The sequence below is a fragment of the Haliotis rubra genome, unplaced genomic scaffold (genome assembly GCF_003918875.1).
Source record: "Haliotis rubra isolate DU_JTF1 unplaced genomic scaffold, ASM391887v1 Scf1285, whole genome shotgun sequence".
NCBI lineage: Eukaryota > Metazoa > Mollusca > Gastropoda > Lepetellida > Haliotidae > Haliotis > Haliotis rubra.
This window is the reverse complement of record NW_025765209.1, coordinates 140,936-213,024: the sequence shown is the minus strand read 5'-3', so window position 1 is coordinate 213,024 and position 72,089 is coordinate 140,936. Positions and strand designations below refer to the sequence as shown.

Below are 72,089 nucleotides of genomic sequence, written 5' to 3'. Positions count from 1 at the left end.
CAAGCTGTTTTATGGATGGCAATAATATGCATTCTGTCAAAATGCCACTTTTCGGTATTATTGTTCGGGCGTTTCCTTTATCCATGGGTAGGAGGACATTTGGATTCACGTAGGTGAACATCTTCAGTTACTAGATTTCATCATGATTATTTAGTTAAAGAAACAACAGCTGTATTTTAGATCGCCCTGAAGACATTAAACATAAACTATTAGTTTCTATACCTCATTTCCGATTCCTCTACCTTTAACCAGACAGCGAGACCTGACAGTAATTTACCGAATTGCCTACATGCGGCTCATTTATAATGTTACAAACTTCAACGCTTAATGAATATATGTAATAAACTTGAGCTGCAAAGGAAACGCTAGTTCCAACTTGTTTGAAATGTGTAACTAACCAATCCAATGGAACTGATTGCGTGCTACACGGCGTCCCCAAACCATCCACAATGAACCCCAAATATGTAAAGTGCACGCGCAGTTTACCCATTTATAAAGGTTGAAGTTCAATATTAGCATAATGCACAGAATCCAGGTCTGTCACATTATTGGCAAAACCCCAGTATCTATAAACTTGTACAATTACTTGGATGTGATATAATAAAACCATTTGTAAAATTGGGTAAATATTTAATACATTTTAATCAAATGATAAGTTCTCACGCTGCTTAACACGTCCATGTACATATTTGTATTCAATTTCAAGACGAGGAACCAGCTAGTTCAAGTCTTAATAAAGTCTCAGTTCTGTTCTGTCGTTCTGTTCTGTTCTGTAACCAAATGCCTACCTACGTACTGGCCTACCAAGAGTCACAACACCCTGCACCTATGCGTCACTCAAGAAGCAGCAAGTTCGTCAGCTGTAGGGGACGGTGCGGAGCAGGATCAAGCGGAGCAGGATCAGCTAACACTATCAGATTATCTTTGAACGAGTACCATCTTTCTCATGATGTCCACCTGTTTGTTGTACACCTTCATCTTCAGTTGTTGCACCAGGACAACGCACACTGAGATACCGGTGGGATGTTTATGGCCGTTCTGGCTCAACATCCACATGCTTAAAAATTACGGTTCTCAAGGAAAATGTTTGAGACTAGGCTTGTGAGCGAAGTGATCTAGCTGGTTTGTAGTGTTGGAGTAGACGGGGCAGGTATGTTGGAGCTTGACCATGATGTGACGTGTACACCAGGCAGAGAATCTTAAACTGAATCCTTGCTTCTACTTGGAGCCAGTGCAAGGTCACCAATACAGGGGTGATGTGATCAAATCTGAATGTTTTCGATATGATCCTGGCTGAGACATTTTTGAATTTTCAAGAGCTTTTGAAGTGATGATTTGGATATACCCAAGAGCAAGCTGTTTCCGTAGTCCAGTCTAGACAGCACCAGAGATTGTACCAGATCAGATACCGTATCGGTGATACCGTATCGTATTTAGTGAATGTAGCAAACATTACATAGGTTTTCTACTTTAGCCGACGTGTCAAGTTGTTGGTCGAGGTACACACCAAGATCCTTCACCTTCCTCGTAAACCCAATGGAACACTCACCCACTAGCACATTCGCTTCTTCGATCCTTGCCAGAGACTGTTTTGTGCCCACCAACATAGCTTCGGTTTTGTCATCATTAAGTTTGAGATTCACAGATGCCTTCCAGGACTTGACATGTTGGATGCAGTCTGTCATGTGCTGTAGAGGATGATATGGGTTCTCTGGATTCCATACATCCAATAGCTGCATATCGTCAGCAAACGACTGATGACCGGCACCATACTGGACGGATCCAAGGTAGCTGGTGTAGACAACAAACAATGCAGAGCCCTGTACAGATCCTTGTGGGACACCCGATTTTAGTTGTGTTTATGAGGAGTTCACATTGTCCATGAGGACTGTCCAGTGCATGGAGTGACTGAAAGTGTCAAACGCTGCTGACAAATCTAACAGCACTACGGAGGCAATGTTTCCATTGTCTACCTTACGTCCCCGATCACTTACAAGCCGTAGCTATGCTGTCTCCATGCTGTGGTTTGCACGATATGCCGACTGATGTTTGTCCAGAAGATGGCTCTTTTGAAACTGGCTTCGCAGTCGAATGTTGATAGCCTTTTCAATGATCTTTGACAAGAATTCGAGATTTGACACCTTGATTCACATTTTTCATGGACTCCTTGTCAAGATTGTTCTTCTTCAACAGTTGACGTACAACTGACTGACTGAGTTTAGTTTTACACCGCTTTTAGCAATATTCCAGCAATATCACGACGGGGGACACCAGAAATGGGCCTCACACATTCTACCCAAGTGGAGGAATCGAACCCGGGTCTTCGGCGTGACGAGCCAACGCTTTTACCACCAGGCTACCCCACCGCCCCTGACGTACAACTGATTGATTGAGTGTATCAGGGAAGATCCCGGCTGTGAGACATGAGTTCAGTATGTTTGTGATCACCGGAAGAAGGATGTCTAGGTGTTCCATCAGAAACTTAGTGAGCACAGGATCTAACATACATATATGTTTCTTTGATGACATGATAATCTTCCTGATATACACTGTCATTTTTCACTTGGGTGTGTATCTCTCTTTGCAGACGTCTGTGATTCCTCTTTATGAACCACTTTTAGATCTTTAACTGAAAATACTTCATAAAAAAAATCGTTTCACAATATTGCATTAACCTATCATTCAAAATTTGATAATATTGTCATGTTAGCGTTTCTTTTGCTGTTCAGTATATGTTACTGTATCATGTGACATGAATAACTGTTCTAAATGACTGGAAACCAGCACAATTGTAATAATCTCTTGGTTGGCTATTATTTCTAGATCCTTCTTTGATTCCATTTGAATAAACACTCTGATCATGACCAAAAGCAACAAATGTTGAACAGTGTCAACAATCTCCAAGTATGACATCATTCCAAGCTTACCCCACGAACAGCGAACAGCGTCAACAATGCCTTCCGAATGACGCAAACTATGGAATTGTGCGCGTGAAGTTATGTTTGCAAAGGGCTCAAACAATTTGTTATCAACTTTGCTATTTTCAACCCAAAGGAAAATTAATGTTTGTGACTGAAGTTTGTCCGTTCGTAGCAGTAAAAGTACAGTTGGTTTTCACACACTGACATTATCCAAATACTTTCTTTGTACTAGACAATTGCTTCTTTGCTTTTTGCTTCTTAATGTGTTAACGTTTTACTGAAACAATCGGAAAAGTGCACGATATATGTATAGATGAGGCAGTGAATATTATCAATACATCGATTAAAATATCTGTAATGGAAATAGTTGCAAATTGTGATAAGCTAACAGAAGCTTATTGCCTTTTGCGATTAGTTTCTGGCAAGCACAATCTTGTGCTATTTTAACATAACTTGAACAGAAACTTACAGCAACGAGTAAACACTCGTAGCAGCGAGAAATTAATCGAAGCAATGAACAAATAACTGAAGTAACGAGAAAATACTCGAAGCACCGAGAATTTAATCGAAGCAACGAAAAATTAATCAAAGCAACGAGAAAATAATTGAAGCAACGAGAAAATAATCGAAGCAATGAGAACTTTCGCTGATGAAAACATTTAATAGTACAAATGGCAGCATTAGGCATTCGTAGAAGGTGCCATGCATGTTTTGCTTTAATTTGTAAATGATATAAGAATCAATAGAAACAATATATGATTTTATTTTACAGAATGATTGTCACAGTTGTTTGTTATGGATCAGCTATATGGTGTTGAAGTTAATTAAAAACGATACTGTATGTTAAATGACGATGTGAGATGCAAGTTGTTTCCAAGGATACACGCATCTAATGAAACACCCTTAATCAGGATTCCGACATATATCTACTTTGAAGATATGAGTAATTAGTCTGTTTGTAGGTCTACAAAAACAAAGAAAATTGTCATGTACATAAAGGCAGGTAAGGCATGCCTTGTACTATTTATGCAATTTTTATTGAACAAGCATCATATTTATTTACATTTTGGTTGGTTTGTTTTTGTGTGTTTGTCTTTTTCCATCCCAAAACAAAATTGGTTGCTTGCTGTTTTCATACAAGTCACTAAGCAGATCTTGTCCTGTTTCAGCACAATCTTGTGCTATTTTAACATCGTCCTACTCCTGTGCTGTATCGTTCCTGTGTGATGAATAACACAACATTGAATTTTATTGACGCCAGATTGATGAAATAGATTGACTGCATAGCAACTATACTGAACATCATTGAAAACGCACCACCTGTATTAGTTTGGATTTCCAAGAGCATAAATGAGCAATCAGTGTAAATTTTACATACTTCTGTAGTCCAATGATTGGTAAAGAAAACAAACAAGAACCAATCCAGCAAAACAGTGAAGTTTTAATTCGCCTGACCATGAATGAAAGATGAATGAAAGTCAGTAACGTGTATGACCACCGTTAGCAGCAACACAAGCTGTGCAACGTCTCCTCGTTGAACTGATAAGTCTCAGATTAATGTTTTGAGGCAATGCATTCCACTCATGTTGCAAGGCATTCTCAAGTTCCCCAAGGTTGTTGATCTGCCGATGTAATCCCACTTAGTGTTCAAAGGACGACAAACCTGGTGACAATGCAGCAACCCCCACACCCACCCACACCACACACACCATAATGCTGCCCCCACCCCACCGATCTGTTTGCACAACACTGTCCTGGCCAGGCCGTTGACGGTCCCTGGTGGTTCCTGTTTGTTGGGACCTGTTGGCAAGTCTTATGATGGTGGAATGATGGCAACCAAATCGTCTGGCAATAATCCTGCTTGATGTGCCAACCTGCAACATGCCCAACGCCCGTTCTCGTTCCTCTGGTGACAATCTTGGCATTGCAAAATAAACTTTACTTGCGGAGTTACAGCTAAAATGAGAACGTTTTTTGCCCACGAACATTTATACCCCTAATCAGCATGTTTTACGCATGCAATTTGTGCTTTTCGTGTGTGTTGTGCATGAATTTTGTTGTTGTCATGTGATGTGTTCCTTGATGTGTTCGGACAATCCGTTCTTTACTGTACAGCATTATTTATTGTCTTTTGTGTTATTAACAACTTTCCAAAGTTCATTTTCACTCTCAAAACAATCCTATTACCATATTTCAAAATTTACAGGTGGTGCGTTTTCAATGATGTTCAGTATATTATGACAAGTACAATATGAGAATGTATGTAGACAAAACAGCGAGTTTGGATGAGTAGTCAAGCAAACTGAAAACTGGGGTATCATATGTGAAAAACATGTAAACAATTTAAATTTGGAGTATTTTCTCGTTGGTTCCAGTTTGTGTCAACATGAAATTTGAAGTATTTTCTCGTTGCTTCCAGTTTCTGTAAACAAAATGAAATCTGGAGTATCTTCTCCTATGTCAATTATATTTTCGTTGCTTCGATTAATTTTTCGTTGCTTGAAGTTTCTTTGAAAAAAAACAGTGAAATTTCAAGATTTGACAAACTTGAACCAACAAGACAGTTCTCCTAGCAACAAGAAATTAATCGAAGCAACGAAAAGCTGATCGAAATAATAAATCAATACCCGAAGCAGCGAAGTTTTTCGTTGGTTAGATTAATTTCTCGTTGCTTCAAGTTTGTTCCAGATGGCTTGGATAATGGACACCATTTTGTAAGCTGCATTGTTTAACATTAGTGCTGAATACTTTACTACTGCAGTATGTCTGCACTGTTATACTCAATGTGCACTTGACATGTATACGTTTATACATTGTGGATCAATATTATATCACAAACATATGTTTCGATCCAGACACACTGACAAGTGAATTTTGACTTAAGTACAACTTAATTTTCAAATAGACAACAGCTTTATTGTGATTAACCATTGAAATGATAATTACCTTTACATTACTCTGCATCCATGATATTTCACAATAAAGTAGTTCCACTGACCATTTACCATTTGTTTGTTGATCTAATGAAGTTGTTTAATCAATCTGACTGCAGCTTTCACTACATTAGATGTAACATGTACCGTGCAGGCAGTTATAGCCCTGTTTTTGTCAGGTCTTAGTTCATTAAACATGGAGGGTTTTCAACCTCCACCCCACCCCATCCCCCACGCCCAATGCTCACTATGTACAGGTCTCGGGATGGGGTGGGGCAGTGGCGGTTGCATGTTATACACAAGTCTCGGGGCCAGGTGGTAGTTTGCGTGCCTCAATGTTATAAACATGGAGACTCACGAGTCAGTAAAATATTTTTGGATACACTGTGTATACTAGTAGACTCATTATAGCATGTAAAGCAAATGTTGTACATTTCCGAGGATGTTACTTTCGCATCCGTGGATAATATTGTCATCTGTATGTGAAAAACAGATATATTTTAGATTCACTTAGAAGAACTGTAACACCTCGCTTTGTACATGTACTTATGCATCGCATGTGTAACATCTGTCCTTATGCTAATAAATACAAGAAAAATTGTGTATCCAAGTGACTCCTTTAACAGCGATGCCCTAACTTCCAACTGAATGATTATTTGCAATTCCAACATTTTCCCCAGTCGTGGCTCTAGGCGTTATGTTGGTTGTGAGTTTACGACTGTATTAAGCTTCCACAACGCCGTGTCCTGTCAGTTATTTATCATTTAAAGATAATCAAACGAAGATATGAAAGCGGAGTCACTCAACGATGTCACTTGTATTAATGAATTACTGTAAAGTGGTAGCGACAATGTTAGCGTATCCTGCTACACTAGTGACATCCACAAACAGACGTAAATTCAATTCCACTATTCGCCTTATAAAGCATGATAACACGTGGTACAAGTACAAGCAGGGAATTGCATCGGGCATCATTTCCACTGATACGTCAAATGTGGAAATGTTCTGTACTTGTCACCATTGCAGCCAGATCTGAATGACGCTCCTTGAAATCGGGGGCGGCGGGACAGCCTAGTGCTTAAAGCCTTCGCTCGTCACGCCGAAGACCGGGTTCGATTCCCCTCATGGGTACAATGCGTGAAACCCATTTCTGGTGTCCCCTGCTGTGATGTTGCTGGAATATTGCTAAAAGCGGTGTAAAACGAAAGTCCATAACTCACTTCTTGAAATCGGCGCAGAAAGATCATACTTGATTTTACATCAACACGTGAGAAACACAGACAACACAGGCTGGAACTGATGGAATATTGAGAAGGAATGTTAACTACTGGATATTTTACTGCATCCCTCATTTCACATGATCTTCAAAAAAGCTCCATGTTTAACAACAGAAATCTAAAAGATCAAATATCACATACCGAGCTGTATTACCAATTGACACCGATATCTTTCGACTAGTATTACGCTCTAAAGATGTTTTCTTTCAGCAATCAATGGAATATTATGGCAAAAGACATAAATCAACAATGTACTTGTCAACGCGTGGTATACGCGTCATCTTGGGAATTAGCTCATAATTAAGACGAGGTGTACGTAGAATACGTTGACAAGACGAAGGAATACGTTGAGCTCAAACTTCTTTAGTTACATGACATAACAAATACACAAGACATAAATTAGGTGAGCAGAGTTCCTGCTCAACCCCAGGGCGTTTCCTACGAGCGGCATTATCCTGCTCGTGGTCGTCCCAACAGACAGTCCAAATAACGAACTCGTACTCCTTCACTGTCTAGATGTGAGCATACTAAGTATATATACAGTTTTTGACAACAATGGACAGGCGACGACTCATCAATGGACAGACAGAAAAACAATAGCACTTCCTTGACCAGTTGATGTGATGGCAGACACGGCCAAGGGGGATTACCAATGGAGGTTTTAAATGCCTTATACAATAATTAATGGGCTGACAAGTCAAGTTACAATGAGGTAGTGATAGGGATGTACAGTAGTGATTAAAAATACAGCTTAGCGTCATATATATATATTACACTAAAGTCTCACATGTCTTGAGTACATAGTTTTTAAATATTTGGACGATGGTTGTCCTGAATTAGTCCCTATAACATACTCTTTTAAACGTTGATCATTACAAAATCAACCATTTGAATACAATACCGCTCTGTAACGGCAGCAAAGGCGTATTGAGTATTGAGCTTATAAATTCTTCATGTTACTGAAGAATTACAAATTCAATTGTTAAGGGCCCTTTTGACAAAACACCAAAACTTTCAGCACTATTATTCAGTTTCAGGGAGATGCAGGAAACATGATTGTTGTGTGAAGGGAGCAACAATGAATGCCCAAAGTTTGTCAGTTTGATACATTTGGGCACATTCAAAATATTTAGTTACATTCACATCCTCAGTGAATATTCCCACAAGAGTCAATATTTTTGACTGGAGCAAGAACGTTCTGTATTTGGGGTTAATAATTGAATACCTAAATACATTAGCATTGATATCTTGCTTCTACATTGGATTCATAGTTCTGACAAGATAGGTATATTGTATCGTAGAACAGCTATAGATGATGTAATCGTCACTCTATAGGGGAAAAGTAGTAGGGGTCATGTTACTATAGTGTGAATACGTGTTACAAAAGCACACTGACAATTCTTTGAATAGGATCAATATGTTATAAACCTTAGATATAAAGTCCAAAGATGATTAATAATAATAATAATAATAATAATAATAAATCTTGTCCTTTTGATAAAGCCAATGAATTTATTTATATCATTGAATTTTCTGTCCCTTTTGACACCAATGTGATTGGCAAGATTAAGGAAAAGCATGATAAATATGCGGACCTCGCCTTTGAAATGTCTCGCTTGCATCCCAAGTACACTGTCGTCAGGCTCCCTGTTGTTCTCGGTGCCCTTGGTTTGGTACCTCCTGATCTCTTGGCGCAGATCAGGAGAGTGCCCGGGTTCTCCACCGGGAGCACAGCCCTTCTGACACTCTGGGTAATGCAGAAGGCTGCAGTGTTGGGGAGCCTTCATATTCTCCGGAAAGTTCTTGGTGGGTTCAACTAGGCAGCGTTTCCTGGGAGAAGTCCCATTCGCTGTCTGGGCTGCGTGTAGAGGGGGCAAGGGCCCTGAGCTGATGATGAGCCTTACCAGCCTGACTGTGCCAGGATCACCCGAACCCTCTCTGCTGCATACTATCTTTAATCTGTAAAACATAATAATAATAATAATAATAATAATAAGGCAAGGGCCCTGAGCTGATGATGAGCCTTACCAGCCTGACTGTGCCAGGATCACCCGAACCCTCTCTGCTGCATACAATTTTTAATCTGTAAAACATAATAATAATAATAATAATAATGAAGTATTATAATGCGCTAATCTCCACGTAACAAAGCATGCTCAAAGCGCTAACAAACATATATACATCATGATGAAAAGTCTAATTCTCAAACAAATGAGTCTTGAGGCTTGCTTTAAATGCATCAAGAGTTGGGACGTTCCTGAGGTTTAATGGCAGACAATTCCAGTTGCGTGCAGCAGGAATTTGGAATGATCGTGATCCAAAGGTTTTCATACGGAATGGAGCAATTGAAGCTGAAGTTGTTGAGCAGATCTGCGATCTCTTGCAGGTTCATACACAGCAATGAGATCGTTGAGATAGCTGGGAGCTTGATGATGGATAATTTTGTATATGAGAGTCAACTGTTTGAAATCCACCCTTTTCGTTATTTGAAGCCAGTGTAGTGATCTCAATACTGGTGATATGTGAGATTTCAAGCCGTTTTTTTGTGACGATTCTTGCGACAGTGTTTTGTATTTCTTGCAGGTTGTATATAGTTTCTTTGGAGCATCCGACGAGGTGGCTGTTGTAGTAGTCCAATCTCGAAAATATGAGAGATCTCACAAGAGCTGATGTGGCGTCAACAGTCAAAAAGGGGCGAATGGGGCCAATATTCCTTAATGGAAATAACAGATACGACAAAGATAGTTGATACGATCTGTCATAGTGAGGCTGGAATCAAGCTGAATACCCAGGTTTCTCACAACCGGTGAGAATTTGATGTCAGCTGTCTCCACCGATAGATGATCGACGCAAAGCTTTTTGAGTCTAGACGATGGACCGATGACTATAGGTTCTTTCTTCTCGTCGTTCAGCTGTAGTTTGTTAGTTGCCATCCAAGTCTTGACATCTTGAATGCATGATTCCATGTCCTGTACATCTGATTGTTGTAAATGAGGGTCCAGAGGAAGAACTTCCAACAGCTGGGAATCATCAGCGTAGAAGTGGTGTGGAACACTGTGTTCTTGTATGATGTTTCCAAGTTGACATGTTTATAGAGTAAACAGTACGGGACCAAGCACGGAACCCTGGGGAACTCCACATGTCAGTTGGATGTTCTCTTATTTGGTGGTCCCTTATCATCACACATTGTCTTCTGTCCGTCAGATAGGACTTGAACCAGGTGAGAACAGTTCCTTGTACTCCAAACTCACACCGCAAGCGTGCTAACAATCGCTGGTGATCCACCGTATCCAAAGCCGAGGAAAGATCGAGCAATACCAGGAGAAAAGCATCACCACTGTCAACAATCATGTTTAGATCGTTAAGAACACAATTCAGGGCTGTTTCTGTTCCATGTCCTGTCCTGTAAGCCGATTGGTATTTATAAAGAAGATCATTGGCAACTAAATGCTCCTGAAGTCTGAGTTTAACTGCTTTCTCAAGAAGTTTAGAAATTAATGATATACTATTCCCAAAAAGAAACGCATAGCTGTTGTGGTGTTTTAATAAATCCATTATTCAACGCATAGTTCAACACAGACGTCCCAATATGCCATACATCACTTAATGGCAACTTTTTACACAATTCCATGCATCAAAACCTGGCCACCCTGTGTCAATGTTGTGTTTTATCAAATTGACTGCATATTTTGTGAAACAAATCGCCACAAAAACCCAAATCATTTGCACGTGCAAATTATGCGATGCATGCAGTAATGCGGTGTAGACCTATAAATTCGCAGATCATTTCCAAAAATTACCATTGTAATGTTGAGTTATTTGCCGAAATCACTATGCCATGTCTTGATGCTGCAACACGAAACATCGCTATTGGTAGATTAGAGGCTTGAGAGTCACAATCGTCTGTTGCAAGACCTCTGAATGTCAGTCAGAGCACAATATCTCGACTTGTAACACGATACCACGAAACGGGCACAACGAATAACCGTCCACGCACCGGAAGACCTAGAGTTACTACAGCCGCTCAGGATCGATACATCCGGGTCCTTCATTTACGTGATCGTACCGTTACGGCTGACGGGACAGCAGCCAGGGTCCCAGGTCTTCGAAGAACATCCGGACAAACCATACGGAATAGGTTGAGTGACGGTCGGTCTGAGAGCCATCAGCGCGCCCGACGTCTCCGGTGGTGCAACAACGTTTTGGGCTGGAACTTACGAAACTGGAGGCGTATTTGGCTTAGCGATGAAACCAGGTTTCTGCTGCAAAAACGGGATGCAAGAAACGTATATAGACGTGTTCATGAACGTTACGCTCCAAACTGTGTACGTGAAGTAGATAGGGGGGAGGGGGGGGGGAGAGAGAGTGTAATGATGTGGGCAGTGATATCCGATACCAATTGGACGGATCTTATCCACGTGCAGGGGAACTTGACGGCCGTTCGGTACAGAGACGATATTCTGCAACCCCATCGCCACATGAAATCTTTCAGCAGGACAACGCTAGGCCGCATATTGCACGTGCCACACTAGATTTTCTGGCTAACAACAACGTTAATCTGCTGCCTTGGCCTTCTCGTTCACCTGATCTTAACCCCTTAGAACATCTTTGGGATGAACTGGATCAACGTCTCCGTCAGCGTCAATGTCAACCTCAAACCCTCCGGGAGCTAGCTCCATTTCTGCAGGGGGAGTGGGGAAGGATCTCCCAAGCGACTATACAGCGCCTGATCCAGTCCATGACAAGGCGTGTCAGAACTGTTATTCGTGTGCGTGGCGGACACAACATATACTGACATTTCAGTGGACCTTGGTCGAAAACGAGACCGTCATATACGTATTGCTGTCTATGATTTTATGCTCTGATGTTTCTGCATTATGAGTGTGAAAATTCCGATGTATCTGTGTTCAACAATTACATGCATATGAATAATACCACTATCACAACCGATTTCTGGCTTATGCGTTTCATTTTTGGAATAGTATACATTGGACACTGATCAGTAATTCTTCAGCAAACTTCGGTCCAAGTTAGACTTTTTCAACAATGGCTTGACCACGGCTGACTTGGAAGAGACTGGCACTTTACCTGCTTGTAAACTCCTGATTGTCACAATAGCTGCCCAGTAACCGACAGCATACAGTTTTAGCATGTGTTATGTTTGTGATTACACTTTTTCGGGTGTGGAGTCAATCTTAGATTCGAACATAGTACAGAAATCAAACTCATGCACACATAGTAACTCAACTACACACATAGTCACTCTCCTGCACACAGTCACCCTCCTAGATACAGTCACACTCCTAGACACAGTCACCTTCCTAGATACAGTCAAACTCCTAGACACAGTCACCCTCCTAGTCACAGTAACCCTCCTAGATACAGTCACCCTCCTAGTCACAGTAACCCTCCTAGATACAGTCACCCTCCTAGACACAGTCACCCTCCTAGATACAGTCACCCTCCTAGATACAGTCACCCTCCTAGACACAGTCACCCTCCTAGACACAGTAACCCTCCTAGATACAGTCACCCTCCTAGATACAGTAACCCTCCTAGATACAGTCACCCTCCTAGACACAGTCACCCTCCTAGATACAGTCACACTCCTAGACACAGTCACCCTCCTAGACACAGTAACCCTCCTAGATAGAGTTACGCTCCTAGATACATTCACACTCAAACACACAGTTCTACTCCTACAAACAGTCACACTCCTGCACATAGTAACTCTCCTGTACAAATAGTCCCACTCCTGCACATAGTCACACTCCTGCACACATAGTCACGCTACTGCATATAGTCACGTTCCTACACATAGTCCCACTCCTGCACACAGTCACACTCCTGCACACAGTCACGCTTCTGCACACAGTCACACTCCTGCACATAGTCACTTCCCTGTAGACATAGTCACACTCCTGTACAGGTAGACACGCTCCTGTACACATAGTCACTCTCCTGTACACATAGTCACTCTCCTGCACATAGTAACTCTCCTGTACACATAGTCACTCTCCTGTACACATAGTCACTCTCCTGTACACATAGTCACTCTCCTGCACATAGTCACTCTCCTGTACACATAGTCACTCTCCTGTACACATAGTAACTCTCCTGTACACATAGTAACTCTCCTGTACACATAGTCACGTTCCTGTACACATAGTCACTCTCCTGTACACATAGTCACTCTCCTGTACACATAGTCACTCTCCTGTACACATAGTGACTCTCCTGTACACATAGTCACTCTCCTGTACACATAGTGACTCTCCTGTACACACAGTCACGCTCCTGCACACAGTCACGCTCCTGCACACACAATCACTCACTACATAATGACACCCCTGCACAGAGTCACGCTCCTGCACATGGTGACTCCTCCTGTGTCACTTCTACATACAGTCACTCTCCTGTACACATAGTCACACTCCTACACACAGTCACACTCCTGTACACATAGTCACTCTCCTGTACACATAGTCACTCTTCTGGACATAGTAACTCTTCTGTACACATAGTCACTCTCCTGTACACATAGTCACTCTCCCGTACATAGTCACTCTCCTGTACACAAAGTCACTCTCCTGTACAAATAGTAACTCTCTTGTACACATAGTAACTCTCCTGTACACATTGTCACGCTCCTGTACACATAGTCACACTCCTGCACATAGGCACTCTCCTGTACACATAGTAACTCCCTGCACATAGTCACGCTCCTGTACACAAAGTCACTCTCCTGTACATGGTCACTCCCCTGTACACACAGTCACACTCCTGCACATAGTCACACTCATGCACACCTAGTCACACTCCTGTACAGATAGTCACACTACTGTACACATAGTCACTCTCCTGTACACATAGTCACTCTTCTGCACATAGTAACTCTCCTGTACACATAGTCACTCTCCTGTACACATAGTCACTCTCCTGCACATAGTCACTCTCCTGTACACAAAGTCACTCTCCTGTACACATAGTAACTCTCTTGTACACATAGTAACTCTCCTGCACATAGTCACACTCCTGTACACATAGTCACGCTCCTCCACATAGTCACACTCCTGCACACATTCACTCTCCTGCACATAGTCACGCTCCTGCACACATGGTCACCTCCTGCACACAGTCACACTCGTGCACATAGTCACTCTCCTGTACACATGGTCACGCTCCTGCACACAGTCACACTCCTGCACATAGTCACTCTCCTGCACACAGTCACTCTCCTGCACATAGTCACTCTCCTGCACACAGTCACACTCCTACACATAGTCACACGCCTGCACTCTGTCACACTCCTGCACACAGTCACACTCCTGCACATAGTCACACTCCTACACACATTAACACTCCTGCGCATAGTCACTCTCCTGTACACATGGTCAACTCCTGCACACATAGTCACGCTTCTACACACAGTCACGCTCCTACACACAGTCACACTCCTGAACATAGTCACTCTCCTGTACACATAATTACACTCCTGCTCACATAGTCACACTCCTGCACATAGTGACACTCCTACACACACTCACGCTCCTGCACGTAGTCTCTCTCCTGTACACATAGTGACTCTCCTGAACACATAGTGACTCTCCTGTACACACAGTCACACTTCTGCACATAGTCACGCTGCTGCACGCACAATCACTCACCACATAATGACACCCCTGCACAGAGTCACACTCCTGCACATAGTCACACTCCTACACACACTCACGCTCCTGCACATAGTCACTCTCCTGTACACATAGTCACTCTCCTGTACACATAGTCACTCTCCTGTACACACAGTCATACTCCTGCACATAGTCACACTCCTGTACAGATAGTCACGCTCCTGCACACATAGTCACACTCCTGTAAACATAGTCACACTCCTGCACAGATAGTCACGCTCCTGTACACATAGTCACACTCCTACACACACTCACACTCCTGCATATAGTCACTCTCCTGTACACATAGTCTCTCTCCTGTACACATAGTGACTCTCCTGTACACACAGTCACACTCCTGCACACCGTCACACTCCTGCACGCACAATCACTCACCACATAATCACACTCCTGCGCTGTGTCACACTCCTGCACATAGTGACACTCCTACATACAGTCACACTCCGGTACACATAGTCACACTCCTGTACAGATAGTCACGCTCCTGTACACATAGTCACTCTCATGTACACATAGTCACTCTTCTGCACATAGCAACTGTCCTGTACACATAGTCACTCTCCTGTACTCATAGTAACTCTTCAGTACACATAGTAACTCTCCTGTACACATAGTCACTCTCCTGTACAAATAGTCACTCTCCTGAACACAGTCACACTCCTACACATAGTCACACTCGTGCACATAGTCACTCTGCTGTACACATAGTCACGTTCCTACACACAGTCACACTCCTACACACAGTCACACTCGTGCACATAGTCACACTGCTGCTCCTAGTCACTCTCCTGTACACATAGTCACACTCCTACACATAGTCACACTCCTGCACATAGTCACGCTCCTGTACACATAGTCACACTCCTGCACATAGTCACACTCGTGCACATAGTCACACTCCTGCACAAAGTCACTCTCCTGTACACAAAGTCACTCTCCTGCACACATAGTAACTCTCTTGTACACATAGTAACTCTCCTGTACACATAGTCACGCTCCTGTACACATAGTCACACTCCTGCACATAGTCACTCTCCTGTACACATAGTCACTCTCCTGCACATAGTCACTCTCCTGTACACATAGTCACTCTCCTGCACACATAGTAACTCTCCTGTACACATAGTAACTCTCCTGTACACATAGTCACGCTCCTGCACACATAGTCACACTCCTGCACATAGTCACTCTCCTGTACACATAGTCACTCTCCTGCACATAGTCACTCTCCTGTTCACATAGTAACTCTCCTGCACATAGTCACTCTCCTGTACACATAGTCACCCTCCTGCAGATAGTCACTCTCCTGTACACATAGTCACGCTCCTGTACACATAGTCACAATCCTGCACATAGTCACACTCCTGCACATAGTCACGCTCCTGTACACATAGTCACACTCCTGCAGATAGTCACTCTCCTGTACACATAGTCACTCTCCTGCACATAGTCACTCTCCTGTTCACATAGTCACCCTCCTGTACACATAGTCACACTCCTGTTCACATAGTAACTCTCCTGTACACATAGTCACGCTCCTGTACACATAGTCACACTCCTGCACATAGTCACTCTCCTGTACACATAGTCACTCTCCTGCACACATAGTAACTCTCTTGTACACATAGTAACTCTCCTGTACATAGTCACGCTCCTGTACACAAAGTCACTCTCCTGTACACATAGTAACTCTCTTGTACACATAGTAACTGTCCTGTACACATAGTCACGCTCCTGTACACATAGTAACTCTCCTGTACACATAGTCACGCTCCTGTACACATAGTCACACTCCTGCACATAGTCACTCTCCAGTACACATAGTCACACTCCTGCACATAGTCACTCTCCTGTACACATAGTCACTCTCCTGTACACATAGTAACTCTCCTGTACACATAGTCACGCTCCTGTACACATAGTCACACTCCTGCACATAGTCACTCTCCTGTACACATAGTCACACACCTACACATAGTCACACTCCTGCACATAGTCACACTCCTGTACACATAGTCACCCTCCTGTACACAAAGTCACTCTCCTGCACACATAGTAACTCTCTTGTACACATAGTAACTCTCCTGTACACATAGTCACGCTCCTGTACACATAGTCACACTCCTACACATAGTCACACTCCTGCACATAGTCACACTCCTGCACATAGTCACTTTCCTGTACACAAAGTCACTCACCTGCACACATAGTAACTCTCTTGTACACATAGTAACTCTCCTGTACACATAGTCACGCTCTTGTAGACATAGTCACACTCCTGCACATAGTCACTCTCCTGTACACATAGTCACGCTCCTGTACAGATAGTCACACTCTTGCACATAGTCACTCTCCTGCACATAGTCACTCTCCTGTACACAAAGTCACTCTTGTGTACACATAGTAACTCTCTTGTACACACAGTAACTCTCCTGTACACATAGTCACGCTCCTGTACACATAGTCACTCTTCTGTACATAGTCACTCTCCTGTACACATAGTCACTCTCCTGTTCACATAGTAACTCTCCTGTACACATAGTCACGCTCCTGTAGACATAGTCACACTCCTGCACATAGTCACTCTCCTGTACACATAGTCACTCTCCTGCACATAGTCACTCTCCTGTACACAAAGTCACTCTTCCGTACACATAGTAACTCTCTTGTACACATAGTCACTCTCCTGTACACATAGTCACGCTCCTGTACACATAGTCACTCTCCTGTACATAGTCACTCTCCTGTACACATAGTCACTCTCCTGTTCACATAGTAACTCTCCTGTACACATAGTCACGCTCCTGTACACATAGTCACACACCTGCACATAGTCACTCTCCTGTACACATAGTCACAATCCTGTTCACATAGTAACTCTCCTTTACACATAGTCACGCTCCTGTAGACATAGTCACACTCCTGCACATAGTCACCCTCCTGTACACATAGTCACTCTCCTGTACACATAGTAACTCTCTTGTACACATAGTAACTCTCCTGTACACATAGTCACGCTCCTGTACACACAGTCACACTCCTGTTCACATAGTCACTCTCCTGTACACATAGTCACTGTCCTGTACACATAGTCACGATCCTACACACAGTCACATTCCTGTACATAGTCACTCTCCTGTACACACAGTCACACTCCTGCACATAGTCACACTCCTAAACATAGTCACACTCCTGTACAGATAGTCACGCTCCTGCACACATAGTCACACTCCTGTAAACATAGTCACACTCCTGCACAGATAGTCACGCTCCTGTACACATAGTCACACTCCTACACACACTCACACTCCTGCACATAGTCACTCTCCTGTACACATAGTCACTCTCCTGTACACATAGTGACTCTCCTGTACACACAGTCACACTCCTGCACACAGTCACACTCCTGCACGCACAAACACTCACCACATAATCACACTCCTGCACAGAGTCACACTCCTGCACATAGTGACACTCCTACATACAGTCACACTCCTGTACACATAGTCACACTCCTGTACACATAGTCACGCTCCTGTACACATAGTCACTCTCCTGTACACATAGTCACTCTTCTGCACATAGTCACTCTCCTGTACACATAGTCACTCTCCTGTACACATAGTCACTCTTCTGTACACATAGTCACTCTCCTGTACACATAGTCACTCTCCTGTACACATAGTCACTCTCCTGCACATAGTAACTCTCCTGTACACATAGTCACCCTCCTGTACACAGTCACGCTCCTGTACACATAGTCACACTCCTGCACATAGTCACTCTCCTGTACACATAGTCACTCTCCTGTACAGTCACACTCCTGCACATAGTCACTCCTGTACACATAGTCACTCTCCTACACATAGTAACTCTCCTGTACACACAGTCACCTCTCCTGTCACACACATAGTCACGCTCCTGTACACATAGTCAGTCACGCTCCTGTACACATAGTCACTCTCCTGTACACATAGTCACTCTCCTGTTCACATAGTAACTCTCCTGTACACATAGTCACGCTCCTGTACACATAGTCACACTCCTGCACATAGTCACTCTCCTGTACACATAGTCACACTCCTGTTCACATAGTCACTCTCCTGTACACATAGTCACGCTCCTGTACACATAGTCACACTCCTGCACATAGTCACCCTCCTGTACACATAGTCACTCTCCTGTTCACATAGTAACTCTCCTGTACACATAGTCACTCTCCTGTACACATAGTCACACTCCTGTTCACATAGTCACTCTCCTGTACACATAGTCACTGTCCTGTACACATAGTCACGCTCCTACACACAGTCACATTCCTGTACATAGTCACTGTCCTGTACACATAGTCACGCTCCTACACACAGTCACATTCCTGTACATAGTCACTCTCCTGTACACACAGTCATACTCCTGCACATAGTCACACTCCTAAACATAGTCACACTCCTGTACAGATAGTCACGCTCCTGCACACATAGTCACACTCCTGTAAACATAGTCACACTCCTGCACAGATAGTCACGCTCCTGGACATATACATGTGTAGTCACACTCCTACACACACTCACACTCCTGCACATAGTCACTCTCCTGTACGCATAATCACTCTCCTGTACACATAGTGACTCTCCTGTACACACTCTCCTGTCACATAGTCACTCCTGCACACAGTCACACTCCTGCACGCACAAACACTCACTGCACATAATCACACTCCTGCACAGAGTCACACCTGCACACATAGTGACACTCCTACACACAGTCACTCTCCTGTACACATAGTCACACTCCTGTACACATAGTCACGCTCCTGTACACATAGTCACTCTCCTGTACACATAGTCACTCTCCTGCACATAGTAACTCTCCTGTACACATAGTCACTCTTCTGTACACATAGTAACTCTCTGTACACATAGTAACTCTCCTGTACACATAGTCACTCTCCTGTACACATAGTCACTCTCCTGTACACATAGTCACAATCCTGTTCACATAGTAACTCTCCTTTACACATAGTCACGCTCCTGTACACATAGTCACACTCCTGCACATAGTCACCCTCCTGTACACATAGTCACTCTCCTGTTCACATAGTAACTCTCCTGTACACATAGTCACGCTCCTGTACACATAGTCACACTCCTGCACATAGTCACTCTCCTGTACACATAGTAACTCTCTTGTACACATAGTAACTCTCCTGTACACATAGTCACGCTCCTGTACACATAGTCACACTCCTGTTCACATAGTCACTCTCCTGTACACATAGTCACTGTCCTGTACACATAGTCACGCTCCTACACACAGTCACATTCCTGTACATAGTCACTCTCCTGTACACACAGTCACACTCCTGCACATAGTCACACTCCTAAACATAGTCACACTCCTGTACAGATAGTCACACTCCTGCACACATAGTCACACTCCTGTACACATAGTCACACTCCTGTACAGATAGTCACACTCCTGCACACATAGTCACACTCCTGTAAACATAGTCACACTCCTGCACAGATAGTCACGCTCCTGGACATATAGTCACACTCCTACACACACTCACACTCCTGCACATAGTCACTCTCCTGTACGCATAATCACTCTCCTGTACACATAGTGACTCTCCTGTACACACACTCACACTCCTGCACACCTGTCACACTCCTGCACGCACAAACACTCACCACATAATCACACTCCTGCACAGAGTCACACTCCTGCACATAGTGACACTCCTACATACAGTCACTCTCCTGTACACATAGTCACACTCCTGTACACATAGTCACGCTCCTGTACACATAGTCACGCTCCTGTACACATAGTCACTCTTCTGCACATAGTAACTCTCCTGTACACATAGTCACTCTTCTGTACACATAGTAACTCTCCTGTACACATAGTAACTCTCCTGTACACATAGTCACTCTCCTGTACACATAGTCACTCTCCTGAACACAGTCACACTCCTACACATAGTCACACTCGTGCACATAGTCACTCTGCTGTACACATAGTCACGTTCCTACACACAGTCACACTCCTACACACAGTCACACTCGTGCACATAGTCACACTGCTGCTCCTAGTCACATTCCTGTACACACAGTCACTCTTATGTACATAGTCACTCTCCTGTACACATAGTCACTCTCCTGTACACATAATCACGCTCCTACACACAGTCACACTCCTGCACATATTCACTCTCCTGTACACATATTCACTCTCCTGTACACACAGACATACTCCTACATACAGTCACACTCCTGCACGCAGAATCACTCACCACATAATCACACCCCTGCACAGAGTCACACTCCTACACACATAGTCACACTCCTGTACAGATAGTCACGCTACTGTACACATAGTCACTCTCCTGTACACATAGTCACTCTCCTGCACATAGTCACTCTCCTGTACACACATAGTCACTCTCCTGTACACATAGTAACTCTCCTGTACACATAGTCACTCTCCTGTACACATAGTCACTCTCCTGTACACATAGTCACTCTCCTGTACACATAGTCACTCTCCTGCACATAGTCACTCTCCTGTACACAAAGTCACTCTCCTGTACACAAAGTAACTCTCTTGTACACATAGTAACTCTTCTGTACACATAGTCACACTCCTGTACACATAGTCACACTCCTGCACATAGTCACTCTCCTGTACACATAGTAACTCTCTTGTACACATAGTCACTCTCCTGTACATATAGTCAGTCTCCTGCACATAGTCACTCTCCTGTACACAAAGTCACTCTCCTGTACACATAGTAACTCTCTTGTACACATAGTAACTCTTCTGTACACATAGTCACACTCCTGTACACATAGTCACACATAGTCACACTCCTGCACATAGTCACTCTCCTGCACATAGTCACTCTTCTGTACACATAGTCACTCTCCTGTACACAAATTCACACTCCTGCACATAGTCACGCTCCTGCACATAGTCACACTCCTGCACATAGTCACTCTCCTGTACACAAAGTCACTCTCCTGCACACATAGTAACTCTCTTGTACAGATAGTAACTCTCCTGTACACATAGTAACCCTCCTTTACACATAGTCACTCTCCTGCACACAGTCACTCTCCTGCACATAGTCACACTCCTGTACACATAGTCACTCTCCTGTACACATAGTCACACTCCTGTACACATAGTCACTCTCCTGTACACATAGTCACTCTCCTGTACACATAGTCACTCTCCTGTACACATAGTCACTCTCCTGTACACATAGTCACTCTCCTGTACACATAGTCACACTCCTGTACACATAGTCACTCTCCTGCACATAGTCACTCCTGTACACATAGTCACACTCCTGCACATAGTCACTCTCCTGTACACATAGTCACTCTCCTGTTCACATAGTAACTCTCCTGTACACATAGTCAATCTCCTGTACACATAATCACGCTCCTACACACAGTCACACTCCTGCACATATTCACTCTCCTGTACACATATTCACTCTCCTGTACACACAGACATACTCCTACATACAGTCACACTCCTGCACGCACAATCACTCACCACATAATGACACCCCTGCACAGAGTCACACTCCTGCACATAGTGACACTCCTACATACAGTCACACTCCTGCACAAAGTGACGCTCCTACATACAGTCACTCTCCTGCACAGAGTCACGCTCCTACACAAAGTCACACTCCTGAACGCTATCATACTCCTGAACACATTGACGCTCTTACTCACAGTCACTCTCCTGAACACAGTCACGCTCCTACACACAGTCACGCTCCTGAACGCACAGTCACTCTCCTGTACACACAGTCACACTCCTGAACACATTGACGCTCTTACACACAGTCACACTCCTGAACACAGTCACGCTCCTGAACGCATAGTCACTCTCCTGTACACACAGTCACACTCCTGCACACAGTCACACTGCTGAACACATTGACGCTCTTACACACAGTCACTCTCCTGAACACAGTCACACTCCTTAACACACAGTCACACTCCTGCACACAGTCACACTCATGAACACTATCACGCTCCTACACACAGTCACACTCCTACTCACAGTCACGCTACTTCCCACACACTTTAAGGCTCCTGTACATGGTCAGGCTCATATTATATATAGTAACGCTCCCGCACACATAGTTACGCTCCTACACACAGTCACGCTCCTAGACACACAGTCACACTCCTGCACTTATAGGCATACCCCTACACACAGTGACTCTCCCAAACTCATGGTCACGCTCTTGCAGACATAGTCACTCTCCTACACACAGTCCCACTCCTGTCATTCAGAGTTCTGCAAACAGCTGAAAGTTGTATGGGGGATGGTGGACTGTTTGTGTCGATATGTCATTCAGAGTTCTGCAAACAGCTGAAAGTTGTATGGGGGATGGTGGACTGTTTGTGTCGATATGTCATTCAGAGTTCTGCAAACAGCTGAAAGCTGTATGAGGGATGGTGGACTGTTTGTGTCGATATGTCATTCAGAATTCTGCAAACAGCCTCACCACCACTGTCACATAGCGTCCTTGGGACCTGGTCTAACTACCACTTGCACAAAGGGTCCTGGGGACCTCGCCTACCCTCACCTGTTACATATTTTCCTGAATGGCATTAAACAGGAAAACTTGCATATTATCTACGTAAATGTTGAGCCAATTATCCGGTTTTGATGAAAAGATAACATAAAGCCTGGTCAAGCTTGACGTGCAAAGTAGCATAAATGTACATGTTACTTTCCAGGTTCAGACTTTCTTTACCAGGAAAAACGCTTTTTGTCAAGCAATAAAAGCTCCTTCTATGAATGGTCTGGGGCTTCACAAATACATTTTACGTCGTGTGTTAGGACTGTTACCTTAGGACCCAGTTTGAGAGTCCCAAACATCCACAAAGAGAATAACCTAAGAGAATATCCCTGTCGTGTACTTACATTTGGTTGTTTGTTGTTTAACGCCGCACTCAGCAATATTCCAGCTATATGACGTCGATCTGTAAATAATCGCGTCTGGACCAGACAATCCAGTGATCAAAATCACGAGAATCACGAGTAATTGGGATGCGATGACATGTGTCAACCAAGTCAGCAAGCCTAACCGCCCGATTCAGTCAGTCACCTCTTACGGCAAGCCTGGGTTACTGAAGATCACTTCTAACCCGGTTCTTCACGGGTATCGTGATCTCACTCTACAGAAAGGCTTTACAAGGGAATACATTACTTCAGGAAGGATTCCTGTCCAGTTCTGTCCAGACTCATAGCCTGTAATCCACATATCCCGCCGAGGAGCACGAACCACATCACCAACATGATGAGACTTTCCAGAAATGTCTCTGTGTTTACGAATACCTTTCTATTTTATAATCCACATATATTGTGCTTCTCTGTAAAAAGCAGACTGTTGTAGTTTGCCTGAATATTGGTGATTGATGTTCAGAAACACACACACGCAGGCACGCACGCACTTACACTCGCACACACACACACGCTGCCTGTAGTTTGTTCAGTAAACTGTCGTACAAAAGAAAGTACGCTTTTGAGGACGGCTAAAACAAACAACACATAAACTACCGGGCAAAAGAAAGTTGTCACAGACTCCACTTGACCAAAAATACAAACAAAGACGTATATCAGATTTATGGTTATTATTTCACAAACAGAAATCATTTACCAATAATTTGACTAAAAATTCAAATACTTGTCGTGCGTTTGCCGCAATTCATTAAGAAAGAGTCAAGGGAAAAAATTACAAAAAATACACAAATCAGAGTTCATTCTCATTCGTCTCGGTGGCGTCCCAGCCTACTGACATTTAGAAAAGGTTTGTAATTTATGGGTCAAATCCAATTTTCAAGAGCATAATTTCACGTGCCTGGCAATTTACAATGTATGGCCGAGATGCTGGACGCGGCGGTTTTAGACAGTACCACCATTGTACAATGGATTCCTTCTGTCGTTAGAGCGTCCTGACAAGAGTCTCTTCAGGGCTATCTTTGTTTGATTTCGTTCAAGTTTTGTAACACGATTCTTTGCCGGTGTCGAAAAGAGGTCAATGTATATTATGGCACTTCCCCATCGAACAAAGGTTAGCGGTTGAGTGGTAGTTAGTGATATCAGGACGGAGGAAATTTCAGTTGGGATTGCAAATTGCGCACAAATATAATCCAAGCCTTCAACGCATCGATATGGGACCAGTACATCGAACTAGTACATTAGACAAGTACATTAAACTAGTAAATTAGACAAGTACATAAAACTAGTACATTTGACAACAACGTCAGAGCAGTACATCAGACTAGTACATCAAACTAGTACATCAGACAAGTACATTAAACAGGTACATCAAACTAGTACATCAGACAAGTACATTAAACTAATACATCAGACAGGGCATTAAACCAGTACATCAGACCAGTACATCAGACAAGTACATTAAACTAATACATCAGACAGGGCATGAAATCAGTACATCAGACTAGTACTGTGATCAGTACATTAAACTAGTACATCAGACCAGTAAGTCAAACCAGTACATTAGACCAGTACATCAGGGCAGAACACCAGACTAGTACACCAGGCTAGTACATCAGACTAGTACATCAGACTAGTACATCAGACTAGTACTAAGATCAGTACATTAAACTAGTACATCAGACCAGCAAGTCAAACTAGTACATTAGACCTGTACATCAGGACCCGGTTGTATCAAACTTTAATGAAGCATCTTCCTGGAAAATTACACAGAAATGTAGAGTATTAAATGTCAATCTCATGGTATAAACTCAGTTGGAAAAGTAGACACTGCTGAATGTTACTCCTAATTTTGTTCTGCGTTAAAAACAGTAAATCTCCCTGCTTTTTATCGTGCACTGATGAAAGTACTGTGCTACTATATTTTCAATCTGGCATCTTTACGGAAAGTGTGAGCGAACAAAATTCTGCCTGATACCTGAATGACATAGGTATGTATTAAATTAGTTTGTGTGCTTATGTATAACGTTATTCACTCAATCTTAAAAGTGACTCGCAATATGTGTTGAAAATGGATTTTCCCCTATGACGTCAAATGGCTACATAAAGGTCACACAAAAATCAGATTTTATACTGTGCAGCATTTTCTCAATTTTTTAGACATCAGTTCGTCTATTCGTAGCATGCATGAGCTCAATATTTTAAGAATATGCACGGAAAGAGTATCGTAGCAAGAACTAGAAAACTAAAAACAGATACAATACTGAAATTTGATATATTCATACGAAAGTTCTGTGCAGCGTGACGTCATGCGAGACGCAAAATCATGGAGAACGACATAGGCAATTATCAATGAAAACAATAAAAACAAACAACGTACGCAGATAGTCAGAATGTTTCCGATTACTTACATCATACATTTATGGACAAAGGTTCCCTCGCAAAACGTGCCATTAAACGTTCATTAAGTAATGTATCATTAAATTCTGTTGTACTAACGTTTTAATGACGTGGTGTTGTCATTAGCGAGTCATTAACTTAATGAAGGTCCTGGGGTATCATTAGAGCGTCATTAAACTTACTGGAAAAGTGAACATTGCGCCAGAATTTCGTTTGCGCCACACTGGGTCTACCTACAGCTATAAAATTACACAGAAATATAGAGTATTAAATGTCATATCTCATGGTATAAACTCAGTTTGAAAAGTAGACACTGCAAAATGTTTTTTACAACCGTTTTTAACGTTGCAATTACCTAATGATGCATTAAGGATTTAATGTATCATTAGGGTTTAATGTTGACATTAGTTAATGAAGCAATGATACAACCGGATCCAGTACACCAGACCAGTACATCAGACCAGTACATCAAACTAGTACATCAGACCAGTACCTCAGACCAGTACATCAGAACAGTACATCAAACTAGTACATCAGACTAGTACCTCAGACCAGTACATCAGACCAGTACATCAAACCAGTACACCAGACTAGTACCTCAGACCAGTACATCAGACCAGTACATCAAACCAGTACACCAGACTAGTACATCAGACCAGTACATCAGACCAGTACATCAAACCAGTACACCAGACTAGTACATCAGACCAGTACATCAAACCAGTACATCAAACCAGTACATCAGACTAGTACCTCAGACCAGTACATCAGACCAGTACATCAAACCAGTACACCAGACTAGTACATCAGACCAGTACATCAAACCAGTACATCAAACCAGTACATCAGACTAGTACATCAGACCAGTACATCAGACCAGTACATCAAACCAGTACACCAGACTAGTACATGAGGGCAGTACATCAGACTCAGACCAGTACATCAAACCAATCAGACCAGTACATCAAACCAGTACATCAGACCAGACTAGTACATCAGACCAGTACATCAAACCAGTACATCAAACCAGTACATCAGACTAGTACATCAGACCAGTACATCAGACCAGTACATCAAACCAGTACACCAGACTAGTACATGAGGGCAGTACCTCAGACCAGTACCTCAGACCAGTACATCAAACCAGTACACCAGACTAGTACATCAGCCCAGTACATCAGACCAGTACATCAAACCAGTACACCAGACTAGTACATCAGACCAGTACATCAAACCAGTACACCAGACTAGTACATGAGGGCAGTACATCAGACCAGTACATCAAACCAGTACACCAGACTAGTACATCAGACCAGTACATCAAACCAGTACACCAGACTAGTACATCAGACCAGTACATCAAACCAGTACACCAGACTAGTACATGAGGGCAGTACATCAGACCAGTACATCAAACCAGTACATCAAACCAGTACATCAGACTAGTACATCAGACCAGTACATCAAACCAGTACACCAGACTAGTACATGAGGGCAGTACATCAGACCAGTACATCAAACCAGTACACCAGACTAGTACATCAGACCAGTACATCAAACCAGTACATCAAACCAGTACACCAGACTAGTACATGAGGGCAGTACATCAGACTAGTACATCAGGACCCAGTTGTATCAACGCGTAATTATGTAATCATCAATTAAACACTAATCATTGATTAAATTCTTAATGTTTGATTAGTTAATGAAGTGTTTAAATACGGTTGTATAAACCCTTATTTAAACACCCATTAACTAAGTATGCCTCTAACAAAGGTCCCGTCATTAAACCATGATTAACTTAGGGGAATCCCCTAATTATTATCCATGATGCATTGCAGGTAAACACTCATCTATAGTCTGCATAATGGCTGCCGTCAGAAATCGCAGTAAAAACTTTGAAAGTTGTGAAATACAGGCCTAGTTGAAGATCATATCAGTGTGTTAAACAGCAAACTGACTAACTCCATTACTAATGACAAAAAGAAGCAGATATGGGACAAAATAACGTCTGAGCTCAATAGCATTGGGGTAAGCAATAGAACGTCCAAAGAAATCAATACAGAATGGAACAACATGTTTCAAAATGCAAATAAAAAGTGTTTTCAGACAGAATATGGTCTACTACACTAAATGTGTCAATTTCTTATGTTAATATTATTCAAACAATCAAACACTTTCAAAAACCTATATGCACGTATGATATGATATTGAACAAAACTAAATGTAGATACTGAAGTCAGTTTCATGAAAAAGTATCTGAACTATACGCAAAATACACATCATAATACTGACAGTGTAATCGAAAGGATAGGGCGATTGTGTTTACTCTTGTTCAGCCGACCTTCACCTCAAAGAAATTGCCATTATGTGCAACAAGGTTGACGTATGACATCACTATCGCTGGCCGATTTCTTACAAAATGGCGACTTCGCTGACAAGGGTACACAGAATTTGGCGAGGACTCTTCCCTTGATTCAGGGATCATTTGTACATAAATATGTGATGTAAGTAATCAGAATTTTTCTGACTCTCTGTGTATTGTTATATGTTTTTATAGTTTTCATTGGATAAATAAGCGAAGAAGCCAGAAATGCTGATAATTACCGTTCTGCGTTATTTTGCATCAGTCATGGCGTCACGCTGCACGGAAACCTTGATAAATTCTTATGAATTATCAAATCATTGCATTGTATCTGTTTTTAATTCCCTGTTTCTTGGCACGAGACTCTTTCCATGCATATTCTAAAGATATTGAGCCATTGCAAGCATCTAGAATGGACGGCTGGGTGACGGACAATTCCAGAAAATGCTACGCAGTGTAAAATCGGATTTTTTCTTTGTTTACATTTCAAGCAAGTGCAATCTTTCGAGTACAATGTTCGTTTTCACCCCAATATCTTTCGTTTCATTTCATCTAGACAGTTGGTATTGGTGACAAAGACCATTTGTAATTTGATTCCAAAATGTATAGGGAATTCAGTGGTGTATTTCTCGCAGCTGAATATGAAATATACGTGATGTAATTGGTGTCTCAATACCGGCCTTCGCGAAACGTGATTTTGTAAACAGTATCCAATATGGCGGAAAACGCACTTCGGCGTTTGTGTAAGTGTATTTTCGAAAACATCCCAACCGATTCTAGGTTCATCGGCAACGTTTCAGAATTATCATTGGTGATTTTATGAAAAACTGATATCAGTGATCATTACTATGCTATTTTTGAAATTCTATATTCCCAGTAATTGTCAAATTTTCACATTTCAAAACTTACAGCAAATAACTCTCTGAATCGCGATTACATATTGTGTCAAAAATGGCGACACGACGAAGTCTATTTTGAAAGGTTATTTTAAGCATTTTAGTTTTGTCTGATTTAATAGTGGATGGTATCAAGAAACAGGGAATTTCCCGGAGAATTCAAAACTGTGAAGTATATTTGTATATAAATATGTGATATATGTAGAATTTTATTGAACTTCAAAGTGAGGGTTAAAGAGGATGGACATATATGTCCCTGTGGCACCCGGTGGGGTTAATTAATCCGTTCACAAAAATGTTTCTCTTTTCTCCGACGTCGAAGTTGATGGTACAGTATGTCGTCTGCCATGTTGATACAGCTAATGATGAGTTAATGATACCCCCAAACCTTCATTAGCTTAATGATGGATTAATGAAGGGATTCCTTTATTAAGGATTTCATGCAACTGAAGATAATCAGTGATTAACTAATCATAGTTTAATTAACGATTAAAGCTTTATTAAAGTTTGATACAACCGGGTCCAGAATTTAATGATACATTAGTTAAAGGTCACATGCAACGTAAAACACAACTTTTCAGATTCTGATACCTTTCGGTATGGACTTACCGAAACAAAGCGTCAAAAATGCAAATTCAACTTATAAAACACGATGAAAAAAAACGCGCGAAATCGGAGTTCAAACGTTTCACTAATTTTCCCCAGACTTTTCTGGGGAATACGGGTTTCAACAGCTGGGCTGCGCTCATAGCACGTTCGCAGTGAAATAGGTTCGCGCAACTTGGAAGCGGGCTGTCTGGTGAATACGCGGTGAAGGTTTTGGTGTGAGCTATTTTCATAATGTTTTGTTGATATCTCACAGGCGCGAGCTTTTTGTATGTTATGACAGTAAATAAACTGTTATATAATTTCATTTGTCTATTTCACCACACGTTCTTCTTACCGAGTCACTTTCTCAGTTCGATACTTAAAAGCAATGTCATTATTTAGAGTTGACACAATTTCTAACTGTGATATAGATATGTCGCTGTCACAGAAAAAACTCAATGTCTTGTTTTATTGACACCTGTGTGTCTGCCTGCCTGTCCGCTAATGACAATATTCAATACACAACTGCGATCACTGACCACATGCAATTTGAACTTAACACCAATCAGGCAATACACCATAAACAAAACGCATTGATTTATGGCCCGAGTTCGGTCTCTGTCACATTATGTAATTACACAGACAGGCAGTCTGATACTTGAACACATGACATGTTATGATGTCTGTTGATTGCAAAATGTTATACACAAAAAATGAGCATGTATTTACAAAACCCAACTTTCTATATATACACACACAATGAGCCGTGAAGGCGGCATCTGCTAATGAACCAGCCGTTACACTTGAGTGCACACCCACCCGCTCTGACTGGGTTCGGTATCCCGGCTGCTTCGTTTCACTTTTGATTTGCGATTATACGCTTATAATGTTGTCTATTTGTTTTTTCATAATCAGCAATGCATATTATATGTCATGAAGAAGTGATAATTGTGTTTTAATTATGTTTGATTTTTGGTTGCATGTGACCTTTAATGAACGTTTAATGGCACGTTAATGCTTCATTAAAGTTTGATACAACCGGGTCCTGGTCTGATGTACTGCTCTGATGTACAATATATTTAATTCAACATTTTAAGCTCCAATCGCGTGGCATGTCAAATCGTCAATTCGCCTCCATTACCCCTGCCGGCTTCCGGATCAACGGAGTGAAGGAATAAGAATAGGAGAAATAAAAAAGAAATATCAAACTGCTTAATTTCACCATTAAACTGTTGTAGATTACTTTTCTTATCTGCCGTCGTTATTGTTAGAATCTTCGTAACATTTATTCTGCAAAAACACTTTGGGCGTAGTGGGTGAAAGAGGCAAGGGAGGTAACTCCGCAAGTATTCCATATGGCGGACATGCGATTCAACAAGTATAGTTAGATTTAATTCCCCTGAACCGGAAGCTGACAGGGGTAAAAGAGGCGAAGAACGATTTGTTATACCACGAGTGGCGCTTAAAATGTTGAATTAAATATATTGTACGTGAGTAATTACTAAATATGAGGTTGGAAATCAGAGAGCACAACCCTGTGAGGAAATGAGTGTCTACCTTTGATGGTGGCAATATTTTATTTTGATATGAAAAATATTTTTCGAACCGAAGCGAGGGAAGTACGTTGCCAACCTTCGCTTGCTTTGCTCGCTTAAAGGAAGGCTGATCATTTTCTCTTTATTGCGCAACCCTATTTGCGCTACAGTTTGCCTATGGTTGTTCAACGCCAGGCACATGATTATTCCAGCTATATGGAGGCGGTCTCTAAATATTCGAGTCTGGACCAGACAATTCAGTGATCAACATCATGAGCATCAATATACGCAGTTGGGATACGATGACAAATGTCAATCAAGTCAGCGAGCCTGACCACCCGATCCCGTTAGCCTCCTCTTACGACAAGCATGGGTTGCTGAAGACCAGTTCTAGTCCGGAGAGCCATTGCAATACTTAATTCACACTGACAAAATGCAAGTTCCGATTTTGAATTCAGGATCGTTGTAACCAACAATTACAGAATGACAAGGGTAGGGATATCCGTCTAATACTGGCACTTTCCAGTTACCTCAATATAAGGCGTGCTTCTTCCTTCGTAGGTATTCTGTGCGAAGTAGTGAACAACGTCTCCCTAGCGTCTTTTTCAAAATGGCGGCACTTCCGGTCTTACCATCCAAGATGGAAGGGGGGGGGTGTAGGGGTGGTGAGGGGACGATGTAGGCCACGATGTAGGCCTAGATAAGTGTGTGGTTAAAGCATGGGATGTAGAAATTCTTTTGAGCTGGATGGGTGGCCCTGAAAAGGGCCGTTGGTATTGGTGGGTGAGAGATCACCGAGGCATGGCATCTATTGTGGTGATGGCGGGCCGCTGGAGGAGGCACTGGTGGAATCGTCCATGGGTTTAACAAAGTCCAAGACACGTTGAAGTAGAGTGGGTGTGGTGTCTATGCGATCATGAACGAGGAGGACCCTATCATTGAGTAGAGCCAGTAGATGCTTGCTTTCACGTTTACTCACTTTCTTTGGCGCTTCACTTGGCTGGTTGGTTGGAGCCAGGCGTTTCTGGGTCTTGTTAGAGCAGTTCATACTCTTATGGTCCTCTTTACCACAGTACCGGCAGGGGTATGGGCAGGCGTAACTGAGATGGCCTTCGTTTTTTCCACAGTTGTAGCAGGTGTTGTTATCGTGCTTGTTACTGCCGTTGGTCTTCTTTGGACATAGTTTCAGTCAGCAACTGATGTGGAGAGCTGGAAAACCTGAGTTTTTATAACTGAAGTGGATGACGTCATAGGGTGTGTGACGTCATGGGCAAAACCCATGGCCAAACCCAAGGGAAAAAACCTGTGACGCCATTCATCCAAAAAACAAAATGGCCTCGCACCACCCTTTTATGATGAAACCTAGTGGGACACCATAGTGTTTTCCACCAAATGATCTCACACCACTCTTAGGACAGAATATGGTGACGTCATAGGGTGACGTCTATATAAACTAGGCTTAGCGTGGGTCTTGACAGTTCTCATCATGCAGTCACCACCAATGGAAGGAGAAAAAGAAGAAGAAGAAGATGAACTTGAAGAGATGCCTGTGCCCTACCAGTTGGAGCCGACATTCCCAAATAACAACCAAGAAGTTTCGGACCGACAGCTATCGCTATAAGCTGAAGTTCAACCCAGCTTGGCTGCAGCGTCAACAACCTGAAGACTTAACCGTTGTTCCAGGGATCATTACCGTGTGAGTGGCGTGGATGAATTGTGGCAAGCCGATCTGAGCGATCTCCTTGCGTATCAGAAAGAGAACCAAGGCTACCGATATTTGCTGTGTGTCATTGATGTTTTCTCCAAAATGGCTGGGGTCAACCCATGAAAGCAAAGACCGGTACCACTTTGATAGAGGCCTTTCAACGGATCCTGAAACAAGCCAAAGGACGTGTGCCATCCCAGTTACAGACTGACAAAGGGACTGAATTTGTGAATAAACCTTTTCAAGCCTTCCTCAAGAAACGTGGCATTCATTTCTACACCAGTCAAAACCCAAAAAACAAAGCCTTTGTGGTGGAACGTTTTCAAAGGACGTTGAAAAACCGTATGTGGCGTTATTTCACCCAACAGGGAACACGCCACTACCTAACATTACCCTAACTGCTGCATTCCTACAATCATCGCGTCCATCGTACGATTGGACAACGCCCCGTGGATGTACATCCTAACGCTCCCTACGATGAAATTCGGGTGTTGGATCACATGGAACGCCTGAAGAAGAAGAAGAAGAAGAAGAAGCAGAAGCAGCGCCAACTCAAGACAAAGAAGAAGCACCCTCTCTTGTTACCCGGGACCCGTGTCCGTTTGAACAAGACAAAGGGTAACTTCCCAACTGGACCACCGAACTGTTCACCGCGGATCGAGTCATGAAAGGCCGTGTTACTCCTGTCTACCGAGTGAAAGATGATCATGGAGAAGTGCTGCAAGGCACCTTTTACCCGGAAGAACTGCAACCCATTCAGAAAACGGATGACGTGTACAAAGTGGATCAGGTCCTGAAAGGACGACGTCATCAAAAAAAGGATGAAGTGTTGGTGAGATGGTCAGGATACCCTGCCAGCTTTGATTCATGGATCCCTGCTGCTCATCTGGTCTTTAAATAGCGTGGCCTCCAGTCTCCAACCGTCAGTGGAGCATCCCCTATCATGCAGAGTGAACCGATCTCAAGGTGCAAGGAGGGCGGCAAGCCATCCCCATGCTGGTGTTGCTTTGGCATGGACTTGCCACGAAGTGAAGTGGTGTTTTTCTCCCAAGTGTTTCTGATATATGGCGTGGTCGTCATGAGCATGGTTCAGTTGGCATTGGACCGCGGTGAGAAACAGTTGTGGACTGCCTTGTTGGCCTGTTGCTTGGGGTACTTGCTCCCACAACCCACGTTGGTGCCATCATCATTATCATCCACGTTGCCGCCTCTCCAACCTCCTCTGTATCCAGCCTGGTTCCATAAGAGCTAGAGAAAGATGTCAGTGTCTTTGTTTTCCAAGCGGGACTTTTACGTGACCTTACCCAGCGATGCTTCCATGTATGTTCATCCCAACAACAGAGTGAATCTTTACGAAGTCAAACTACCCTTTCCCATTCAAGTGAATCGCCAGGAGTGGGAAGTCGGTGTCAGTGAACTTCATTTTCCCATGACATGGTACAATGTGTCGTTCCCCTTCAACTGGTTTGTCCTTCATGTGAACTTGGAACGCATGACCCGGATTTACAGTTCAGCAGCACTCGATGCAACCATGACAGAAGAGAACCCAGGCATCATCAGAGCAGTCAGCGAAAAGGTCATTATTCCAGAAGGATTGTATTCCTGTCACCAACTCGTCCAGAGACTGAACATCCTGCTTCAACACACCTGTGCACGGCTGTTGGAAAAGCATACAGCTGATGTTTACCAGCAGGATGCTAGAGGACGTTTCACCGTCACCGTGAACTACCCCAAAGAAGACCTCCGATTTGAAATGCGTGGAAAACGCATGTCAACTTTTATGCTCCCACCCGAAAACATGTGCAGAGCAATTACGGGTTCCTCCTGCAGAACCGCAACCCAACCTGACCACGATCTCACCAGGTCCACCTACACCACCCGATTGGTGTTGCCTGCTCCTTTAGTACATATGCTGGGATTCATACAGCTCCCCATGGTGGACGAAGCACAAGAAATAAGCCAGGTCTCTGCTCAGCCTGTCCAGGTGGGAGTGTTTGACCGTCCTCGTGTCGTGGGTGAACAGGAAGCACACCATCTGGCTGGTTTTGATACCGTGTACGTCTACTCGGATGCGGTGGAAGATCAAATCGTTGGGGATACCATGGCTCCCTTACTGATGTATGTCCCCGTGTCCCGCAAGATGATGGAAGACAGCGTCGTGATGAAAACCCCTCAGCACCTACGGTACATGGGATTGCGTCAAGGAACCACAAATGCCATTCAAATCTATTTAATGGATGACGTAGGACGTCTCGTGCCATTCCAGAGTGGGAAGACCATCGTGACACTTCATTTCCGTCCCCGTCGTCTGGGTACGTACTGAGAATCAGCATGGTAGGACACCAGTGTATCAGACACCACGGCAGCAGCGGTTTGGGTGGACAGCAGCGAGGAGGCAGCTTAACCGTGTACCGAGGACGCATTCATCAACGAGGGCGAGGCCTCGGCAACATCTTGGGAAACTTGGGACGTTCAGCTCTCTCCATCCTCAAGACGGAGGGAAAATCAGCTCTCAAAACAGGCGTCAAGATGTTGCTGGGATTGGTGCAAGATATCAGTTCAGGACACCGAAGTGTGGGGGACAGTTTGAAACATCATGGGAAACAAGCCTTACTTGCCACCTTGCGACAGCACCCATCGCCAGGATCACCCACCCACAAACGAAAAACGGAAACAGCCCGTGAGATTCACCAAGAAACGTAAAGCATTGTTTTGAGAGAAAGAGATAAAGACACACCCCGGATGGGAATGGAGTTCAGTTCAACACCAGACACCGTACGGTCAAGACCTGTTGTCCAGATCAGCTGTCAAGATGATGCGTCGGGATGCCTGTGAATGTTCCAAGGCCCAACTGGATCTCTTTTCTGTGCCCCCTGTGGTGACTTCCGTCCAAGAAGGTCAGTGGATTCGATACAGCCCTCTGGCACCCCTTCGGTCGCGGGTCCCCTCTAATTTAACATTGCTAACCCTGTCAATGCCTACATCGATTTGAGCCAGTGTTACCTCCGCATCTGCCTCAAAATCAAGAAAACAGATGGTACGAATGCAGTTCATGATGACGATGAGGCACTCGTCGTGTCCACGGTGAACAACATGATGCATTCCCTCTTTCGTAAAGTGCGTGTGCAAGTGGGACACAATCAGCTGGAAATTACTCCTTCCAAGGGTACCTATCCCTACCGAGCCTATTTGGAAACGTTGCTGAGTTATGGGAAGGCAGCCAAAGGGACCCATCTCCAGTGTCCAGGACGGTACACCGATGAAGCTGGAAAAATGGATCACTTTAATGCTGTCACCCTGAATGCAAATGCAGGACTTGTCGCACGACGAGGGGTCATTCTACCCACCCGAGACGTGGAACTGACAGGACGTCTCCACTGTGACCTGTTTCTCTAAGACCAGTACCTGGTGGATGGAGTCCCCATGAAACTAGAACTGATTCGCAGCCCGAGTGATTTCTACTTGATGAGTGCTGCAGACGTCGAGTGCCGATTTGAACTGACCAAAGCAGAGTTTTACGTGCGCCAAGTCAACATTGATCCTGCCATACGGGAACAACACGTGAAACGCATGTCACCAGGAGTCACGGCCAAATATCCTTTGACCCGAGTCACAGCCCACAACATTCCAGGAGGAGGACGCGATTTCCACAAAGATCAACTGATTGGAGGCCAACTGCCCAAACGGGTGGTGTTGGGATTGGTGGACCATGATGCTTTTGCTGGTAGCAAGGAAAAGAACTCGCACCATTTCAAACACAACAGTGTGACCAGCCTCAAGTTGAAACTCAATAGGCAAGAAGTGCATGGCACTGAAATCAAAAGTGACTTTCAGAACAACAGTGCCTCGCTCAAACAGTTGTACATGAACCTGTTCCGCAACACGGGACACCTGTGGCAAGAACATCCCTGCAACCTCACCCTGGACGAATTCAGGAACGGCTTCACCGTGTGGGTGGTGGATCTGACGGCGGATCTGGGCGCAGATGAAGGGTATAACTACCCACGACAGACGGGCAAGTTGGGACTTGAACTTCAGTTTGCAGAACCCCTACCGCGCCCCGTCACGCTCGTCTGCTACGAGGAATACGAAAGCGTTTTGGAAATTGATCAGTTCCGCAGTTATCAATGTTCATGATGTCAGTTATCAATGTTCATGGTGTTAGTTATCAATATTCATGGTGTCAGTTGTCAATGTTCGTGGTGTCAGTTATCAATGTTCATGGTGTTAGTTATTGATGTTTATGGTATTAGTTATCAATGTTCATGGTGTCAGTTATTGATGTTCATGGGGTCAGTAAGGGAGAGTGACAGAGAGAGAGGGGGCGACAGGGAGAGAGAGAGACGGAGCGAGACAGAGAGACGGAGAGAAAGAATAATGTTTTATCTATACTTCAGCTTGATTCCTTCGTGAATAACTCTGCGGCATTCAGTGGTGTCACGAAAGGGTACTTCGCACAGAATACCTACGAAGGAAGAAACACGCCTTATATTGAGGTAACTGGAAAGTGCCAGTATTAGACGGATATTCCTACCCTTGTCATTCTGTAATTGTTGGTTACAACGATCCTGAATTCAAAATCGGAACTCGTATTTTGTCAGTGTGAATTAAGTATCGCAATGGCTCTCCGGACTAGAACTGGTCTTCAGCAACCCATGCTTGTCGTAAGAGGAGGCTAACGGGATCGGGTGGTCAGGCTCGCTGACTTGATTGACACATGTCATCGTATCCCAACTGCGTATATTGATGCTCATGATGTTGATCACTGAATTGTCTGGTCCAGACTCGATTATTTAGAGACCGCCTCCATATAGCTGGAATAATCATGTGCCTGGCGTTGAACAACCATAGTCAAACTGTAGCGCAAATAGGGTTGCGCACTAAAGAGAAAATGATCAGCCTTCCTTTAAGCGAGCAAAGCAAGCGAAGGTTGGCAACGTACTTCCCTCGCTTCGGTTGGAAAAATATTTTTAACATCAAAGGTAGACACTCATTTCCTCGACAAGTTTGTGCTCTGATTTCAAACTCATATTTAGTAATTACTCACGTACAATATATTTAATTCAACATTTTAAGCGCCACTCGTGGTATAACAAATCGTTCTTCGCCTCTATTACCCCTGTCAGCTTCCGGTTCAGGGGAATTAAATCTAACTAAACTTGTTGAATCGCATGTCCGCCATATGGAATACTTGCGGAGTTACCTCCCTTGCTTCTTTCACCCACTACGCCCAAAGTGTTTTTTGCAGAATAAATGTTACGAAGATTCTAACAATAACGACGGCAGATAAGAAAAGTAATCTCCAACAGTTTGATGGTGAAATTAAGCAGTTTGATATTTCTTTTTTATTTCTCCTATTCTTATTCCTTCACTCCGTTGATCCGGAAGCCGGCAGGGGTAATGGAGGCGAATTGACGATTTGACATGCCACGCGAGTGGAGCTTAAAATATTGAATTAAATATATTGTACGTGAGTAATTACTAATTATCAGGTTGGAAATCTGAGAGCACAATCCTGTTTTGAAATAGGTGTCTACCTTTGAGGGTGGTGATATGTTATTTTGATGTTAAAAATATTTTTCGAACCGAAGCGAGGGAAGTTCGTTGCCAGCCTTCGCCCGCATATAGACAGACTGGTAATCTTCTCTCTGTTGCGCAGCCCTATTTGCGCTACAGTTTGTGTAACAACAAACAAAACATTTCCGTCGCCTTTATGAAAACTGGAACTTCGTCACAGTGGTTTACAGTTAGATATAGTTTGAAGAGGGTGAATTCTGTTTGTACCTCGGGTGAATGAACGTGCAGTGTAGATTATAGTGTCGACTGTTATCATTATCGTATAGCCAGAACCCCACCGAAACAGTTGGGGGTATTATATTATATATTTTTAACTTTCAGGGTTAAATATGTACCACTTTGTTAAAACCGCGACATGTTTCAAACTTCCGGAGATAATGACGGGCACTGTGTCGCTTTTGGACTTTCTGATTGGTCAATTGAGTAAAGTGGTCGACAAGTGGCGATAATTGAAGCAAATAAGCAAACTTGAAACACAGTTTTCTTGACATAAATGCAAACAATTTCCTAAAGGACTTTGGACTGAAAAACAAAACTGCGAGTATAGACAGACAGACAGCTATTTTCGTTAAACTTACTGCCTGCCTCCAGATCACAGGGGGTTCCAGCAGCAACAAGAAGCGAATCTTCATAGAAGCCGGCATACACGCCCGGGAGTGGGTCTCACCTGCATAAGCCATGTATTTCATCGACAGGGTAGGTACTGCCATGCACACTGACTCAGTGAGTGAGTACACAGCTCTGACAGGTCCCTGGTCTATGCACGACATGTGATCTTTCCACTGATAACAATGTCTACTCACAGTACAGGATATATCCATTCCAAAACTGACAACTCTGATATACATGTGAATCTTTTGTTTAAATTTCATATTACTCTTTATTATTTTGTATTTATTTGATGTATGTATTTTTCAACTGAAGATGCTGCACAGGCGGGACGTCGTTGACGAGGCAAGCTTCCTGTACAACAACTTCGACTGGTACATCGTCCCCGTGACTAACCCAGATGGGTACGAATACAGTCACACTTCTGTGAGTATCTAGGAAACGCTTCAGTGAAGTTTATCTGTGTATCACTGTAGTGGAGAATTCGCTCACAGTAAGTGAGTGAGTTTAGTTTACACCGCTTTTAGCAATATTCCCGCTATATCACGGCGAGGGACACCAGAAATGGGCTTCACAGATTGTACCCATGTGGGGAATCGAACCCGGGTCTTCGGCGTGATGAGCGAACGCTTTGACCACTAGGCTACCCCCACCGCCCCTCACAGTAAGTTGTGTGCACAGTCCAACAGATAGGTATTCTACAGTTGAGGTCCATTGTCTTGAATAGAAGAAGAGTGTTCGACTTATCGGGGTACTGCCGCATCCGACTCGATCTCAGTACCGTTTGAGTGAGTGAGTGAGTGGGTGAGTGAGTGAGTTAGTGGGTGGGTTGGTGGGTTGGGTGTGTGAGTGAGTGAGTGTGTGAGTGAGTGAATGAGTGAGTTTAGTTTGAGCCGCTTTTAGCAATATTGCAGAAATGGCATGGCTGGGGACACTAGAAAATGGGATTCAAACATTGTACCAATGTGGGGAATCGAACCCGGGTCTTCGGCGTGACGAGCCAACGCTTTAACCAATAAGCTACATCATCTCCTCCGCTTTAAGAAGACAACTGAAAGCAGAACATCACATATAAACAGATGTATACTCTCTGGTATATATTAAAATTGGAATGTGATCTGCAAACTCAAACGCCAGAATATGTTGTTATCCCTGTCGACAGTATCGGTACTGGAGGAAGAACCGGAGCATCATATCCGGGTGTGGCAGTAGCCGTGGTGCTGATCTCAACCGGAACTTTGACTCCATGTGGGGAGGTAAAGTTCCCAAGGTTGTTCAATTATACATGTTACTCATATCAATTAAAACTGACATTCTAAAATGTCAGCCTCTCTTTCAAGAGGGTCAACTCATCCCTGCTTTGACCCTGTTTCAGGGTCAGGGTCGAGCGGGTTGTGCTCGTCAGACAGCTACAGAGGGCCGTCAGTGTTCTCGGAGATAGAGACACAGAACATTCGGGACAAGGTCAAGGACATTCAGAATGAGCGTGGACCAATCAGTGCCACTCCTTCTCACAGCTCCTTCTGACGCCATACGGTTTCGCCAAGAACACGTACCCTCCTAACAGGGATCACATAGTGAGATTAGCATTGGGTTTTTTCTTTATTATTTGATTATTGAAACAGGTTAACTTGAACCTTTAAGGCGATAAAGTGACAAGACCATGCCCGTTATGTGAAGAAATTATCTGCTAAAAGCACTGTGCATTGAAGGACTTTTACTTTATCGTAAGAAATACACAAATGTAACATATGTTATTTCAGATTAGACTTTCTCAGTAAAGTACAGATTGTTAGGTGGAGTCTCATCCGGGATTCAAACCTATTTTGTGTGCTGGCGATTATTGGCCTTACTCTGAGAGTGTGGGTTCGAATCCCGGATGGGACTCAACCCAAGAAAGGGTACTAGAATATGTACGTTACAGCGAAAGTGTAATCCCAAATATAGTATGTGTTACAGTGAGCATCTGTACATTACCATTTGTCAAATAGTGATGATTCCAGGGGGCGTGCCCTGACCCCCTCCCTCCAGTGCGACTCATGACAAACACATGCAAAGGAAAGTCAATTATTCATCTAGCGAAATATTCTGAAATGTTTTCAACATGTCTTCCACACCACATTTTACTAGGGCCTTCAACAGTTGCAACACTCATCAAGCAATATTTGAGTAAGAGTCGATTGACGTTCTTTGAAATCCTCATATAAAACATGCTGAGTTGTACCTCCAACGTTGTATTCATCTGATGCAAAGGCAGTGCTGCTGGGAAATAAAAGGAAATCTATTTTTGTGGACAGTTATTATGAAATATGAACTATCTATAGAACTTAATGTGGGTGCTTGCTCGACGTAACTGACAATTTAAGCAATCTGGGGTACAAACTGACACTGCATTTCTATCTTTTGTTCCATATATCTCTCTCCACTGGTTGTCTGGAGAAATTTGCTATGCACACTGTACTGCATATATTACCTCTACCAAGTAGCCAAGTGGTTAAAGCGTTCGTGCGTCAGGCCCAAGTCCCGTGTTCGATGCCCTACATGGGTACAAAGTGCGAAGCCCATTTCTACCTTGTTATTGCTGGAACATATTCACTCTCACACTCACTCGCTTTGTCCATATATATGTTTATTACCCACGTGGTCAACGTATGGGTAGTTGCATACTAATCTCGTACCACCACACAAAATGACTGTATTACCCAAATTTACTAAGGTCAGGAAATACTCGTTTCATCCGGCGGCCATTTGAACAACGTTTGAAATCTACGCATCATCTGGCCGTCAGATTAACACATGTTTAAAGGGGTGTTAAAATAAACCAACATGCAACTCTGCATTTACATGTATTTCACAGGTGTGTAAATCTGGCCATTGTTTTCATGTGTTTCCTAACATGTGTAACATATGTAAATGCTGTGATTGTAGGACATGCACTTCAATACCCTTGAAATCTCGTATGACCAGGGTTAGATTTGTCATATATTTAGTACATGCGTAAATGGTTGGAAATGGGTAAATCTAGTGTTACATGATTAGCACTACTTTCACATGTATTTCAATGGTTCTGTAATGTAACTGTCACATAGGGTTCGTTAGCGCGTCCGAGCACGCCATAATGTACTGAGATAATTAGAAACACATACCCATGACTGAGCACCACTATTAACGTGCGTGTTTTTCTTGACATACACATGGTGTCTGTTTAAAAGATTCAAATATCGGGTCTATGGGCCAGAGCGATGTGTATGTTAGTGTGTGTGTGTGTGTGTGTGTGTGTGCGTGTGCGTGCGTGCGTGCGTGCGTGCGTGCATGCGTGCGTGCGTGCGTGCGTGCGTGTGTGTGTGTGTGCGAGGGAGAGGGTGTGACATGGGGTAGGCCTAGGGTGGGGTGGTGGCGGTGGGTCGGTGTTAGGGTACTGATAAGTCTTACTGACCAGTAGGTAGTATCGTTTATACTTTTTGTAATGGAAATTACATAACAGTTTATATAACTGACCTTAGGTACACTTCTTATATATGCTATACAAGTAGACACTGCTAATTACAATAAAACACAGACAGATGTGTTCACACAGACATGAACCGGTAGGTCCCTAATTTTAGTGCTCACTTGTATGAGTTATCCGACTGATCATAACTGAACAAATTTCCTTATCTATACTTTCATAAAAGATGATTACAATGTATTAATGATTACTGTTGTAAATGTGTGAACATGCACAAACTTGGTATGACCTCTTTTTGATTCGGAATACAGGTATTATCCCATACGGACGTTTTCTCAAATTTCAGTTTCCCGACGGAATATACTGTGGACATATTTTGTTTCCATCTCTTGGGTAGACTATAGAAAATTGCAGTGATTGCAATTAGCTCATAATTTTCATAACAGACTTATTTTGTTTCCATCTCTTGGGTAGACTATAAAAAATTGTTGTGATTGCAATTAGCTCATAACTAAGCAGTTTCGATAATTATTGAAATCTTACAACCTGCCAGCATTTATGTTGCTCATGCGTTTTCTTTTTTGCTTTTGCTTTTTGCTGTCTAATTTGTTATACATTATGTAATTATGTTCATCATTTTGGTATCTCAATATCATGGAATATAATGTGTACGTATTATCTGTATTCTTTACTGTTATTGGATGAAACTGTTAAAAGTACCTTCGTACAGAATTTCCAGGAAATAGAAACTGAAAATTACTAGATAAATGGAAAACTAAATTGGATAAAGATCGCAAACAATCATTATTTATATTCCTCTTTTTAAATTATCAGTGTGAAGATCATGTCACTAACATAAAAACTGAAGGATATATGGTGACAAAACTGGGTTCAATCTTGAATGTATAATAAATGAACCAATGTATATTCTTTAAAGGTATCAGGGAATGTTGGGGTACGCTCGTGGTTAAAGCGTTCGCCTGTCAGGTCAAAAACCGGTGTTTGATTCCCGACATAGGCACATTAAGACTGAAATATATTATTTTGATATAAGGCAAAGATCTTAATTTCAATTAAAAAAAAGAAACGAATTAATTTGGAAGATTCACAGACTAACAACATCTATATTGGGGCTACAGGTGCAGGAAGCATCTTCAATTATAAAATCACATTCCACAAACATCAGATAAAGGTTTAAATGACAAGCATATTTATTGGTATCTTGCCAAGCTCTGTCCTCTCTGAATGCAGTATAACCAGAGTGCTGTGGTCACTACCTCAGGTGGCCAAATTCAGCCATCCCATTACTTTACAATATTTTCTTACAGACATATATATGGAAAATTAACTTTTACGGGTATGGAAAGAGTGGGGGAAACACGTGCAAAGTATTAGTCAGCTGAGATTATCCTTCAAAAACATCATTTATCATCCAAAACCGTGTTCCACAGGAGATATTGCTTGTGTGAGATCAAACGATATCTCCTAGGAGATATCGTTTTGACAGTAGATTTTGTACAATGCCCTGACAATGCTATGACGTCATGTACTTGATGACGTCACAATGCTATGACATCGCTGCACTGCAAGTCTAATGGCAGTACCATGTTCAGAGATGTATATTTTTCATTGAAAATTAATGAAGAGTGATTTTGGATGATAAATAGAATCTCACCCTCGTGTCTTCTGATATCAAATATATCAACACTCGTTGATAAAGTAAAAATATCCTCGGCAAGCCTCGGATATTTGTAACTTTATCAACTCGTGATGATATAATTGATATCAGAAGACACTTGGGTGAGATTCTCTATATGTACAACAATCACTTATCATTATGTGCAACCAAAGCATTGCAAAAAGGCCATATTTCCGGACAGCATAACATCACCTTTGGCCGGAGTTCCAAATAATTTGACACCGAAAGCCTGTCAGTTAACGCAAAGGAAATAACCCTTGTGTTTTAAAATGATGCCTTAATCATAGTCGCAATGAAGTGTAGGTTGCCATGCATTTTCTAGTCTATCTCACAGTCCCTGAACCACATTATTTGCCCTACTGCCAAGCCCTCTCTGCAATGCTAAAGCCTTAAATGAAGCAAGTCTAGATCTCCTCAGGTCCAGGGTCTTGTTAACATCTGCAAGAAACCTAACTCACTTTGGGGGTCGGGTTACAAAGTTAACATATCTAACTGCCATGGCTGGCCGGACTGAATCTCGTGTCTCTCTGGGGCTCCTTTTCATTTTAAATAGGTTTGTTTGTTACTATCAACATGGAAATACTAAATTATACATGTATTTACCAAATAAACTTCTAAAGGAGCCTTTCTTCAAGCAGTGACTTAACGCCATACATAGCTAGACTTGCTTAGATGATGGACTTCATATAAGGCGTCATAGATATTTCACAAACCCTTAGCCTCATTAGCTTATTGCCTCACCACTTGCGAATTGAGCGTTGGCAGATGTAAATGTTACTGGAGATGTTGGTCCCGCCAGCTGTGGGTGTTTGGTATGGTACTCCATAACCCTAACCCTGCAGTGAGTTTTCCTAGAGACGGAAGGGGAAAAAATATCGTTATGTGACTGTGATACAGACTGGGACAAGATATGGAAAACCAAAAATTTGAACAACAAACCATTGTTTGGGTGTTTTAATTGCAAATATGATTCAAATAGCTTAACCTAGATTTCGGTATCCTCCGAATGTACATTTGGTGGAAAATATACATTCATCCCGAGACAAGGGCGAATGTTTATATATAATTAAAAAATAGTAACAGCACTAGTATCCATTTTGTCTTTTGTCTTCTACCCATCAGAACTAGATTAACAACTAGTCTCTGATATGAACATGTTTTACAGAAAAAAAGTTCATAGTATAAAACAATATATAATATAATGAAAAGGAGCCCTGAAGCTGTGGAAATCTAGACTTGCCACATTTTGTAGACTTGCGTGGGCTTGGATATATTTGCTTCAGGGTCTGTATGACAATACGACGTCCCAACATATGCTCAGTCACATGTTTCTCCAGGTCACGGAGAATCAGTGGTTAGAGGCCCGCATTGCAATTCTCGTGCGTTTGCCAGGCGCGTAGCAAGCCATATTTTTCGTGTAAGCCCAATGGGCTGCAAAAATTTATATTATAGGTGGTATTGAGGGCCTTGCCCAACTTTCATTTTTTATGAGACTTGAAGAGTTATCTTATGACGTTTGATGATTTCAAAAGCTTCAAAGTATTGTCGAAATTGAAATGTGATTTCCTCATATACAAATATGTTTGGACATAGTTTACACATGTCTGCTGCATTGATACAATACCATACATCGAGTATTTGGTGTTTTTTCTAAAATAAATGATAAACAAATGAAAAATAAACAACTGCATTTCAGTGATGATTCACATATAATCATGACTGTAACAAAACATCCTCATACATGTCGTTGGAAAAACAATCATCACTGAAAGTTATGATATGAAGAATAACCTGTTTACTGTACATGGTAATGCTTTAATCAAAGAATACTGTAGTCAGTATGATTCATAAAGTTATTTCCACTTTTAAATGGAACGTGTTTGTGGGTATTTTGGCAAGAATTAGAGGACAAATTATTTTTAGCAAAGATCATGTAAGCTCGAGCTGTTTTTATAATGGTAGCTACTCCTCCTCTTTGCACGTGTTGTTGACGCGCCATGGACGCCTTGTAACATCATTATTTGATTATGATTCACAAACACATACCCATGATATGGTCGGATCGTGCCAAGGATTAGCAGATATTTATCATGAAAACAGGTTTTTAGTAGGTGGCTTTGAAACTCGCATTTACAAAGGCCTATACATTTCGTTTTACAGCTTCTCTTTCTTAACATGCTCACGTCAAAACTGATTTAAATTCTAATCGCAGATTAAAGAATAACACAATAAATAGTATGCCAAATTATCGTTACCATGACAACCCTGTGAGAGTAATGCAGATGATACTGTCGGCCGTAAATTTTGATAAGTTGCTTCATCGCTATCAATAAATACTGGGTATCTAATCAATTATATGTGTGATCAAAGGCCATATGATAGATTATGTGGTCTCTGGTGTGATGGAGGAGAACTTGCGTCGCTAGTTTTCTCGATAATCTGAACACATGTATGTAGCGTGAAACCGGCAGATACTTTTAGAAGAAAGTGTTTGCCCTACCTGTAACAACGATGTCCCGTGTCTATTAAAGGGATATAATGTGGGGATGAATGACATATACTATTATCTTGGCCCGTTTATGATGATACATACTGCGATCTTTCACAATAATCCCTCTGGCTATCAGATTGAGGGTACGTTTTAAACATAACCGGTAATTCTATTATTGTATTTATAAAGTTCTTCGAACGTTCTCCATATACGTCCATCAGATACATCGCGCACTACCCTTTCCTCTTTTGATCTTCTCAAACGACTGTTACAAGTTCAAAGAATCGTGGTCAAAGTAGAAAAGTCTTAAGACTATTCCCTACAATTCTGTAACTTACACATTGTACCCTACATGGGTAGAGCTTCCGTTCGGGGGAATATCAGAGTGAGTGAGTTTGGTTTTACGCCGCTTTTAGCAATATTACAGCAATATCACGTCGGGGGACACCAGAAATGAGCTTCACACAATGTACCCATGTTGGGAGTCGAACCCGGGTCTTCGGCGTGACAAGCGAACGCTTTAACCACTAGGCTACCCCACCGCCCCGGGAGTATCAGAAGGACAACGATACAGTTATTTCCAATGTTGTAGAAAGCACTCCACTTACTTAGGGAAACACTGAGATATTGTGTTCATGTCGGAATGATATTTTCAGCCCCTGTCAGATCTGAACTTGAACATGCGAGGTCTGCGTCTGTGTCAGACTAAAGGCCTACAAGATGTTTAGCAACACTGGAGCGTAATAGCCCTAGATCTTCTCTAAACAAGGGAATATATATCTTGTGAGAATGACTTCTCCGACAGGGAAATTTACAGCAATGCGACATCACAATTACTTACGTGATATTTACTCGCAATCTGAGTTATGGATCGTCAATTTAAACAGGACAATATACACGAATTTCACAAAAGGCACGGAGATCCAACATGCCTATGATATACTCAAAGAACGCACCCGCCTGTGGTATCCGGTCATAATCGCTACACGATAAAAACAATTTTTCATTTCATGTCTCACAGAATATATAATTTTATATGGCATTGTTTGTTATCGTATACGTTTGCGTTAGTGAAACAAATGAGGACAACTTTAAGTTTATGTATGGCGCTATTTCAGCAAAGGCTGAGCAAATGGAGAAAAAACATTGCTCAGGCACTGTGAGACTATTAAGGAAGGTCACATGCAGTGCAATAATATTCCAGTTATGTACTGCCACAAAATATTTTACAGTAGTGATGCGCGAACTGAACAGACTTAAGAAATTACGAGTTGGTTCGTGTAGCATATTAGTCTGTGCTCCAAGAGAGACAAAGTGCTATTCCATTGGGACAGCTGGGGCCACTGGCGAGGACAAAGGGGCACCTCACAAGATTTGCCAACACCACAGACAAGGCGTAATTGATACTGGTAGCAAGAGCGAGTGCAGCTTGATAAGGCGTGTGAACTTGCGTAATACTGCTTTCTTTGTCAGGCTCTTTTGGTGATAAGAATATTGAGGTCATGTGAACGTTGATTTCAAACGTACTAAAATGTGTGAAAATGAAATTACATGAACCAAGTAATTCACATGATGAAAACATGTGATCATCTTGCTTGAGTACAGGTAAGATGAAGGTGTATAAAACGTTCATATACATACCCCTGAAATCCGGTATGATACATAAATATCTAAGGTGTGTAAATATTTGCAAATTTGAAAATTTACATGTGTTTCCCCACCTAAGTAAATTTGCATGTTTCCAACCCGAGGAAACTTAGAACGAAATCGGAAATTTCAGCACCCTTTGAAATTCAAAGGAATGCATTGGAAATACTGTATGATCATGTATTTACCGGGGTATCTGTTTTGCAATTCATGTTTGGAAATCCCTGACAATCCGGTCAGGGCATACATGAACGAGGTGCTTGTGCATACGAAAATGTACGATGAGCATATGTTTCAAAGGTATAGATTCATATGAAATATATGCCCGAAGTTAGGAAATATCTGAAAACATACGTAAATCCGGTCATGGCATGTATTTCCTACTGTATTTACGTTTATTTCAGTGGTTTACTATCCGGCTTTTGGTTCTGTGTCGTATCGCGTTGACCTCGTAACGACTTGACCTGAGATTCTAACGATTTGATTGGATAACCCATGACCTCTCAGTTAGGTCACTTTGAAACGGAACTACTTGTTCATTCATAACAAACACGTGAATTAATTCATTCTACAACTTAGATGCATTGTGAGAATGTAAACATTGCGAACGTTGCCGTGCCGGTTTGGTTTGAAATCACAACAATATCAAAACTACTCTATTTTGTCAATTTAATGCATGTAAGACGTGGGTAATTAATAAAATACCACACTCGGTCTCATTACATACGAATTATACGAATTATACGGTCAGATACCATAGGAAGGACACTCGTTTCGTATAATTCGTATGTAATGAGACCTCGTGTAGTATTCTCTATGTCTCCCCCTCCTATTTCTGATATTTCTTTATCCGGCAGCTCGAGACGTCGAATTTGACGTCGATGCGATATTTGCTTCTGACGGAAGAACGTATTAGTTGTACTTCGGTCGGTATTAGTTGTACTTTAATTGTCTGCACACCAAACGAAAGCTGTGATATATCAGTTCATTCCTCATACTGGTATTGGGTAGCCTAGTGGTTAAAGCGTTCGCTTGTCACGCCGAAGACCCGGGGTTCGACTTCCCACATGGTTTGATTGTTTGAAGCACATTTTTGTGTCCCTCGGTATGATATTGCTATAAATGACGTAAAAATAAAATCACTCACTCATTTGACATTGAGGAAATAGGATGGACGCCTCGGAGTAGGCTATTGACGTAAAACTGCAGCACTTTAAGCTACATAGTCGTGTAGGCGGCGTTCAGTCCAGTTTCACCCATTCTAATAATTATTACCTTTGTCAATAATGTATTGCCATTTTTATATGTAGTTGATGGGGTAGCGTAGTGGTTGAGGTGTTCGCTCGTAACGCTGAAGACCTTGGTTCGATTCCCCACTTGGGGACAAGTGTGAAGCCCATTTCTCGTGTTCCCCGCCGTGATATTGCTGGAATATTGCTAAAAAGGGCGCAAAACTAAACTCATTCACTCATTCATTCACTCTACGTATGTGCGAGAATTTGGTAAGCTGTGTTCTTATTGGTCAGTCCAAAAGGTCAGCTGACGCGACCTTCTACTAGGGTTTGTTAGACTCAGTATAGCAATGTAACGAATAATACTGAGCCTAAGCTTACTTAAACTCTCTGATACACGGGTCTATTTCAGATGTCATACATGGCGGGTCACGTCACTGGGCACGATTTACCGAGGACATCCCTTACGCCATAACATTTGAACTCCGACCTAGCAGTGGCGGCCTTGAGGGGTTCGTCCTCCCGACAGCTCAGATCGCACCTTGCAGTAAAGAAATCGGGGACGCCATGTACGCCATTGCTGGCAATTTTTAGACGCTGGTGGCTTCACGGAGCACAGAGACTTTGTAGACGTAAACAAACTCGTAGGACCCATGATGTTAGACCGATAATTGATTTAACGCTTCATAAATTACACGGGTTAGAATTGGTCTCCAGCAACCCATGCTTGTCATAAGTGGTGACAAACGGAATCGGTTAGTCTGTTTAACAAAGCCTGAACCGCATTATGTTCCCTTCCGCCCAGCCCTTTCTGGAATGCTAAATTCCTAAATGAAACAAGTCTAGCTTTCCTTAGGTTCTGAATCTCTCATCTCACTTCAGATCCTTTTGAATTTAAATGGACTTATTGGTTTCTGTCACAACTATACATTCAGAGACTAAACGTTGGTGTTGGGATGGGTGGTCAGGCTCACTGGCTGTCATTATGCCCTGGTTACATAGATCGATGCTCATCATTTCAATCACTGGATTGTCTGGACCAAACCTGACAGTTTCATCCTCCACGACTTCCCATTTCAGCGTCCTCTAGCTTACGACCAGCAATAGGGAACTGGAGACACATTCCACACAAGGTATATATGTTTGTTAAACAGTAGGGCTTAACGATGCATCGAACTGTCGATAGATTGCAATTGTTGAGTGTCCGATAGCAATTAGTCGTTGATGGTAACGAAAATTTATCGATGTATCGATAGTGTGCGTGACTATCGATAATTGTGTGATTGACGTCCGTTGATAAATGCGCAGCTTAAATACAGGATGTTTGGGTGTAGACTTGCAGCTTCATTGAGTTTAGGTTTTAACTGTACTGGGTTTCAAGTTTCTTGTCAGTTATTAAAAGAGATTGAAACTACTTCAGCTTGTTTTTATTTTATATATGCTATACATTCATTTTGGGAATGAGACAATCCAAGGAGAAAAATACTAATACAATAGTATTGCATTTACAGACCGCCGCCATATAGCTGGAAGATTGCTGAGTACAGTGTTAAACAACAACCAAACCAAACCGAATGAGTACGGATTACGTATTCTGTGAGCTGTGTAGGTGCCCTCGATAACAACGACTATGTTTGCTGCCGTAGCCTTGAGATCGGTCACATGCGTCATTGTTCGCGAGTGTCTGGCCATCTGACCAAGGCTCCCACACACTTTCATTGTAGGAATACCCCTTGATCCCGAGACCGCCTCCGTGGTGTAGTGGTCAGAGCGTCCGCCCGGAGTGCGGAAGGTCGCGGGTTCGATCCCCGGCCGCGTCATACCAAAAGACGTTAAAAATGTGGTACTTGATGGTCCCTGCCTGGCGCTCGACATTATGGGTACAACAAGTCGGCTCGGAGTCAGTATAATGTGTCTGAGTGGTTGCGAGGTGAAATGTGGTGTAATGCCGTACTTGAGAATATTTCGCTCATATAACGACGTGCATGTTTGTACTAGCCCAGACTCAGGGTATCGAACCCGCGACCTATTGCTCTCAGGGCGGATGCTCTAACCACTACACCACGGAGGTGTTAGACCTTGTGAGGCGATTACTTCGCCACACTCGGTGATTTGGTTGTATGCCGTACGGACTGGGTCGATCTGTGGAACATGGAGACTGGGTTGTCTGGTCCAGACTCGACATATTACAGGCCGCGCCAAACAGTTGGAATGTTCATCAGTGTGGCGTCAAACAGTTGGAATGTTCATCAGTGTGGCGTCAAACAGTTTGAATGTTCATCAGTGTGGCGTCAAACAAATAATAAAGAAACATGCAAACGTTTTGGTTGTTTTCTTTTTTGTTTTGTTTCGGTTCTATTTTTGGTGCTTTTTTTTCAATTTTCGACGACATTTCAAAGACCACACAGACAGTTATAACACAGAACATCGAGGTCACAATGTCCTCACCAAACAGAAAGCAGGTCCAAGTCCTGTAAAACTAGTCCCACATATTATTTTAACGCCACAGTCAAGAGTATTCCAGACATAAAACGCCGAGTGGCAATACGTCAATGCTAGGCAAGTAAGGTGGCCACAAACCCTCCCTAAAATCAGTCACACACCCTCCCTAAAATCAGCCACGCACCCGCCCGTCCATCAGCGACACACACTCCGTCTACCAGCCACACACCCTCTCGTCTATCAGCCACACACCCTCTCGTCTATCAGCCACACACCCTCTCATCTATCAGCCACACACCCTCTCATCTATCAGCCACACACCCTTTCGTCTATCAGCCACACACCCTCTCGTCTATCAGCCACACACCCTCCCTAAAATCAGCCAAACACCCTCTCGTCTATCAGCCACACACCCTCCGTCTACCAGCCACACACCCTCCCGTCTATCAGCCACAAACCCTCCCTAAAATCAGCCACACACCCTCTCGTCTATCAGCCACACACACTCTCGTCTATCAGCCACACACCCTCTCGTCTATCAGCCACACACCCTCCGTCTACCAGCCACACACCCTCTCGTCTATCAGCCACAAATCCTCCCTAAAATCAGCCACACCCTCTCGTCTATCAGCCACAAACCCTCCCTAAAATCAGCCACACACCCTCTCGTCTATCAGCCACACACCCCTCCCGTCTACCAGCCACACCTCCCGTCTATCAGCCACACACACCTCCTCCGTCTACCAGCCACACACCCTCCCGTCTACCAGCCACACACCCTCTCGTCTACCAGCCACACACCCTCCCGTCTACCAGCCATACACCCTCCCTAAAATCAGCCACACCCCCTCTCGTCTATCAGCCAAACACCCTCCCTTAAATCAGTCACACACCCCCTCGTCTATCAGCCACAAACCCTCCCTAAAATCAGCCACACACCCTCTCGTCTATCAGCCACACACCCTCCGTCTACCAGCCACACACCCTCTCGTCTACCAGCCACACACCCTCCCGTCTACCAGCCACACCCTCTCTGTCTATCAGCCACACACCCTCCCGTCTACCAGCCACACACCCTCCCGTCTACCAGCCACACACTCTCTTGTCTACCAGCCACACACCCTCCGTCTACCAGCCACACACCCTCTCGTCTATCAGTCAAACACCCTCCGTCTACCAGCCACACACCCTCCGTCTACCAGCCACACACCCTCCCTAAAATCAGCCACACACCCTCCCTAAAATCAACCACACACCCTCCGTCCATCAGCCACACACCCTCCCTAAAATCAGCCACACACCCTCCCTAAAATCAGCCACACACCCTCCGTCCATCAGCCACACACCCTCTCGTCTACCAGCCACACACCCTCCCGTCTACCAGCCACACACCCTCTCGTCTATCAGCCACACCCCCTCTCGTCTACCAGCCACACACCCTCTCGTCTATCAGCCAAACACCCTCCCGTCTACCAGCCACACACCCTCTCGTCTATCAGCCACACACCCTCCTGTCTACCAGCCACACACCCTCCACCCTCTCGTCTACCAGCCACACACCCTCCCTGTCTACCAGCCAAACACCCTCCCAGCCACACACCCTGTCTACCACCAGCCACACACCCTCCTGTCTACCAGCGCCACACACCCTCCCTAAAATCAACCACACAGCCACACACCTCCCTAAAATCAGCCACACACTCCGTCCATCTGAAATCAGCCAGCGCACCCGCCCATCCATCAGCCACACACCCTCCGTCTATCAGACATACACCCTCCGTCTATCAGCCACACACCCTCCCTAAAATCAGCCACACACCCTCTCGTCTCCAGCCACACACCCTCCTGTCTACCAGCCACACACCCTCTCGTCTATCAGCCAAACACCCTCCGTCTACCAGCCACACACCATCAGCCACACACCCTCCGTCTCGTCTACCAGCCACACACCCTCCCTTACATCAGCCACACACCCTCCGTCCATCAGCCACACACCCACCCTAAAATCAGCCACACACCCTCCCTAAAATCAGCCACACACCCTCCCTAAAATCAGCCACGCACCGGCCCGTCTAAAAGCTATGCACCAGCCTGTCTACCAGCCACACCCCCTCCCGTCCATCAGCCACACCCCCTCCCGTCTATCAGTCACACACCCTGCCGTCCACCAGTCACATCCCCTCCCGTCTATCAGCCGCATACCCGCCCGTCTACCAACCACACCCCTCCCGTCTACCTGTCACACCCCCTAAAAATCAGCCGCATCCCCTTTCGTTACCAACTAGTGTTATTCCGGGACACTCCGAATAACGAGCCGTGCCCCTCTTGAAGGATTTCATATTGGCGTATCACATACCATCCCGTCCATCTGCCACATTCCTTCCCGACCATCTGCCACATTCCTTCCCGTCCATCAGCCATACCACAACTTCACCCCAATTATACACAGTTCTGACACAAATATGACACAAATGTGCTATGACACTTATTATCAGCAACAATTGCGACCGATTGCGATGTATTTCGTCATGATATCTTGAGAAACATCAAACCTGTAATTTCGTCATTTCGGAATATCACTTCCCCATGAGACGTGTCCAGATGTTAGTTCACTTGATGTATTCTCTTGGAAACCCTTTCAGATGCATTTTGGAATTAATATTGAGGCATGACATTTTTCTTATCCCCTGATTGCCGAAACAAGTTATATAATCGAACTCACAAGGATTTTGTTTTAAAACAATATTAGGTGAAATGAGCAAAGCTCATTTCATGTCGCTATCAATATAAGAATTCTTTTGGTAAAAATTGAAGGTAAAACGTGTCGAAACTATTTCCTAAAAACTTCTATACAACGAATTGCGACCAAATCGCAACGGAAGGTAGGTAACCCAAAACTTCTTTCTTTGCTCTGGGGCCATTCATAACTTATGGGGCCAGGGATCTGACGTTGATTTTGATGGTCCAGCATGTACAATGTGAATGACCCTTGCTTTCTTCCCCCCCCACCCCCCACCCCACACACACACACACAACTCCCCAAAACAAGTGAAGGTTCTCTTATAAAGGGAAAATAACAACTATCTTTTTCATTTAATTTCTAACAACTTGAAAAACAGCAACATATATTTCTTCCCGTCAATATCAGCATTCTAACAGAGTTTTTTTTTATAGAAATCGCAAAACGGTGAAATACGATGAAAAGGTATTAAAAAAAGTAAGATGACTTGCCAGAAAAAAATATAAATAATATCATTAGAATCATTTTGGTCTCATTCAAGGACTCTCTGATTTAAAACATTTGAAAAACAGTCAGTTATACAAACATGTCTTCAACACATTTCAAAGAATGGTAAGGGAGCCTGTGATTAATTGTAAAACGTTCGATATTTGAGACAATGAAATAATGGAGTGATTAACTAAGTTACTGCATTTTTAAAGCGGAAAATTCATTGTGATATTTTCAAATGATCCTAAAATATAATTATATTTTTGAAAAATAATAACAACTGTATTTTCAGAGTCGGTGAGATTCGAACCCATCTGGACTGTCTTAAGCGTGAAAATTCACCAGTCTGCAAAACAGCCACGCAGTCTAACCTTGCACGGCTTCAATGTAGGAGATGTCGAAAAATACCTCGGCAATTGTCAAATGTTAGGGATAGTTTACAGTACGCGCTAACATTACACTATTCACGGCTTATCACGTCAGCTTTCTTGGGAGTCTGGCCCACGCAAGTGCTCCAAACATATGTCCGATTTCACCACAAACTTCGGCTCTTGCTCAGATGAAGCACGAGAGTGACTTCCCATAGCTTGTTCTAAAAATAGATTCGCCACCAGGGGTTTTCTCTGTGATAAGACAAAAGCATTCGGCGAACGTGTGGCACCAACAATGCTGACATTGGAGTTTTTAAGCACGTACATCTGAGGATGGGTTCATTTGTGGGATTTCCCTTGACAGAGGTACATGTGCGTTTTAACAGAGGACAATAATTGTATGGATAACACCGCGAGGAAGGCACAACGTATACTGGAAGACCGCCAGCAGCGATAGCTGTCAGCTGACAATACACGCACCGTATTCGACAACCACATCTCATGATGTCGGACGGGTTTTGTGGCAACGATCGACTTTGGGTATGATTTTTTAACGCTGTAAAAATGTGTACTTATTTCAGTTAAGTAGTTTGTTAGTTTTATACCATATATCGATCGATTGATGATCGATTTTTTTAACATTTAGGGCTGTGAATTCATGATTGGTTCTCAACCCGATCAACACTCATATGTAAAATAATCGTTAAAACAATAATGATAGTATTTAGGGGTGTCGCGATATGAAAATGTATCGATGCATCGATACATTTTTACTGACGATACGATACGCGATATACATGCTTGCGTTTATCGATTCCTATTTTTATGCTATATCCATCTCCGTCAAAGTCTTGACAGTAAAATTATACAGACCGCTCCGATAAATAGATGTATATATATATAATATTTATTTCCTCCATTCTGAAGAGTACAAGGTTCACATAGTATATATACAATACGATAATTACATATTATTCTTCAAGCAATGGTCGTTGGGTATATGCGCAGTCCGTACCAGATCTGAACGTTCGTGGAACAGTGCTTCATATCTATGTGACACAGACAGATCTCTGGTAGTATCTGTTCGCCATGCGGAACACATACTGCACACAAACTGCCGCGAAAGTGTCTCTGTCATCTGTGCACAGGTTAAAACTAGTCACACAGGATAACATGCACAGTGTGAAATCCCAATCGTTAAGGTTGTACACTACCAATAGCTATTATCTCACACCACAGTTCATCGCGGAGGTCAGTCAAGTGATCACAGTACTGGATAATATGGGTAAGAATATCTGTGTAAAACAGACCACACCTATGGCACAAGTCACTACCAACCTGGTTCTGCTTAATCACAGCACAGGTTTGCGCCACAAAATTGGCTGCTGCTCTGCAGGCCGGCTTTTTCTGCGCAATCACCCAGGCTTGGTGCACACACAACAACCTTATCTCTAAGGTCAACCTTATCTCTAAGATTACAACCTTAGACCTTTACTAAGGTTAGCCTCCCGTTGCACGAAACAACCTTAACTAAGGTTAACCTTAGTTAAGGTTGATAAGTAAGGTTGGTCCGACCCAACCTTAGCGTCTCTAAGGTTGGGTAGGGAATATGGCGACTGCTTTTATTTTGAAATACACAATGCCATTTTAGAAAGTGGTCAAATGTAACATATGTTATATTTGGGATTACACATATGTTACATTTGACCACTTTATAAAATGGCATTGTGTATTTCATAGCTTTCGGCCATGAGAGCCGTGCCAATTAACGCTTATCAGAGGGGTACACAAAGTCCGCAGTCTAGACTACCTGTTGTCCGACTTCCATTTTTGTGGAAGCCGCAGTGGCTGAGCGGTCTAGGCGTCTGATTTTGTGTGCTGGCGATTAGGTGCCTGACTCGTGAGGGTGCGGGTTCGAATCCCGGATGGGACTCAACCCCCAAAGTACTAGAATTTGTACTTTACTAACAAAGTGTAATCCCAAATATAACATATGTTGCTTTTTATTGAGATTGAGAGAAGTTTGAGGAAGCAGAGAGTCTACAGAGACAGGACGAGTCAACTGGACACGCTGAATGATTTCGAACTGATTTCTCGCTACCGTTTGTCACGTGAAGCTATTATAGCTCTTGTAGAAGAAGTTGAGCCAATAATCGGAAGGAGTACACAGCGTTCACACGCCATTTCTGTAGAGTCACAGGTGCCTTGACTTTACGCTATCTCGGCAAAGGTGGCTTCCTGTCCGAGATCGGGGACCTCCACGGCCTTGACAAGTCAACCGTTTCGAGATCCCAGCACAGCACAGCCAGTGCTTTTTGCACGGTGCTAAATAATATTCATTTTCCATGGGGACCACAAGAACAGATAGCAGTTAAAGAGGGCTTCTACAAACTATCCTGGTTCCCCAAAGTTCTTGGAGCGGTTGACGGGACCTTGATCCCAATAAAAAAGACCCCCTATCGCCGAGGAAGCAGCGTTCGTTTGCTGGAAGGGCTACCACGCCGTGAATGTTCAGGCTATTTGTGACAGCTCTCTTCGGTAAGATCTTTTCTTCACTTTTTTAATAAACAAAACTGGAAAAGCATAATGATTTCAGTATTTTCCTGTAGTAAGACCGAAAGGTAAAAATATCCCGATGCGTAACGGGTTTGTTTACATTAGCCACAACCTTGACCTGACATATTGTTGCTAGTTCCCTGTCCAGTTAAAAATAGTCTATCAATTCCACTGACTTAAATGACACGTTATCATGTTTATTCTCTCATATTTCCGGTATGCTACTTTATGTTAAAAAGCTTGTTGGCGTATTAAAACACTTACATTGTCTTATCTCAGATTAGAACTACAAACGTAATGGGAAATATTTATTGAATATTACACACCTAAATAGCGAAGTGTCACTAGCACCTGCCTAGACACCTAGACATGTAAATGAACATACGAGATCTAGATGTAAGTAAAACCAGCATTTTTAGTTTTGATACAGGAAGACTATAATATTTTTAATCCATTTAAATGAGTAGTTATGATCCCTTGTTTTCTTGTCTACAGCTTCACAAATGTAGTAGTCAAGTGGCTGGGGTCAACCCACGAATCACTCATTTGGAGCAACTGCAGCATTGCCACTAAGATGGTACAGCAGGCACCGGATGGGTGGCTCCCTGGTGATTCTGGGTAGGTTGTGGAGGTTTTAACCCTCTTATTGTGACACTCTAGCTCACATTTGTTGGGGGTCATATATTACTGACTAATATCATTTTAATGCTCGCTATAGCTGGTCCAGCATAATGACATTAGATCTATATAAGTATAAGTAAGGATCTATGATTGAAAAGTGGACATTTCATTTTCACTTCCGCACATGTATATGAGTCGGTTTTCGAATGTATCAATATTTTCATTTATCATCCAAAACTGTGTTCCACAGGAGATATTGCTTGTGTGAGATCAAACGATATCTCCTAGGAGATATCGTTTTGACAGTAGACTTTGTACAATGCCCTTACAATGCTATGACGTCATGTACTTGATGACGTCACAATGCTATGACATCGCTGCACTGCAAGTCTAATGGCAGTACCATGTTCAGAGATGTACATTTTTCATTGAAAATTAATGAAGAGTGATTTTGGATGATAAATAGAATCTCACCCTCATGTCTTCTGATATCAAATATATCAACACTCGTTGATAAAGTAAAAATATCCTCGGCAAGCCTCGGATATTTGTAACTTTATCAACTCGTGTTGATATAATTGATATCAGAAGACTCTTAGGTGAGATTCTCTATATATTTGGTAATTGGGTATGTATATATATATGTGTGTTGATTTAAATCAAGAACACCTCTTCCAGCTTGCATATATACATATATATGCAAGCTGGAAGAGGTGTTTTGAATTTAATTCAACACATGTGGTAATTGGTATGTCTCAAAACAAAAAATATAGTGTCTAGGAATGAGGAAGTGTCACTTTAATTGTCATTTATCATCCAAAACTGTGTTCCACAGGAGATATCGCTTTCGTGAGATCAAACGATATCTCCTAGGACATATCGTTTTGACAGTAGATTTTGTACAATGCCCTGACAATGCTATGACGTCATGTACTCGATGACGTCACAATGCTATGACATTGCTGCACTGCAAGTCTAATGGCAATTCCATGTTCAGAGATGTACATTTTTCATTGAAAATTAATGAAGAGTGATTTTGGATGATAAATAGAATCTCACCCTCATGTCTTCTGATATCAAATATATCAACACTCGTTGATTAAAGTAAAAATATCCTCGGCAAGCCTCGGATATTTGTAACTTTATCAACTCGTGTTGATATAATTGATATCAGAAGACACTTGGGTGAGATTCTCTATATACATACAGAGAGTACACAATGATTTTTTGTAACTATGAATCATGACATCATTGATATGTTGCTATATTGGTATAACAATCAAGTAATGATTTTTTTTCAGATATGCATGTCGACCATGTCTTCTAACACCCTTTACTGAGCCGCAGACACGCCCCCAAGAGAGGTACAACTCTGCCCACACTAGAACAAGAAACACCATTGATCGTGCGTTTGGTGTTTTAAAGGCAAGGTTTAGGTGAGTTTGACCTGATTGTAATGTAATCAGAATTTAAATCAGTACTTGCAAACTAAATTATGATCAGGATTATTTTAAACCCCTGTTGCCAGAATATTGTTGTAAGATTTGATTTGTATGAAAATATTCCAGGTGTTTGCACAAGTCCTCTGGATGTCTGTGGTTCAGCCCAGACAGGTGCTCTGTGGTAATTATGGCATGCTTTAAGCTCCATAATTACTGCATCACCAAGGGAGTGCAGGTACCACTGGGAGATGTACTGGAAGAGGCAGAGGCGGAGACCAACACCCCACCCGCTCCCAGGCAGTGTGTAGATGGCAACACCGCTAGGCAGAACCTTGTCAACGAAAGATTTTCATGAAATGTAAGTAAAAACAACTCCATTGTATATCACATAACATTAAATTTAATAACGGTAAAAAAGTATCTTGATACAAGTTTGAAACAAAGTGAACAAGAAGAAGTTATGAAGCATAAAAATCATAAAATAGTTTGTTTTGTTTTTTTGTTCCCATGCATAATTCAGATAAGCTAGTGAAAAAGGTAATACATGTACAGCAGGTGTGAGTTAAAAACTCATCAATATCATTTTTTTAAGTTTGTCAAAGATTGAATATTTGGGATGAAAGGCCACCATTTATTTATAAAGTTATCAAAGCTGTTATTTCTTCTTGCTGTGAATCTTTCAACAGCAGATGTCTTTCAAAGCTTGTAGGAATTGATTAGTTGGTAAGGTGCAAGTATAAATTAAAAAAATTGCAGAAAATATTATGTGGTTTAGTAATTGTTATTGCCTAAAATGTCAAACCATACTGCAGATTTTGTTATTTCAAAAGTCTGTATATTTTTGATAATATAACTTTCAATTTCTTTCCAAAAACTTTGGGTTGCATTACACTCCCAATATACATGGCATAGAGATTAATTTTCAACATTACAAAAGCTACATACAAGATTATCAACAAATTTCATTCAAACAAGCTCCAAAAAGGATTATCTCATAATTAGATAATGAATTTGATTACAATTCATGCAGAAACTGTATTACGGGAGAAACAGTATTCTGGTAGGTTAATTACACTTTTTTTTAATTCAAATTTCTCTCTTTCCAGGGCCAGCCTGTCAGTCTCCACCTGAAGTCGCTGTTCCGAGACAGCCAGGATTTTTCTTTGTACTTCAAGGAGGACCTTCAGTATTCCAGTCCTTTCCTTTTCACTAGCAAGGATGGCAGTCACGCCTGGCTGAGCTTCCCTTTCTGTAGAAAAGGTAATAATTTCATAATTGCGATTTGTTTTATTGTTGTATGCAATTAAACTGTTAAGTTAAAAATTCTTGTTTGCTATTTATACTACACTCTGAATTAAGGCTTGGAGGGTCTAAATTTACTACCTGGGTACATTGTTGTGGTAAAACAATACATTCTTCACCTGGGTCCTACTCAGTACCCACCGTCCCAGCCCTAATCTTAATCTAGTAACTTTTCTTACTTGAACATGTCCTACCTACCAGATTTTCTTGACTTGTGTGTAACTTTAGTCCTTGAATGGATTTCAGTTGCTGCAAAAAAATATCATTAATATTTAGTTTTTTATAGAAATAAATTATAACCAATAAATTTAATATGAGTACACATTTATAGTGTTGGTATTGCCATAAAATTATACTAAAATATACTTGAAATTACAGTGCACTATGTTTGACATGTTTCTGAATATATTTTACCATTTACAGTTGTTTGGGGCCTTTCACTATCAGGTTGTTCAGCTGCCTGCTCTGTTGATGGCTGTGATGTGGAGGGTACTAGGGCAAGCTCTGATGTAGCAATTGATGGATGGCTGCTGTACTGTTGTTGATGGTACAAACGCACTTGATACCACAGGGAGGCTGGTCAATGTAAGTCCTGATTCTGAAAATACATAAATATGTTTTAAATTTTTTTTAAAGATTTTGTGAAGTAGGTGTAGGGTTCACATTATGTATACCATGATATCCCAAACCCGGCTAGGTTGTGCAATTCTGAATGTTGCCATGATACAGTATTACTTCTAAAGCATTGATCAATTGAAGATATTTTCTTTTCAAATATGAATTTGATTCAATTGATAAATATTGCTTTAATACATACAGACAGACAGACAGACATACAAATACACATATTTACCAAATGCTTCAGCTACTTCCACAACCGTGCATACTGGTGCATCTTTGGTTTCCAAGGTGACGCAAACTGCCAAAAAGTTTTAAAATTAAATTAATGTATCATTTTCATCACACAAACTATTTTCCTTTGTCGAACTGTTAATGGAAGACATCAGACATCTGCAAATGACATTACCCTTAAAAAACAACATTACCCTCATTATACTGCAATGTGCAACCTAATAATTGGAATAGCGAATTCCTGTAAATATTTAGTTTCAAAACAAAATTGATTTCTTATTGAATGTGATTCTTTTGCAATTGATGTTGAAATGTTGATATGAATTTGACATACATATTCATAGATATATGTATGGTATAATAGAAGTGTATTATTTATCACATACTTTCCTCCACTTCATTCTCTAATCCACCAGTTATTCCTTCAATCTGGCACTGAGGAATCATTGACACAACCTACAAACATAAAAACACACAATTATTACGTAAATGTTTTTGATATGCTGGAAATGTTTGAGACTCTGAAATGGGATGAGATACGGATTTACTAACTTTAACTATGTAAGACCAAAATGAGATAAATTTCACCACTTTTTTAATAACCATTTTAATAATCGATCACAAATCCAACCTTGTGCTCCAGGTAAGACAGACCAACTGGTGCTGGACCCCCGCCTGTCTTGCAGCTCTCACGCCGCACATCAATGGCCTTCTTCACCTGGGATCTGGAAAATGCCATCATTTATACTATAATGCAAATACAGCATAAAATTAGTTATCAATTTGTTTTCAAGTGTTCTAGTAAATTGCATTTATATCAGTTTTCATGTAATTTACACAACTTTTATTGCTGTGATAGGTTGCAACATTTTTATTAAGGTTATACCTCATTATGTAAATATTTCTGAACATTAATGAAAACTTTATTTCAAAAAGAATTATAAAAGAGGTGCTAATTGTATATAAAGGAATATATGGCAATGTGTTACTGTGTGTAACAACGATATTCTATGTGTTAAATCTAATACTGATTTATTGTTAAAATATATATTTCAATCATTTGGGAAACAACAAAATGAGTGTTTTGTCATTTATCATTGTTGGTGATGATCAGGATAATTTGCCACCTACAGTTGAAATCAAAATTATTCAACCCCCTACTTCAAAGTCAGAATAATTTTGAAACTGTTAAAATCAATGAAAGCATGACATTTTATTTAATTTACAATTTTCCTTTGTGTTTGTTTGTTAAAAATACTTAAACCATACTTGTGTCACTATATCATCACAGACAATAAGTACTGTCTCTGCAATAAATGTGATTGCATGTTTTGGCCATGAGGGTTGAATAATTCTGACTCCAACTGTACAGTAATAGGATAAAAAAAATAAAAATTCATATCAATAACAACCATTTTCAGGGTAAACCATACACATGATTATATTGAAATCTTGATGTGTCTGTATATTTCGAGTATGGTTTAAATTGTTGATAATTACTTAGCCAGTAAAACACACGGTCTACTCCCATTTGTGAGAACTCCCAGTTGTGAGACTCCCAGTTATGAGACAGTGGAGTCGGTAATTAACAACGAAAACACACCATACTCCCCTGTCTGATAGAATAGATTCACCCTAGCTAATTACTGATTTGCTATGTAACTGAATCTTGCGGAGGTAACTTAATGAAACTTTATAAGATAAATTGATTAACATACTCAGGTAAATGTCTTTAATAATTAAACACTTTGTGTAGGTAACTTCGTGATCAAAGAGAAATTAATTTACCTACGCAGATTTACTCCGTCTCTGAAACTACAAGCTATAGTTTAAGAAATAACTCTGAAATAACTCTGAAATTTACAGTCGAAATGCCCCTTATGCCAAACCCTTTCTACCCGACACAATAAATTTATGGAATGCCCTACCAAATTCCAAAGAGTCATGCAGTCTCAAAGAATTTAAAAACCTAATTACAAAAACCAAAAACAAGATTTATATTGATCTTAATTATGGCTCTTGTTCTTGTCAAATCGTTCATTGCTGCCTCAGGCTCGGATCTAGCGACCCAAACGCCGATACGTATAACAGACATTTAATAAACAGTGCATGTTGCTCTTGTGGATATCAACTACCTGTTATAACCTGGATAATTTTTTGAACGGAAACAAAGAATTTACTCCTTGTGTAAACCAGCAAATAGTTGAATCCGTCCACGATTATATCATCACAACCTTCCAATTTTCACAGGGAAATACTGAAATTAACTCAACAACCTTCTCGTGATTGATTTATATTCCTACAATAGCTTGTTAGACAGACACAACTGTAAGTCTCTAATTATGACTACTTAGAGAATAGTTGTATTTGATGTAATCTGTATATATTTATATGTACTTAAAATATATTTATGCAATAGTCAATATCGATGACGTTAGATCCTCCATTTCATTTTATATTTTATGTTGCATGGGAGCGGTGTTAACGTAAGCAGTAATACTTCACCAATCCCAATTCATTTTCATAAATATTAATAAAATATGTTTAAACCAAAATGACTTTCAAACTTCATAATAGTCAATAAAAATGTGTTATCATAATTACATATTCTTCTGAATAAATAAAATATTCAATGAACTATTTCTTCTGTGTAAATATAATCTTTGATAATCTATTTCATTAATCAACTCATCAATGAACTATGCCTCCTGTGGGTACTGGGCTGGGCTGATCCCACTTTCATTGTAGGGATGTGGAAACACCACCTATGTGCACTGAACCATTAATTAATGTGTCTCACAACTGGGAGTTCTCACAAATGGGAGGACACCAAACACACATATATTAAACACAGCTTTGAATTGGCTATTGATATAAAGAAAATCAGGTAATTACTCACTTGTAATCGTTCCATTTCTTCCGTATCTGGGCTCCAGATCTCTGGACGGACGAACAGGCGTTTAGTCTTAAAATAAGTAAAAAATATATAAATGTAAATCTCTGTGTTTATATGATTGATATTCACTTATATTATACAGGGTTCGTACAGGTCATGGAAACCTGGAAAAGTTTTGGAATATAAAAACTTGACACATGGTGGGCACAAATTTCACGTTTAACAATTTATAAATGCACTGGGTCGCTGTTTGTCTTGTGATGGAAAAGTTGCGAAACATCCTGCAGAAATCACGGAAAAGTCATGGATTTTGATGGTTTTTCAAGTATATGAACCCTGATAATATAAGGGTTCTATAGGTTCGTTGTCGCTCATGTTCCAGACTAGTCACTACACATTTTATAAATATTTACTTTCAATCGATGTTGAAAACGTTTTGTGATACAACCCGGAAGTAACACTTACTTGGTTGCGATTTCATCCCATTCCCGTATTTTGGCCGTCTACTGTTGAGGAAAACGGCCCGAACAACACACTCTGTTGCGCCTTCACCTCGTCAGCTATCAAACTTATCTCGGAAGGAGAAAAGTGTGAATGCCGATTGCGCTTCCGCTGACACACTGACATTATTGTTGGTCGTCTGCAGGTGCGAGCAGGGGAGATAATTCACGTGGTAACTAGGGACGCTTCCGTAACTCCAGCGCTGAAGAGTTCAGCCTTAGTTAAGGTTACGGCTAAGGTTCGAGTCCGACTTAAGGTTGCCCTAAGGTTGTTTTGTGCAACAGGCGTAACTTTTTGTTAGGGTGATCGTAACTTTAACCTTAGTGTTTAAGGTTGACCTTAGCTAAGGTTGTTTTGAACAACGAAACCCTGAATCCACCGATCTCTGTCTGTATGACGTCACTTCGAAGTTCATTACATATCTTTTCACAATTTTCTTCCACGCAGTCTGCTTTATGAACTGTCCCGTTTGTACATAAGACTCTAGGTGCTGATACAAACCGTATTTATGAAGAATTCTCACAATGTCGGGAATAAAACCCGTTGACTTCTCAAGTTCAGGTCTGAAGCACAGAGGTCTGGTAAGAAACACCTGGTGAGGCAAATAGTGTCTCTTCATATTGATGAGTCTGCCTATATATAACAGCTTTCGAGTATCTATCACAGTCTCAACAGGACAAAGCCCTAGGAGACCAAGACAGATATCTGTCCTGGATCTTGCTGGCAGATTTTGTATTTTCTTTACTGCATAACGGTATGCTCGTTCCAGCATGGTTATCTCATGTTTGGTGAGACCAGTCCAAAGCTCACATCCATAGAGTGCCTTTGGTAGCACAGATGCTGCAAGTAACTTGCTGGCTGTCATCGGGTTCATTAACTTTGAGTGGAATCCTTTCCGCAACAACACGTGTGTGTTTGCTCTGAGTGTGTTACAAACCTGCAGCACATGCTCGATGGATGACATTTTCTGTGTGAGCACTATGCCTACATGTCTGATGATGACATTCTCTGTGTGAGCACTATGCCTACATGTCTGATGATATCAGTCTGGAGCACAGGTTCACTGTATAGTGTGATTTCCGGACGGGAAACGTCATGATCTCACTCTTGCTGGGAGACAGAGTGAATCGCCAGTCATTACTGTACTCCTCACACGTCTGCACAAGGCTGTCCAGAGCATGCACATTTGAGCTAACGACCGCAATGTCATCTGCTTGAGTAGGTGAGCACATATTCAGATCTAACAACATTGCACCTTTCTTGGTATGAGAGAGTTTCTTCAGCAGTCCATCAATATATAACAAATACAGCTTAGCTGAAAGGACTCCGCCTTGGCGAACTCCTTGTAGAAGCTCAAACACTCTAGATTTACGTTGCCCAAGTTGTACATATGATTTCATACTTGTGTACATCCTGTCAATAATAGTCCACAGCTGTCCATGAAACCCTGCTTCATACAGTTTGTATCTGAGACCGTTATGCCAGACAGTATCGAATGCCTTCATTGTATCCAAGAAAGCAACGTGTATATCTTGTTTCCTTTCATGGTAATGATATATAGTCTCTTGCAGATTAAATGAAGCTTCTAGAGCTGACAAGCCTGTTTGATACGCCATCTGCTGTTTACTGGGAAATGTTGCCGTAGACTTCAACGGTTGTAAGTGTTGTATCAGTTCCATTTCAAATACCTTTCCAATGACAGGGCTGAGCGATATACGCCTGTAGGAGTTCGGATCCTTTCTCGATTTGTTACCCCCTTTGAATATGGGGACCATGACGGATACACACTGTCTCTCGGAATACTTCCTGTGTTCACAATAGCACCAAACAGACATGACAGATGAAACATCAAACATTTTCCACCGTGTCGCAAGTGTTCATAAACCAAACCATCATGTCCTCCAGCCTTCTGGCTGGGGAGTTGCGAACACAGTGCTTCTATGTCTACTGCACTAAATGAAATACATTCACCACTCTCTGTTAAACAACTCTTCCTGATGGTGTCTACTGTTTGGTTGACATGCTCTTGAAATGCCCTATTGAAATGTTCCTTCCCAGTATCTTGATACACAGCACTGAAGTGAGCCGCCCAAGCTTCCACCACAGCATCGGGAGTGCTGTGAGTAACACCATTATATGTTATAGGTGCCAAGGACGCTTCATGTCCCTTCTGCATCCTGTTTACCATATACCAGAACCGACGATGATCAACATGAGCCATATCTTCAATGTCTTTGAACCATTCTGAGACAAATTTATCCGAGGCTTCACGAAGTGACCTCCTAAACTCAGCTTTTGCTTCTTTGTACTCAACATATGTACTGTGATGCATACCCCGTGGCCTACCAGCATTAATCCATGATAGTCTCTTCTTATTCATCGTGTTATGGTACTGATTGACAATGTTACTCCAAAATGGTTTCAGGTTTCTGTTATACCTTTTCACTGTCAACGTGTCCCTTGCAGCCTGCAGTAAACTATCCACAATAAAAATTGTAATATAGATCAATCTCTGCTGGGCTTGCATCAGCACTGAGAGGTGTTAGAGTCCAGAGCGCCTGTGACACAGCAAATGTATAGTCAACTATCTTATCTGTGTTTCTCGCTTTATCCCAGGCAAAAGCAGTCTTCTGAACTTGTGTGATATCTATGCTTCCGTATAAGTGTAAACTAACCGATGCAATAACAGGATGGTGATCAGAGACGTTGTAACTGTGATCATCCAGCACACAGCACCACTGAACATCACTGAGTAGTGGTTTTGGTACAAGAGTATGGTCGATCATGGTCGTTGGACCATTTTCATGTGACTGAAAAGTCCAGTTAGGACCATAACATGATGATAGAACATTCACTGCAGTTAAACCTGACTTCATCAGAGTCTGATGCATGCGACGTGACCGCACATCCGTTTTGAACACGCAACGAGGTCCCGCAATTTTAGCGTTCATATCACCGACAATAATCACCTCACCGAATACTGAATATGCTTCGTGCAATTCATCCAACATATCAAGAGATGAGAAAAATGCCTCATTAGGTCGCTAAATACAATGCTTATTCCTAATGCAGGATATTAACCATCCCAAAACACACTCGCGTGATAACCTATATGCAATAGGGTTGATAGAGCAAGAAATCGATATATTGTTTATTGTGTGTGTCTAAAATGTATCAGTGAGACAAACAACATAGTCATGGTGATGTGAGGTAAATTGTTGAAAATAGGTTTTCATTATATGTTGTTTGTTTAATTATGTAATACGATTCCCTCACTGGATAGTACTTTATTTCAATTGTGGTACATTTAAACAAGGGTGGTTTATATATTCTTTTCGTTTTTTATTGTTGCTTTTTTTAAAATGTGTCGCATGAATTCGCTATGCGTAGTATGCATACTATTGTTTCTATTGTCGCGCATGACTATAGTCCATAACTGTATAGTAAAACTTCCTGTCCCTGGGTATGTGTTATTAAACATACTTCCTTTTAACAAAGCCAGATTCCGGCTTTTCACGCCGACCCATTTACCGTTATAGGCTTTCTGTATGTGACAAACACGTGCTGCTTATTGCGTATTGCGTTGTGGTGAGGAGGTTTCTGTTTGTTAATTTACGTATTGCAGCTGCTTCTTCGTCACGACTAGTGATTGATATAGTGAGCATCACCTCCACGTTTTGGGCGACTGGGGAAAAAAGTGTCGTTTTTATGGGACAAAATCAAACAGCGCATTTGTGTTTGGAGCGAAGGTTTTGGCCTCACACTGAACAGTTTTGGTTCTGTTTTATTGAGAAGACATGGTCCTTTCGCACTCCCAAGCAATAACAACAAATATATTTGGCTACTCAAACAGGGATTGTATTTACCTCTGTGTTTTATCTGTACCAAATACAGTGCAATATGTGACCATCATCTGTGTCATACTCTCCACACGTCTCATCCAAATCGAAACTATTCCTTTGGAAGAACTCACAAAGACCTGGGTTAGAATTGGTCTTCAGTAACCCATGCTTGTCGTAAGAGGCGACTAACGGGATCGGGTGGTCAGGCTCGCTGACTCATGTCATCGTATCCCAGTTGCGTAGATAGAAGTTCATGCTGTCGATCACTGGATTATTATTATCCAGACCTCCGCCATATAGCTTAAGTGTTGCTGAGTGCGGCGTTTAACAGCAGACAAAACAAAACATCCTAAGGAAGAATACCCTCTCCGAGCCATATTGTCAAATGACGGGCAGCATCTGGGCTGGAGTGCACTGGTCAAGAAATAAAATACATTTCATGATATAATATGGTGCCTTATAACAAAATGGAAATGTTTATAGTACAGGGGACTGTCACCGGATCATCTGAAAACTCCATAATGTGGATGTTAATATTCTTGCTCTACGACGGCTCATATACGAAACAGCCTGTATTGAAAATACACTTAACTACGCTTGTACCGAACAGTCGGATGTAACGAATTGATGTAAATAAAGCAACTGATTGTCTGGTTACAGACACTTGCATATATTAGTCGAAATGCGTGTAATGAATTAGTTCGTTATAACCGTAGTTAACGGTGGCATAGTGTGCGTGTGTGTTTTTGACGTGGAAACGCACGATACTGACATCTAAATCTACACAATTGGGATACGATGACGTGTCAACCTAATCCCGTTAGTCACCTCTTACGCCAAGCATGGCTTACTGAAGATCTTCGTTGGTTCTTCACGGGTGGATATATCTGAAGAATGGTGTAGAATATTCTGGTCATGTTCCTGGAAGCATGTTTTTTGTCTTTTTTCTCAGTGTATGATAAACCTGACCTTGAACTTCAAAATATATTTGACGAGCGACAGCGTACTTTTCGAACCATAAGTACAGCATGATCTAATTTTCCAGAACGACCTGTCACGTGACCACTATGTGAGTCCGTTCGTGACTGAAGTCACTTTAATAATCTGTTGTCACAATCGCTATCTTTTATTGTAATACGTGATGCATGTCTGCAAGACAGATGTTGAACATATCTACACACTCCTTGCTGACCCATTTAATAACACATTTGGATTATTTGTGTTGATCCAAGATTAAAATACCTTAGTGAAATCGACCATGTACCAGAACGGTTACCAACGAAACCTTATCAATTCGTCCTTTGCCACAAATAGTATATATGTGTTGAGTTTCCTACAGTTCGACACATCCAGAGTGCAACCAAATCCTGGGGCCACAGTGTTACAGTCTCCGAAATAATAGAATAATTAAGGACTAATTGAGTTCGAGTTAACAAGTGTTATATTGTTATAAGTCGGTTGAATTGGCGAAATCGTTTTGCATCTTATGACACTGGCAAAGTCAAACGTCAGTTGAGCTGGCAGGGGCGGATCCAGCATTTTGAGAAAGTGGAGTGCACACTTTTGAGAATGGGGGTGCACACTTCATTTTCACGAGAATTTTCAATGATCATTCATTAAACTCTCTCCCCGGATCTGCCTTTGATTTGGTGGCATCAAACACGACGGGAAGGTGAATGTCACGTGATGCGCATTAACCATGCAAGCCGACCTATGACCTGCATTGTACTGCCAAGTAGAAATGAATCGTGTTAAGCTATGAATAACAAAGAGAGGTCAATGTGGAAGGCCAGCCTGGCCCAGTAGCACATAAATCCTCTCATCTTCCGACAATCGGCTTTTAATTTTGTGGGTCAGTAGGTTTTTGATGTATCAGCAGAAAGTAAACAAATGTGTATTTTATTACGTTTTTCCAATCAGTCAACAAATAGAATTTGAAATGAGTTTAATCTGTATTTAAAAATAGATAGCTGATGTATAGTTTGTTCCGCCAAATGAACAGGGGTGAGGTAGCCTAGTGGTTA

General features: G+C 42.0%; 2 protein-coding genes and 4 long non-coding RNA genes across 38 annotated transcripts in view; 4 read left to right on the top strand and 2 right to left on the bottom strand.

Moving 5' to 3' along the window:
- Positions 1-753, top strand: part of LOC124266880 (serine/threonine-protein phosphatase 6 regulatory ankyrin repeat subunit A-like) — an 11,151-nt gene extending 10,398 nt beyond the window's left edge. For all 33 annotated transcript variants that reach the window (XM_046701697.1, XM_046701718.1, XM_046701714.1 and 30 more), the window contains one exon: positions 1-753. This exon is cut by the window's left edge. The gene's annotated coding sequence lies outside the window, so the exon portion shown is untranslated.
- A 12,189-nt stretch (positions 754-12,942) lies between these two features.
- LOC124266873 lies at positions 12,943-24,158 on the bottom strand. Its single transcript, XM_046701681.1, has 11 exons — positions 24,070-24,158; positions 22,753-22,810; positions 22,577-22,642; positions 21,121-21,153; positions 20,516-20,566; positions 18,249-18,299; positions 17,135-17,194; positions 16,087-16,128; positions 15,198-15,248; positions 14,292-14,387; positions 12,943-13,032 (listed from the first exon to the last, which is right to left on the bottom strand). Exons 1-11 carry the CDS (start codon positions 24,156-24,158, stop codon positions 12,943-12,945), a joined length of 687 nt encoding a protein of 228 aa, XP_046557637.1.
- A 13,518-nt stretch (positions 24,159-37,676) lies between these two features.
- Positions 37,677-51,370, top strand: LOC124266883. The gene is made up of 4 exons (XR_006895886.1): positions 37,677-37,804; positions 39,477-39,581; positions 39,810-39,920; positions 50,424-51,370. It is a non-coding gene; the product is annotated as an uncharacterized LOC124266883 (long non-coding RNA).
- Positions 40,655-49,692, top strand: LOC124266884. The gene is made up of 3 exons (XR_006895887.1): positions 40,655-40,750; positions 40,870-41,071; positions 49,637-49,692. It is a non-coding gene; the product is annotated as an uncharacterized LOC124266884 (long non-coding RNA).
- Positions 51,371-57,988: 6,618 nt separating the features above from the next.
- On the top strand, positions 57,989-64,336 carry LOC124266876. Its single transcript, XR_006895883.1, has 7 exons — positions 57,989-58,591; positions 59,105-59,227; positions 60,532-60,666; positions 60,799-61,030; positions 61,779-61,932; positions 62,398-62,559; positions 63,470-64,336. It is a non-coding gene; the product is annotated as an uncharacterized LOC124266876 (long non-coding RNA).
- On the bottom strand, positions 61,830-62,898 carry LOC124266877. The gene is made up of 4 exons (XR_006895884.1): positions 62,828-62,898; positions 62,389-62,572; positions 62,173-62,223; positions 61,830-61,921 (listed from the first exon to the last, which is right to left on the bottom strand). It is a non-coding gene; the product is annotated as an uncharacterized LOC124266877 (long non-coding RNA).
- Positions 64,337-72,089: the final 7,753 nt, after the last annotated feature.

Excerpts from the sequence above, each read along its gene's own strand:
- LOC124266873 (XM_046701681.1), bottom strand. The coding sequence starts at position 24,158 with ATGTTGGTGATGTGGTTCGTGCTCCTCGGCGGGATATGTGGATTACAG. Across the intron at positions 22,643-22,752 it reads GTGTGACTGTGTGCAGGAGT|GAGAGTGACTGTGCGTTCAG; the intron begins GTGACTGTGTGT and ends CTGTGTGTACAG. Across the intron at positions 17,195-18,248 it reads TGCAGGAGTGTGATTATGTG|GAGAGTGACTATGTGCAGGA; the intron begins GTGAGTGTTTGT and ends CTTTGTGTACAG.